General features: G+C 38.7%; 1 protein-coding gene across 1 annotated transcript; it reads right to left on the bottom strand.

Annotated features, from left to right (window-relative positions):
- Window positions 1–15,689: 15,689 nt before the first annotated feature.
- LOC140146202 (ATP-dependent RNA helicase DDX4-like) lies at window positions 15,690–66,719 on the bottom strand. The gene is made up of 17 exons (XM_072167985.1): window positions 66,542–66,719; window positions 63,805–64,003; window positions 62,509–62,604; window positions 44,249–44,341; window positions 41,977–42,066; window positions 37,661–37,954; window positions 36,642–36,725; window positions 33,998–34,084; window positions 33,549–33,626; window positions 28,429–28,551; window positions 27,346–27,524; window positions 26,498–26,782; window positions 25,666–25,978; window positions 24,742–24,841; window positions 23,573–23,843; window positions 22,168–22,272; window positions 15,690–21,156 (listed from the first exon to the last, which is right to left on the bottom strand). The coding sequence occupies exons 1-17, from the start codon at window positions 66,590–66,592 to the stop codon at window positions 21,034–21,036; spliced, it is 2,571 nt and encodes an 856-aa protein (XP_072024086.1). The 5' UTR covers window positions 66,593–66,719; the 3' UTR covers window positions 15,690–21,033.
- Between the last annotated feature and the right edge of the window lie 5,370 nt (window positions 66,720–72,089).

Raw genomic sequence — 72,089 nt, 5'->3', positions numbered from 1 at the left:
CTGGCCCCAGGTAATTATTTGAATCTGGCCTCGGGTAATTATTTGAATCTGTCACAGGTAATTATTTGAATCTGGCCTCGGGTAATTATTTGAATCTGGTCCAGGTAATTATCTGAATCTGGCCCAGGTAATTATTTGAATCTGGCGCAGGTAATTATTTGCATCTGGCGCAGGTAATTATTTGAATCTGGCCCAGATAATTATTTGAATCTGACGCAGCTAATTATTTGAATCTGGCCCAGGTAATTATTTGCATCTGGCCCAGGTAATTATTTGAATCTGGCGCAGGTAATTATTTGAATCTGGCCCAGGTAATTATTTGAATCTGGCGGAGGTAATTATTTGAATCTGGCCCAGGTAATTATTTGAATCTGGCGGAGGTAATTATTTGAATCTGGCCCAGGTAATTATTTGAATCTGGTCAAGGTAATTATTTGAATCTGGCGCAGGTAATATTTGAATCTGGCGCAGGTAATTATTTGAATCTGGCCCAGGTAATTATTTGAATCTGGCGGAGGTAATTATTTGAATCTGGCCCAGGTAATTATTTGAATCTGGCGCAGGTAATTATTTGAATCTGGCGCAGGTAATTATTTGAATCTGCCGCATGTAATTATTTGAATCTGGCCCAGGTAATTATTTGAATCTGGTCCAGGTAATTATTTGAATCTGGCGCAGGTAATTATTTGTATCTGACCCAGGTAATTACTTTTAAGGGGTACTACACCCTGTGGTAAATTTGTTCGACTATTTTTGCATTTTTCTCAAAAAATGATAACACACTGGTAACAAAGGTTATGTATATTATTGGGGCAAGGAATCCAATTACTACACTGAAATTTCAGCGACTCAAGACAAGCGGTTCAGTATATATGATAGGAAATGAGGTACATCCTAGCGGTACCTTATTTCTTATCATAAATAACGAACCGCTCATCTTAGGTCACTGAAATTCCAGTGTAGTAATTGGATTCCTTGCCCTATAATATACATCACTTGTTACCGGTGTGTTGTTAGTTTGAGAAAAATGCAAAAATAGACAAATTTATCGAGGGGTGTAGTACCCCCTAATCTGCCAATTTAATCTTGGGGGCCCCATTAATAATTTAAAATTTGGGCTTGCGTAATTATTCGAATCTAAGACTCCGGCAATAATTTATTTGAATCTGGCCGAGATATTAAGATCCAGTACCTCAAGTTTCGAGGACGCTATATTAAGGGTATTACACCCTCGATAAATTTGTGTCTATTTTTGCACTTTTCTCAAAAACTAATAACACAGTGGTAACAAAAGTTATGTATATTATAGGGGCAAGGAATCTAATTACTACACCGAAATTTCAGTGACTCAAGACAAGCGGTTCAGTATATATGATAGGAAATGAGGTACATCCTAGTGGTACCTTATTTCTTATAAATAACGAACCGCTCATCTTGGGTCACCGAAATTCCAGTGTAGTAATTGGATTCCTTGCCCCTATAATATACATCACTTGTTACCGGTGTGTTATTAGTAGGCATGTCCACTAAAAATTGAAGTACTTTTAAATTGATTCAGACCTAACTTATTGGATGGGAATTGATGAAAGAAACATTTTGGCGTTTAAATAATCTTAATCGGACGTTTCATTCCAGAGATATGGCCTTTCGAGTGTCACGATTTTATATAGGGCTGCTAGAACGTCGAACATGTTAAAAAGTTAAAGTCCAAAAAGGAATACTAACAGAAAGTGCAACTTTAAGGTACTTTTTCTTAATGTATTTATTAACTATCTTATCTGGAACATTATATTTGCTTATAACAACATGAAAATAAGATCATCCTGAAAATTTAATCTATTTTGTTGACATACAACAAAAAATATAAGACCTCAAAACCCATGGTTTGTTTGGTGAAACCTCAAGCATGATCATAGATGGCCGCCATGGAAAATATCTCCATAGAGGAGATGAACAATAAGTGCATTATTTCAAATGAAAAGCGGTAGTCTTAAACATTGTTCAATCTTTTAAGGTCAGCACATTTTATCTTCAAAAATTATTATATTTCATCATGGCATAAGTTTGGTAACATTAATCACTACCAATTTTGAGAAATTTGCTCCAACTCAAAGGTTATCTTTACTACATTGAGCAATACACTGTGTGTGCATGGAAGCCATGATGGTCCCCGGTTTTTATACTCCCTATGAAATGGACATGGTAGTGAGAAGTGCACGGGGAAGTGCATGATTTGAGATGGGCCGCGGTAGGCTTAAACATTCTTAAATTTCTTAACATCCTACACATTTTGTCTTCATAAATAGTTAAATTTTAGGAGTATGTAAGTTTGCTTGTCTGATTCACTCCAAATTCGGAGATAATTGCGTTTGAACACCTGATGCACGGAATGGTGTCACTTCGGTAACTGGACATTTCATCCCCTCGCATTTTCATCCCCTGGACATTTCATCCCCTGGGGCCCTGGACATTTCATCCCCTGGACATTTCATCCCCTCATGTTAAAACGCTATTGTAGCGTTCTTTGAGCGTGACAGTAAAAAGATTGCATATGAATATTGTTTAGGATCTTTAGAAGGAAATAATATCTTTATTTAAAATTAGTCTTATTTATCCAATGTATGCACCGTGTTCTGTATGAGCTATCACCAGCTGATCACGCGTATTGATCGATGTTGAATGGCAATAGTGCAATGAATTTACCTATTGAACAGTGTGTGTAGGCCCCCTACAAGGATGATTCTAATTCAGTATTACGCTTAATATTATTAATTAAAAGTATTATTATTTTGTTATTTTACCGGGGTAGGCATATCGTTATCATTATATTATTATTAATATTTTTATTATTATTATTTATATTATTATAGGCCTACTTTGTTTTTGTTGTTGTTGATATTAGCCTGGACTATTTTAGCTAAAGTGTATTTCTTCTCTTTCTTCCTGTTATTTATGTATTTATTGTGTATTGTTCATGTATCTGTAGGCTGTTTATTTATTTATAATTATTATAATTTATGTATTTATTTTTTATTTTGTTTATTTATTTATTATTATTTACTTAGTTGTTCATTTAACAAAATTAGTACCAGTACATTTTTATGGGAACCATGTATCTGTTATGTGGATAGTATGTTATATTATTAATAAGATAGCGATAATAATAGCATCAAATATGTCTGCATATAGGCCCTAGGGAAGGATCATGGCAATATTTTTGTATTGTCCACTTGATAAGGTGATTAGATTTAGTGCAATGCCAATGTCATGTTATACAATAGGAACAATAGCCGTCAGCCGAAGGGTTACAGGAAGTTGAACTCTTTCAATCAGTGGAATCTATTATACATATAATTATATTAAACCATTGTGTGTTTTACCCCGGGGTGTTTTATACAACAAACTGGTACTGTTTTTACTTATTATCTACGACTCTATAACTATATTGCCAGTTTTAGTCGCCCAATTGGACGACTTTTGACTTCCGTCCCGCGACAAACAAAGTGCTCCCGCAATTTCGCGACATTTTGGCTACTTTGAAAATCTCACCCGCGAAATCCATTAAATATTGGGCGATTTCTGAAAAGCCGACTTCAAAATTGTTAAATTGGATATTCTGTCATAGTCCTTCAAAACAAAACCTCCGAACAACTAATTCAAATAAAAAGAAAACATTCTGTGGTCAGTGTGCATCCAAGTATGACAATGGGAAACAAATTAAAGTCGATACAAGCCCAGGGAGATAACTGATAATAAGGGCTTAATCCCTATGATTATCCTTAGAATATTCCCATCAATTCTCACAAGTGGCTTAAGACGACAAAAGTGCCAAGCGGGGGGCCAAGTTTCTCTTTTCATGCAGGTTCACTTGGGTTTATTAAAAATAACATAACTACATGTCGTTCCATGGCTCTGGGGAGTAGGGGCAGTGGCTGAAAATAGGTTAGTCTACATTACCAGTCGTTATCTATTTTTTATTTATTTTTTTTTTTTTTGGAAAATCAACTAATTTTACAAAAAATGCATGATGTAGGCCTACGAAAAAAAAGAGGTTGTCTTTGGGTTAATTAAAAATATCACTAACTACATGACATTATACATTGGCACGGGGGGGGGGGGGGCGATGAAAATAGAAAATAGCTTAGACTACATTACCAGTCATTATCCACGGACCCGGGAGGGTGTTCTGGGTTGATTGATTGAACTTAAAACCCATGGTTATAAAAAATTGTATAAATAGGCCTATACTATTTTTGATTTAACGTTTTATCAGCAAGAAAGTATATTCGTCCTAAAGTATAAGGTCTCACATAAATTTATCATGAAATTTAAAAAAAATCGGTTAATGACAACTTGACTTCCCGAACTATTGCATCCATCATCATGCACAAATCGGATCAAATCCTTTAGGTGTTTTCGAAATGAAACATTGGTCAAAAATGAGGAAACCACAGTAATAACAAAGTTGAGCCCCATTAAAATACATGTAGTTGTGACGTGGTATATCAAAAGGAGACACCTTTGGGCAGGATCGTAAATGGAGATATAAAACTACCCTGTGGTGATTTTTTCATAATTTGGGTTTGTTGCAAATTGTTGATGTTTAAAATAATGTTTTTAAAATATTGTCTGATAGTTTCAGACCGGAATATAACTGACATGACATCTTGTATTTTTCAGACACTTTTCAAGGTCATTCCAGGAATTTTCCCCGCGTTTCGGCGGTTTCCCGACTTAAGCCAAAATGTGTCCTCTCCGAGTTCAATGTGAATCTGCATTAAAATGGGGTGGGGGGGGGGGGAGAGAAACTGTATGTTCGCCACAATCCCAAAGTAAGCGATCCGAAGTTTCCCTTTTAAACCCCAAAGTCGGTCAAAAGCAGAAGTTTCGCTTTTCCCGATTTTAATACGAAAAAAGAAATATTAATGATGATTGTGGACGCATATATTTCCAATTTTATAATGAAAATTCCTTTGAACCCTGACTGGATGACTGGGCTAGATAATGATACTCATTTAACATGCATAATTTTTAGTGGTCAAATTAGTAGAACAGCTTTTTGAAAATTGATGCATTTTGGTCGATTATCGGACCAGCATTTTATACTGATTCAAGTCTGATTGTGTCGGGTTTTGCGTTCAAAAACTCATCTCTTTTTCCTCCATGAATATTACCCAAGTAAGAAGTATGTAATGTGTATTAATGAACGATGACGTTTGAGATGATGCTGGACTGATGCCATATATAGGCCTATATGTACACTCGAATGTCGTGTTAGTCTAGAAGCAAACTTGGGAAAGGTTTGATATGAACCTTTTAGCTGTATCCTTAGGCTTTGTGTGGCCGTCGCCCGTCGGTCGGGGTGGATTCGAGGGTGGGATGGTGGGGAGGTTGTGTGGGGATGGGTGAGTGTATGTATGTGTTTCCCTTATGATAGGCCTACTATTTTAGTCCCAATTTGTAGTGACATCATCACTCTGTACGTTTAAGTACATACCGAATTTTACAAATTATTCTTATCATAGGCCCTACAATGTATTCTTCATGTACATTAGTCCCCCCCCCATGTGGGCCCCTCCCACATACCCGAAGAGTTGGGTGGCCAAAAATTTGATGAATCATTGTTTTTATATTGCGCATTATATATATCAATTTCAGTCGTATAGGCCATGTTATTAGGCCAAAATAAAACTTTGAAGAATGTCTCTCATGTACAAAAGTATAGGAAACTCACAACTTTAAAGCATGTTTTCTGGAAGAAGGAAGCACTTTTTATTAAAAGTGTAAAACAAGCCAGGAGCTTTGAAATGCACATTTTACCCCCTCCCATGTGGGCCCCTCCCACATACCCGAAGAGTTGGGTGGCCAAAAATTTGATGAATCATTGTTTTTATATTGCGCATTATATATATCAATTTCAGTCGTATAGGCCATGTTATTAGGCCAAAATAAAACTTTGAAGAATGTCTCTCATGTACAAAAGTATAGGAAACTCACAACTTTAAAGCATGTTTTCTGGAAGAAGGAAGCACTTTTTATTAAAAGTGTAAAACAAGCCAGGAGCTTTGAAATGCACATTTTTACCCCCTCCCATGTGGGTCCCCTTCCACATACCTGAAGGGGGGGGGCAAAATTTGATGAATCATTGTTTACATATTGCGCATATCAATTTCAGTTATGTAGGCCATGTTATTAGGCCAAAATAAAACTCATGAGTTTCACATTAGCCTATACTTAGCCTATATCTTCAGGTGAACAAATAGGACTTACATGTATACTCGACTGACAAATTATGTTGATTAATATTTTTGGGCAAGTTTGTATGGGGTGAAACTGAGTTTGTCTTACTTTTAGAAAATTAATCTAGAAAATTTAATTTAGAGAAATCAAATTTAAATATTTGCGGTCGTGCGATTTTTTATAACCCGGTCTTCCGGGGAGGGGGGTACTCTAATAGTAAAATGACATGCATGTGCGGAAAACCCCCAAAATCAGTTCTTTCTGCAGTAAGTGCAGTTTTTTGAGCCATATTCTAAAACTTGGTTGCCGATCTTATAACAGTATAGAGTGTCCCCGCAAAATGGTCTTGATGGGAGCAAAAAATGGCTTTTTGGGTGAAAACAAGAAAAAATTGGATCTTTGGAGGTGGTGAAGGGGATCTTTGGAGGAAAGCAAGAAAAGTAAATGGGTAAAAACAGGAGAAAAAGAAAAAATATAATGCAGATATTTATTATCAGTTGAACTGATGGAATTCCAGTATTTTGCGTATAGTACTCCTTAGTCTTTACCGTTTAGTATTAATTTAATTCTCCTACAAGTATAAGTTCTAACTATCCTTGTACTTCACTACTTTTAGAACCTTTTGATCGCACCTTATCAGTGAGTGATAAGACTCTGGTTATATTACAGATTCCCGAATATAGATTCCATTGATTAATAGCACACCAGTCAATGATTGAAAGAATTCAACTTCCTGTAACCATTCGGCTATTGTTCCTATTGTATAACATGACATTGTGCTAATCACCTCATCAAGTGGACAATACAAAAATATTGCCATGATCCTTCCATATGCAGACATATTTATCAATATACAATAAACAGATAAATAGTATTAAAAATGTACTAATTTTGTTAGATGAACAACTTTAAGTAAATAATAAATAAATAAATAAATAAATAAATAAATAAATAAATAAATAATAAATACATAAATAACAGGAAAAAGAGAATACACTTAACATAACAATAATAAATAGTCTGAGCTATCAACAAAAAAAAAACCACAGTAAATAATAATAATAATAATAATGATAATAATAATATGCCTAATACCCCCGGTAAATATTAACAATAATAGTATAATAATATAATGATAACAATACTCACAGTAATAACAAAAGATATGTTCAATTTAGGTAAATTCATTGAATGTATAAACTATTATTAACTTTTAGTCTAATAGTCCCTGCTGCCATTCAACATTGATCGTTTATTATACGTGTGATCAGCTGGTGATAGCTCATACAGAACACGGTGCATATACATTGGATAAATAAGATTATTAATTTCCTTATATTAGTTCCTTCTAAGTTCAAGATTTTAAACAATTATTATATTCATATGCATTCTGGATTCACTGTCACGCTCAAAGAACGCAACAATTGCGTTTTAACACGAGGGGATGAAATGTCCAGGGGATGAAGTGTCCAGGGGATGAAGTGTCCAGGGGATGAAATGTCCAGGGGATGAAGTGTCCAGTATTCGTCACTTCAACCTGTTGTAGTTCTCATCTCATTAAGGTTAAACAAAGTGTTGAAGGGCTTTACCTCCAGAAAAAATATATTATTACCTTATACGTAAGAAAATATGTCTACTTATCATGTGAAATAAAAAATCCGGAAAAATTGTGTGAAAATGTGTTTTTAGCCTATTTTTTAGCTGTTATCAAGCACTATTATTCGATTTGTTTACAAGCGCCAAGCAACTGTCGTCTGGGAGAGTGATTGACATCTTTATTATTAGAGAAGAATGGAATCTGTATAGTTCATGAATATTCATGTAGTATTTACACAACCTGTATCCCAGCCATTTTTGCCTAGTTATCGTAATCGTTCATATAAGACGCCCATATGATCCATGGTGTTAAACTGATATTCAACAACTTTATATCTCTCGATCTTTGCGATCCGAAATATTGAATTTCAACTTTAGGCACATCTCTAGCAAGGTAATAAATACCTGTCACAAATAGAGGTCTTGAAATGTTACTTGCAACGTTAACAATGTGAATAGAGAACAAATCGGGTTCAAACATGCTTCAAAAATATGAAGGTAATTGTCAACGCCTACTACCAGAATAGCCGGAAGAGGGCAGACTTCATAAGGGAGTGTTCATATATTTTAGTGGGGGTCAAAGAATTTGGAACTTATTTCGGGAAATTTCCTGGGTTTTTGGTTTTGTTTTTTATTTTATCTTCCTGTTCGGTGTTTCGGTTGGCACATTTTCGGGGCATTTTCATGCACTTTACAGGAGTTTTTCGTGGTTTCTCTGTAGCTGCCGTGTGTACTTTTCCCCACGTAGGGCCTACAGGGTATAAATCCCGGGGTATAAATAAATAAATGAATAATAACATATAAAAAAAAAGAATCTGGAACTTCAACGTCAAAAAACAAGACAAATTGTACCCTGCTAAAAATATCAACCCATATCCTCTCTGAGAATAAAAATAATAAGACTCCAACCTCAACAGCAAAAAATATTTTTTCGGGGGATAATTTATAAGGTGAAATGTGTCGTGGGGATGTGCGGCAGATTTGGGGTGCATTTTCAGCCATTTAGTTTAGACTCTGTTGTATTTTTAGCCATGATTTTATTGACCCTCAGTGTCATGAAAATTAGGTTCAAGAAGGGTATTTTCAATAATTTTCTCGAAAAAGTAAATATTTGCGAAAACTTTCAGTCCAAAAGTTGATACAATTTTGGGTCTGTTTTCTTCAAATTTGGTTTAAAATCGTACCGTAGTTTTTCGGAGTCACAGCCTCACATCCTTACCCAAACCAGCTTGAGAAGGTTCCCCGGGTGTGTGCAAATTTGTAATTTATAGGCCTACACTCGTTATTTAAGCCTAAAATCAAAGTGTTAATACCATTAACACTGCCATGGCCCGTTTTGTCGTGATGACTGGCTTCCAAAATGTAGGCCTATTTTAAATTATAAATCTGGTCCCGCTAGAGGTGTGTTTTTACCCGCGGAGGTCTCTCCCTCGGGTTCGTGGATGTGCCACAGTTTTGGGGTAGGCCTACCTTTTCAACGACTATGATGGGTGGGTTTACAGCGAAGACCAACTTTTGGGCGCATTTTGACAAAAGTGCCCTTAAAAAAGCGTCAAATTAGGCCAAATTTGGATGACTTTGATCCCCGCGGTACAAATGTTTTGAAGAGACCCGCCCGAGGTGTTTTTATTTTAAAAAATGGTCGGGCCTGCTAAAAAACCTCCCGGAATCAAGCATGGGTAGGCCTACCAAAATGCCTTGAGACCCCCCCCAACCCAGCGCCGGGACCTACATGACATGATATTCTCCGCGAGTCCACCAGAAAATATAAAAATACAACATTTTGATAGGCCTACTATATTTGTCTGTATAAAGAGCTAGGCGTACCGGGATTTGCCGACTCCAATGTTCATTTTGAACCATTAATATTTGAGCCACGGCGCTCGGGAATGTGAAAAGCGGGGGGGAGTAGGAGCAACAAATTATTCAGGACGATGCGTGAGATTTTACTCATTTTCCAGCTTTTTGCGTGAGATTTATTACGTAGGCGTGAGATTATACTACCTTGGCGTGAGACCGTGAGAAAGTGACCCAATGCGTGAGACTCACGGCCAATGCGTGAGAATTGACAGCCCTGCTTGTAGGCCTACCGCGTATGTCTACCGTGATGACAGTAGCGTAGCTGCTGGGGGGGGCAATTGCAAAATTGCCTATTTGGGCCCCCGCCCCTAGTGCAAGGAAAAAAAAGAGGGAAAGGGGGGAGAAAGAGGAAAAAGGAAGGGGGAAGGGGAAAGAGGAAAAAAGAGAGGGGGGAGGGCTCAATAGGCCTACCATATACGATTATGATAAGCCTGGCAAAAATAGTCTATTTGGGCCCCCGCCCCAGTGGGAAATTTGGTGGATATTTGGGCCCCTCCCCATAGGGCCTACAGTCTTGCCCCTCCTGGAAAAAATCCCAGCTACGCCGCTGCGTGATGATGTTGCAAAGTTGCGGAAGTTCATTCATAAATTTCCCATTTCCACTCGACAACAACAGACCAGCACGCAGCGCGCAGTAGCTAATCCCCGAGCTAATCAGAGACATGTGCGCCGGCATGTGCGTTTCTCTTTCAACAGAAAATAATGTGACCATGTGACTGACACGATGTACGCTTCAAATAATTATGCGCTCGGCGTCAAAAGTATGATAATGGAAAAAATTTATAATGAACACTCCCTTATTTAGCCACACCTTTCTCGTGTTGCCTGGTATATCAGCAAAATCCTACACTATCGCCTTCCCTTGGTAAAATCCCTGATAAAAACTCGTGATATTGAAATTGAATTTCAGCGCCAGAACTTCCGTCATTCTAGCATCATGGATGGATAGGCTATGCAGTGGCGCCGCTAGGGGGGGCAGTATTTCCCCCAATATTTTTTCTTTCTCATCCAGTTTTTAGGCAAAATCCCCACAATTATGTAATTTTCCACTTTTTGCGGCAATTTCAAGTGCAATAAGTGCCCCCGTCTCAAATTCACTTCCCCCCCGGGCCCCAAGAAAAAAAAAAAATTCTGGTTCCGCCACTACGGGTATGGCCATAGCTAGGGGCGTCCCCCCCCGTTGCCCTTGGTTATGCTGGACGTATGAGAAATTTAGAGCTTGTTCAATTCCGCCAATTTTAGAAATTTTAAAGGTAGGCCTATATACAGTGTAGGCATGTATATAGCCTATAGAAAAACGGATCACAGTCAAATAAAATATAAAAATCGTAGGCCCAATAATTTTACTAATGGCATTTATTGAGCTGCTCACTTCTTGAAAATCCTATGGTTTAATATTGATATTATATAATTGAGCTCCTTGTCAAGCTCCTCAGTAGGCCTACACATAGGAGAGTGACTAACTGAGCTCCCGCTATTTTCAGAAATGAAGGCCTGGCCTATTAAATGAATAATTAGGATTGAGGCAGCCTTTTGTTTCATTTTACAGAACTTTTTAATCCCCCAAAATTAGTGGGTTTTTTTAATGGGGAGTAGGCTTTTAAAACGAAATTCAAATTTGGCAATATTTTCCATTGCTTAATGAATTGATCTGCGTGAAAATGCCTAAACATGTGGCCAGAGCCTAGCGGGATGACTGGTATAAAAATCTTAACTTGTGAGAAAGGACGTAGGCCTATGGGGTTGTATGAGGCTGTGGATCACGAAACGCCCCTTTAATGTGTGCTACACTCTAAATTACAAGGATTTAAAAATAAATCCTTAAGACTGTAGTTAGGGACCAATCAATTTTAGATTTAAAATTAATCTTATAGATTTGAATTTTAAATCTTAAAGATTTAATTTTAAATCTTAAAGATTTAATTTTAAATCTAACACTTGATTGGTCCCTAATCACAGTCCCTTGGGATTTATTTTAAATCCTTGAAATTTAGAGTGTAGGTAAAGTCATTCTTCCTTTCGACCTGCCAAAATCAGTAATTTTATTCCCTCCCCCGGCCCCGGCTTGCCAAAAAATTGCTTTCTCGAAAGGCTGTGCAATCAGTACCGGTATTAGCCTACTAATTATAAGCCAAAATTTCCAAGCGACTCGCTAAAAATCGCTTGCCTCCCGTCTCGGCCAGCCGAAAATCGCTTGTCCGCACCCCCTGGACTGCCAAATTTTTGTGGCCCCTCCCCTTGGCCTGCCAAAATGCCCCATCCCTTTGCATATAGCCTATATATAGGCATATGCCAATTTTTGGGATCCCCAATTTCCACACCCATACCCATACCTTAAATGGATTTCTAAATATCTACCTGTTGCAAGCGCAGCATTGGCGCTGGATTTTAAGCTAGAAAATACCTAAATATTTTAAAATCCAAACTCGGCAACACCACTTGCCCTCGGCAACACCACTTGGCAAATACAGCCCGTCGTAACAATGTCGTACGTAAACATGTGTTTTAAAAAGAAATGAGAGTGTCACTTCTGTCCAAAAAAATTCGAATTTTGGCCTTGAGCAGCGACAATCAGAGGTAAGAAAAACACAGTATGACGCAGCTTGAAATATAGAATCACTATATCAATTTTGAAGTGTGTACTTCAAAGCACAAGCCGAAACGAGGTGAAATGGTTCGAAAAAAAATTGATTTCGCTGTATCTTTTATCGCGAAACTAGACAATTTGGCAGCAGCGAGTCGGAAAAATAGCAAATATCTCAATTTTCTGCTATCGAAATGAAAATTTAAATAGCACCTGCATGCAGAAGAGGGTTTATAGAAATAATGTAGGTCAGAATTTTGTCTATGAAATCTTGCACGGAATTATTATTACTGGTTACAAAACGACATACAAGTGGAGGCCATTTTACTTCAAATTCGGCCAACATTTTAAGCTTACATAAAAAATCGAGACAACCAATATCAAGAATGAATATGCACATTCTTTTATTGACTTGTTTGTAATGTGCGTCGAAGTTCCCAACAAAATCGCCACTTCCAATGAGAAATTATGGCCGTGTTCCCAAAAATCTTGATGCTCCGGATATTGAAAAAAAATTGAAATGTTTGAAAAGTACATTTCATTTTGAGCCAAGTGGAAAATTCAAGCATAATAATGACCCTTACACTTTCAGCTTTTAGACGTAGTTTGCGTTTTCTCTCTCCGATATTTATTTCCAGAAATAGATAAGTTTAAAGGGGGCTACGTGCATCCCATTTTGCTTCTGAAAATGGCAAAATTGTGTATAACCTTAAAGGCCCTTTCAGTGATTTCACAGGAACATTAAAAAAATGGAAATTTGTCAGAGTTGCTTAGAAATAAAGAATAAGTCTACAGAATTTCATTAAACCACTTTTCCCCTGAATACATCGACAAATTAGTCTAAAAACAGAAGTTTTAGAAAGGTTTTCTACTTCAACTCAGATCGACTCGAGAAAATCGAGATTTTCGTACAGTGCGCCACCAATCGACTGGAAAAACTTCCTAGTCCAGTGTTTCTAACACGGGGAAGTAGAGTCTAAATTGATTTAAAACAGACGCTTAATTTTTGTAGTAGAAAACAAAATCAGCAATTAAAGGTCACCGAGCAAACTAACGGTCAATTCAAATATGAAAAACAGTTAAAAGCTGTTAAAATTGTGTATTTTGTTTAAAATAGTAGCTACTGATGTAATAAGTAGTAGAAACAATACGCAACGCGTGTTGGTACGTGGAGAGTGAGCTTCTTTCGATCTCGAGTCGGACTTTTGTACTGTCAGTATCAAAAGTCCAGAATCATGCAAATGCTTTATTTTGTCTAAAATACACGGCTTTCGACCGAACCACTAGCAGGCTATGTTAGCACATCTATGCCAATTACAAAGGTACCAAAATCTGAATTTTGATGATTTTTACGATCGTCCGGATGAGCAAATCACTGAATGGGCCTTTAAATTTTTCATTAAAAAAAGTTGATCTCTTCATGCAGGAAGGTCCTCTCTATTTACTGACCAAACAGGAAAAAGTTTGGTTAATGTTTTCTGGTGGAATCAGGAATTTCTTGAAACACCCTAATATAGGCCTACATTTGGATCAAAACAAGTATGTACGCCATTTAACAGGCCTGGGATTTCTTGTATCGATCAGTTTCTCCATAGACAATACGTGTGTGAGTGCACGCACACAGTAAATGAAAAATCGTTCTAGTGGAAACTGTATTGAGAGTGGGCATCCCTATTATTAGTTTGAGAAAAATGCAAAAATAGACACAAATTTATCGAGGGGTGTAGTACCCCCTTAAGGGTAGATGCGGTATTGTTGGTCGAAGCAGCCAAAAAAATTGATTTTTATTGTCTGAATCAATATATTATTGAGAAATAACACTTGGATGTTTTGCAAAAGTTCATTCTACAAATCATATACTTTGAAAACTTGCTTATTTTATTGTTGTTAAGGCCAATTACAATTGATCCTTAGTTTCCTGTTTCCCTCGCGCGTCCAAAATCAAGAATGGACAAATATTTAATTATTTTATTTTTATTTAGGTATTTTCATCTTTTAATTGACTTAGTAATTATTTTTATTTGCTAATATCTGTTTTTGATCATCTCAACTTGATTATGAATATAAAACAAGAACATTGTAGGGTCCCCTACTAATATTAATGTTAAAAATCAATTATAAAGGTAAAATAATTAAATCCGTAGTCTTAGTCAAAATGACCAAATGGACTGTTGATAATAGTCACGACCACATTTTCAAAATAAAGAAAGTAATAGATAATTAATAATTAATAGATAATTAATAAGAAATAATTAAAAGTCGCCTAGTCCTTTATTTTCAAACTTGAAACAGGAAACTAAGAATTAATTGTGAAGGGCCTAATGAGATATGTACATTTAACAAAAGTGTTGTTGTTTCAGCCCTCTTTACAACATAACTCAAGAACCACAGGACCTATAAAAGCATTTATGTGATATTTGAATTCTTCTACACGTTCATGGAAATGAGCAATGCAATTTTTGCGAAGCTCACTACCATTCGCAAGATGTTGTGAACTACCAAATCGCAACACTTTAAAATAGTGTATTACCTTAATCTGCCAATTTAATCTTGGGGGCCCCATTAATTATTTAAAATTTGGGCTTGCGTAATTATTTGAATCTAAGACTACGGCAATAATTTATTTGAATCTGGCCGAGATATTAAGATCCATTAACTCAAGTTTGGAGGGACGCTATATTAAGGGATCTAAAATGAGCATTTATTATGTTTGACAGTATTTTTGTGGGACATGAGAGCACCTCAGACCTATCGAATTGCATTCTGAATACTGAAACATGTCTTTCTGATATCAAATAATTTTCATTTTTGAAAATCACAATATAATACAAATTTTATGACAAATTATAAAAATGTGATATTTTTCAAATTTTTCATATATAACAGTCCTCGAAGTAAATTATATAAATCTAATGACATATTCTTAAAGTGTGTGTAGCAGGGAGGAAAAGCTGACGGTCAATTGAAAATGTTGACCTTTCATATTGAAGATATGGTTTTTTTTCCCAAAAAGACCTAATTTTTTTTGGCGTTTTGGGGAAAAAAATCCATATCTTCAATACGAAAGGTCAAAATTTTCAATTGATCGTCGGCTTTTCATCCCACCTACATACACTTTAAGTAGAAATCATCAGATTTATAAAGTTTACTTCTCTGTCGAGTACTGTTAAATATCAAAAATATCAATTTTTAATGATTTGCCATAAAATGTGTATTAAATTTCGAATTTTAAAAAATCAAAATTATTTGATATCAGAAGGACATTATACGTATTCAGAGTGCAATTCGATATGTCTGATGTGCTCCAATGTCCCACAATAAATACTGTCCAAACGTTCATACCCCAGCCGTTAACCCGTTCTAAATATTTTTGCAAACGGAAGAGAAATGAAGGAAAAATCCCACCATATTAACTTTTAAGAACTTTATTAACAACACTTAAAATATAACAAAAATAATATAAGCATACATGATATAAGATATGAATACAAAGAGCTACAGACCTTAGGAGCCTTTAGAAACCCGAGTTGCAGTACTGGTAATAAACATCAACACAATGTCTTCTATATTACAAAAGTACATCACTTTCTTTCCCATCAAAATTTACATTTTCAGTTAAGTTGAAATCTTCATCAAACCAGTTTTCTGCTTATAGATACCCCAGTGGGCACAAGTTGACATTTCAACATTGAGCAATTCCATTTAAAATCCACACTACCCCTGTGGAAGATTTTCAAAATATCTTCCACAAGGGAGTATGAATTTCATATGGAACGAACACATTAGACAGCTCCATTTGAATTTCATTCACCATCTGAGAGAGATTCAACCCGAATTTTCCATTGAGGGAGAGCGTTTTTTAAATGGAGCTGCTAATGTGTTCATTCCATTTGAAATTCATACTCCCCCTGTGGAAGATATTTCCAAAATCTTCCACAGGGGTAGTGTGGATTTAAATGGAATAGCCCATCGAATCATCATTGAAGTCCAACTCGACCAGGTTGCAACCCGAAATTGAGACAGTTGATGTTTCAACGTTGAAATATCAGATTGAAGTTAAACTCAATTTCAATGTTGATTCCATATGATGTACCTGCCGAGTACTACACAAAGTCCAGCAACTCTCTCAGTCTTTAGAATTTGGGGAAATGCCGAAAAGCAATTTTACTTTGATTAGAAAGTGATGAACTCTTGGGTGAAGTCATAGTGAATTTCTTCAACCTTGGGTACATTTGGGATAGCCCAGCTATATAATATTATGAACCATGATTTTTTAAAGCACTCCCCATGTTTTAACCAACTGGCAGTTAGTACAAGCACCAAATAGCTTGTTGCAACCAGCGCAAATCTAGCCGCGTAAAAATGAACCCGATTCTAGCACCTGTACTGTCATTATAACATATTGCACTATATCCTGAAGTTTTGTATGGTGGTATTTACAAATTAAGAGCTGGTATATCGATCAATATTGCACATTAAAATAGAATGAATTGGTTTATATTACGCACGATTCAAGTCGAAGGTTAGCCAGATAAAATAACATTGCAGTTATTTTGCAGTAATAGGTCATACGGTCCAAATATCTTGGCTTGTGACCCTGTGTAAGACTTCATTGAGGGATTATAAAAAACTCGGTTATTGCCTTCATAATCGCTCAATGTTGACTTCACGCATGGTAAAATCGAACCTTCACGTCCCAAAACTTGTATCATGTCAACTTGAGGCCCATCTTTCAAATGTTAGTGGATCTCCATGTCTGTGCAATACCGATTGTCACCCTGCTCTATTCAAAGTGCATATTATATTAACAGTATTTTGGTACCAAATGCCGCAAGATTCTTTACTTTTCATCAAAAACATCCCCACTTCTTGGAACTGCACAATCTGAAACATTTTGAATAATGCAACAACTCGAAAAGGATCCTGGATTGTGCGGCTCCGTCCTTTTAAGCTGAACGGTTTTGTCATAAAATCTTCCAAGGCTAATTTAAATGGTGCGTGTAACACAAGCATGGTTGCCTCTCTCTATGAAGGGGCAACTCTGCTTTCACTTGCAACAATCTGGCATCGTTTCCTCATAACTCAATGCACAGATTGCAAGTTGACCACAAATAGAAATCACTGGCTATCCCTTTCATCATAAGGATAGTTCTTGATTTACTCCTCAATCGCTTGGCAGCTTCATCTAGATTTACGCAAAGTGCTTGATAGTGACCGTAGACAGCAAGGTTAGGGCGCCACCATTTCCCAATCAAGGGCAGCTCCCACCCCCACTGTATTCCGAGATTCCTACAATAAAGCATCCATGGGAGCACTTTCCTCCGTGCCATACAGCCCTCATGGGAGCACTTTTATCCGTGCCATACAGCACTCATGGGAGCACTTTCATGATCATGGATCATAATTCAACTGGACTACCCTGGCAATACACCCACTACGTTATCAGAAATTCATCATCTGGTTTCCACCAGATTATCAACCCATATGCACCTTAACATCGTAAACGCTACCATTCGTAGCACTAGCAACTGCAACACAAGAACTTTACTTTTCAATTCACTTACCATCACTTTAAGCTGCTTTAAACTCGCTGTAATCACTAATAGCACAAATCACTGAACACTTTATCCTTGAACTTTGACCTCTTTAACCAGGCACATATTAGTAGAAGGCACAGCATGAAAGGTGGTTTTTGTCGATATTTATGCCAGCTCAGCGGACACCATCTTGCTTAAATTTAACAAAATATTTTTTTTAATTAATAAAGAATTCTTTTTTTTTTTTAAATCTAATAATTTGCGGCAAGATGTTAACCAGCAGTGACAAAATATTGATCATAAACCACATACAGGGTGGTCCATCTTCTATGCAACACCCTGTATAAGCACCACGTTTTATAACTTGCCAATGACAAAATTTACTAGATGCTAATATATTTTGTCATAGGACTCCCTTATTTTACTGGGAATGAAAGGCACTGTAGTACATTTGGCACTGAAATGGCAAGAAAAGATATTATTACATCACTTTTTTTACGGTAGTTTTTGTCTGCTCCGATTACGATGAACTTGGAAGACCATGGAATGTTCACTTTATTACTAACATGTAATGATAGTACCTTTTCTTGCCAAAAAGAACCTTAAGTGACGACACACACTTCTTAGCTGCTTTGGTCCGTAGGAAGAAAAAAATATCAAAAATAGAACACATTTTGCTAAGTACCGAGGTATTTTTGGAGCTCTTGAATCATTTAAAGCTAACTGGAACAATTGGCTATTTTAGCAATAATTGTTGAAATTCTTCAAAATGGAAACAAAGATGCAAGTGAGCATGCTCAAAACCACTGTATTCCAGAAAACACATATTGCTATGCTTACAACAGCATCGTACAGACTTTTCACTGGATGTATTCATGCCATTTCTGGTTTCAATTTCAAAGGATTTCCACTTCATACCAAAATGGTCAATAACCACTCTTGCCAGAAACAATTGACTTTTGGTAAATCCCATAATTCCTTGGGTTAGACTCGGATGTCGTCATTTGACGTCATGCCGATGCGCACAAGCCGATCGCAACTGCGCATTGCAAGTTGTGTGACGACATCTGCGGTATTACTGTCTTGCATGTACCGCAAGGAATTATGAGATTTACCGAAAAGGTCAAGCCAGTTTTTGGCTCACTGTTTTCTCTTCAATATAGGCCATTCTTTTCAATATCCATACACCCCCCTCTGATATACATGACCTTAATCTTCCACACAGAGAGTACGAATTTCAAATAGGGTTACCTGAATGAGCAACCATTTAAAATCTACACCCCCTGTGATGGAGATTAAGGTCACATTTTCAACAGGGGGTGTATGGATTTCATCTGGAATAGTCCTAGACACTGGACTTCTGGAATTAGCTTCTATGAGCTGTTTAGTACTGAAATACTGAATAGATTTTACAAAACCAAAGTAAAAAAAAAAACATTTTATTTAAAAAAATCTTTCCAAAATGAATATTTTTACTGGAAAGGGTAGCTTAAAATATTTTTTGGCTCTGCCCTTAGGTGTTTAGTTTTGGAAGCATTTGGAGTAATGTTTTAGTAAGGAAATATCATAAGATACTTGTTTAGTTTATACTCTAGGTAAATATTATTTTAACTGATTTACAATGGTAAACCTTAGCCTTAGTTTACTAGTATTTTCATGGCAGAGGCTTTGGAAGTATTTTTTGGTTTTGTAGAGAATGAACAAAAAAAAGAGACCTGTTTAAAACTTTCAAATCTTGGTTAGGCAATGTCTGGTTGACCAATTATAACTTGGTTCACCTGGCTCATCCAGAACTATGTAATCCATTTTAGTAGTTAAAAAGGGTCCATTGGCATAAAACCAAGGTTTTCTTCTGTTGAGTTTTTCTCAACCAATATATATAATGCCCAATTTTATAATACTTTAATAGCTCAACTGATGGCAATCGAATCAACTGCATTTCCCAAAAAAATATCACTACCTCACTTCCAAACATTTGCATCGCGACAGCCAAGTACTAATGACTGCAAATACGAGCAAATTTACACCAGATAAAACCCGCTGTTCAATCTCTAATAATCATCTACAGGAAATTAACATATTCTTAGGCCATCTAGGAAGAACACCCGTTTAACCTTTGACCCTGCTATGATGTTGGAAGTAAAGTTTGTATGTTTTCTGTGTAAATACTCAATTTTGGACGGACTTTTCTTGATTTCAGTTGATCCACTCCTCGTGGATCAACTGAATGCAGCATTCTTTATACGGTCTTGTGTTTGAAGACAAGTGTTTTAGTACTCTATCCCATCTTCAAAAACAAATCCGGTTCTATACATGTGTACAGCTTGAAATCCAACTGGAATACGATGTCCATCATACCATCTTTGATCATACACAAGCTAGCCAGTACTTTCAAGCCGTACACTGCTTTAACTTTCAGTACGTACAGTTCAGCTCTGTTACATTAAGTAACCCAAGCTTGCCCTTTCACTTAACATACAAGGAGTCTTGGAACTCTTTAGTCCATAGTGCTACTTCGTACTGGTTTCGTTTTCTAACTTTTTGCGCCTTCCATGTGCCTAACTTACCACCTCGTGTTTGCCATGGTTGCCGAGGTTTTCACACAATATGTCTATTTTGTTCATTTTGCCCAGGTTCTGCCATATTCAATTCTCTGATCAGAAGTTCTGTCGGGCGAAATCCCTCTCGCACCCGTATTAGTGCAATGCAAAAGAATCAAGTTCAAATGATCCTCTGGATCTCGCCGGATTTTCGCCAGGTCGCTATTCACGATTCCACATCAGTTCTGTAGCACTCATTTCCAACACTTTAACAATGCTGCGGTTTATCGTAAAACGGTTAAATCTTTAAAGAAACGCAACAAGCAGCGACCTTATACGTCGTCCACCTGCCGTCAAGTCACTTCACTACAACTACTTTAACATAGGGTTAGTTAGAACAGTCAATTTTCAAAACAAGGAAAATCGTCACAAAAAAATTCTAACTTGAAAGTTTTCATCATACTTCCAACTTAAAGAGACAGCAACACAGCTGACTGGCTTGATTTATCACTGCTGGATGCACTGTTGTAATGCCATCTTTATTGGTTAGAAAATGTAGTTCACATTGTTTTTATAGCTTAATATCACCGACTTTTACATAACTGCCTTCTTTTTCTCATCCTGTTCACAAAATGCTGAAGTGATTTCCTTTTTGTTTTCCTTGATGCAAGCAAGTCTAGTCCCATTCATCATCTCCACCGCCTCCGCCGCCACCACCTCCACCCATGCCGCCAGAGTCATCACCAAATCCTCCACCTCCACCTCCGCCATTGTCCCATTCACTGTTGCCTCCTCCACGCTGTATAAAGATGACATTATACTAATGGTTATTATCAGGGAACAAACTAGTTTAACAGGATCAGAAATTCACAACCCAGTGGAATTTTGCAAGAATCCATGGATTCTCGCCATATAACTTTGTATGATAAACTGAAATATTAACAAGAATCCAGTTAGATTCTTGCTATTTTGTTGACGAGAATCTCTGCGAGAATGGATTCTCACGAAATTTCTGACCGTGAGTTAACAGGTGGTTCAACTTGCTACCCGTCGTTTCGGACAGGTGGTTCAGCTTGCTACCCTTCATTTTCGACAGGTAAGTTTGTGTCTGGGATGGACAAAATGAATGCTTTTGACAGATGATTATTTTATTCAGGCTGGAGTTATAAGTTACAAGCTATAAGTACATTGTGTTGAATAAACAAGGCAATAATTTATAGCAACACATATTTGAACCTCCCACCATAGGTCCAGTGGCAACACCACAGGGGCATGGTGGGAAAATATCCCCTTTCAGAACTTGTGTCCCCAAAGATCCCCAGTAAAAACCCTAAATGCACCAAATAGAAGTTTTAAAACGACCCTTTTTTCTAGAAAACAGGCGTTTTCGACCCCTAAAAGCGATTCAAGTTCATTATCTGAAAAGGACTCTTTTTTTCGCATTTTTCTGGTCACGCATGTGTACACCATAAACTTGAGGCCCTCATTATGGAGTCAAGACACAGAAATGGACAAGACAATGCTGATATTTATACATATTTATGCCATGTTAGACAGGTGTTGGGACATTTTGAATAGGCAATGCACTCAATTTTTGGAAGTGACAGTCGGGTCCCTTTTCTGAAGCCGAATATAGCAACCCTTTTTTCTTTTAATGTCCTACATTTTTGTGCTTTTTTGGTTAACCAAGGACCCCTTTTTTTCTAGAAAATAATGTATTTCAGCAAATTTGTATTATAAATTGGCCAAAAGATGAATTGGGCCTGTGTGTTGAAATAAAGTCAAATGCACTGACTGATAATAAACTCACTTTTCTTGTGTCCCTGCCACCAAACGATCCACCGGCACCACCATGATACGTTCCTACAGCAGAGTCTGCGGCTTGCTCCAGGAAGTCTGGTACATCTTGTTGAGCCTATAGGTATATAGAAAACAAGGTTAAAAACCTGTTACCACATAGCTCCCAATTAGCCGCACGAATAACATAACCAGGAGCTACTTTTAACCCAAACCCATCTCCTGGAGTAAAGTCTTAATATCTCATATTCACATGGCAGAATACTCATCGTATTCACCGTATTTCCTCGAAAAGTCGCCCACTTCCTCAAATAAACGCCCCTACCACTTTTCAACCAAGATGTTTAAAAAATGACAATATTTCCATGCTATCTTGTGTAGTAAGCTTACCAAGTTGCTCACATGGTCGATAATAGCAGCAATAATTGGCGAAAATCTGCATCGGAAACCCGGAAGTGAACCAAAAGTCAGTGTTTCTAGTTCATAGTTCGTCATTTTAGCGTGACTGATTTTAACGGGAATTGTTGTGCTAAAAATGACCTCTAATAAACACCCCCCCCCCCCCGTTTGAAAAATGCAACTCCCCCGGGGGCGTTTATTCGAGGAAATACGGAAGGTGTAGGGAGGTGGGAACTCGAATAACCTCAATGCTATGTATGCTAGCTATCAGGCTTAACATGAACAAGTTTTGAGATATTTTCCATAAATATCAGGAGCTATCTCAAGAACCACTGAACCATTACTAGGCTTGTTTGTACTCATTTTTATCAATTTTTCATGCTAAATTCATTTATATATATTATCATGAAAATGTAAAATTCTTAAACTTTATTAGTCAAGAGGATCAGTGGCTAGGATTATATCTGTTCAGTTTGCATTGTCAGACCTGTCCAATGGTGATCAATTTCCCAGATATTCTTCTGTTCCAATGAGGTTTTACAAAGTAGTTGGGAATTGGGATTCAAGGTGTTGCAAATTGTTATTTTGTACTGTAATTTCATTGGTTCTTGCCTGTGTTAAATAGTACAGTACAGTACGAGTCGGGTGCATATTGTTTCGCGTATCATTTGCCTCGCGTGCAACATGGCAGTTAACTTGCGTTTCAGCACAGCATGTTATATTTTGCATCCGTGTATGTTAGACTCGATGGGCCTGCCAACTTGAAGAGCGAGTGACTGGTTAAATTGATCAAATGACCATAAAGAGTGGACGTAAAATTACATGCAAAAATGATTTTAAGGGTGATCCATTTAGGAATGACATGTATTGTTTTGAGATCCAGCCATGTTTCTAATTTTCTATGGCCTGATATCACGAGTGATGGCATTATTTTTGTGTGGAACTACTTTGTGTCTTATCAGGCGATAGAGAAATGGTTGGGTCTCAAACAATTCTTTTATTCTCCAACTATTACTTACATCGGCCAAGATTTTGATGAGAGGCCTAGCCACTGAAGAGTTCTTTGTGGAGTCGTGAAACGAGGTCGCTTTACCCAAGTTGCCCACACGACCGGTACGGCCAATACGATGTACATACTCATCAATGTCATCTGGAAGGTCATGGTTGACGACATGTTTAACAAGTGGAATGTCCAGGCCACGAGCCGCAACTGACGTTGCCACAAGGATAGGTGCACGGCCGGCGCGGAAGTCACCTAGAGCTTCTTCACGCTCCTGTTGGCCACGGTCACTGCAAGGATTAATATAAAGATGATCATGTTAGTTACTAGCGATATATACATAGAAAACCAGTGAACCCTGACTCCCTATACTGCCACGTTAAATAGCACCGCCAGCTATGGAGGAAAAATTAGGGGTATTTGGGTCCTTGCCAATGGTGCACGGAAATGAATAAAATCAATTCTGCATCTCATCTGAAACGCTAGGTATCGCGTGCAGGTCACATCAAGTGCTTCTCAAATGCATCTAGTATGTAATGATGCCCTCACATGACAATGTCAACGACTTCAAACGCATTCCGAGTGAAGACGAATACCCAATTTTTGCTCCTTGTGTGTATCAAGAAGGGGGTCGAGTCCAGGTCCTCTGGTTTTAATTCTGTGCATTGTCCAATTCTTGCAATCTCCTGTTTGAAGGAAATCAGTTTGCCAGAGCTTCAAAAAGTAATTTATTTTCTTGGGCTTGCATCATTTATTTCCGATCCTTGCATATATTGTGCCCAGGGTTATAGCTAGGCAAATTTTAGTGCCGGGTAAAATTTATATGAAATGGTAAAAAAATTGAAACGTTGATAAGAATTGCTAATTTTATACTGATTGTTCATTGATTTTGAAACATTTGAGACTGGAGTGCCGGGTATTTGGGCTCAAAATTAACTCGAGTGCCGGGTGGAAATTAAATTGTGCCGGGCAGGGCCGCCTGCCACCGCCCAGCGTAGCTACAACCCTGATTGTGCCTTGCATTGTCTTACGCCCTGACAGGGCAAAGCATATAGGCTGCCTCCTCTTCATTAAAAACACGCTAAGTTGGGGTTATAAATAGCTGAAATTGGGCTGAAAATTGAAAAAAAAATTGGCAAATTTGAGCAAAAACAAAATCCGCTTAAAAAGTTTCAGGTGTGGACTTACCCATGAATACTTGTCGTTGGGAATCCCGACTGACTGAGGAATGACGCCAAGAAATCGGCACTTCGCTTGGTGTCCACAAACACTAAGGTACGGTCAGTTTCTGTAATTGGAAAACAAAAGCATTACAACTCGTCAATGTCACCATCCACACACCATGTACAACAGTTTAACGACTGTTTGAAGCTCACTAATGATCTGGTTATGAGGCTTTGGTACTTGTCATCATTTGTTTGAAGTACTGTATTCGCTGCCGTAGTGCACATTAGTAACCATTGGTTACTGATACACCTGTTCCCAATTATGATATGCCATAGGCTTTGTGTTATGATCATGTCGATCAGTGGTTCGCAACAAAAAAAGTGTGAGCCAGTTGACCTAGCAACGGTCATATTCTAACGTGCACTACGACAGCGAATAGTGGGATATTTTCGCTGGGTTAATCTGTATAGAAATTGTCATGGAAATAAGCTCACCCTCGAGTAGCCTTCTTGGGTTATCCTTCCTGCAATCTTATTAGTTCTTACCCATGTGAAATGACATGATATCACACTTTAGCGCATATGTGTCGATGCGATACTCATACACGCTATTTGAACCAATCGGATGTGCATAGCAACAACTGGACTGATCAATTCTAAGCCCTAGGTAAGTTCCTTGTAAAATGTAGGATTTAATTTGATTAGAATTTGGTATACTTATGATTAATATATTTATTTGAATTGAAGTGTTTAAGAATGAGAATATAAGGTATTGAACCACTGTCGTGTATCTATCGTCTCACACGACATCATTATTTTTGGCTTAAAAACAACTCTGCTTCACCTCATTGTTTTACTTTAAAATAATGTTGCCCCTATTATATGAGACGATGCACTCCAGCGGCTAAAAACAATACCTTTATTCACTAAGTAAAGCAGCAATTACCTGGTTGACCCCTAAGAATCTCTAATAGCTTCTCCCTCTTGTCAAACTGCCCACATTCAATGACACTCTGCGTCACATCACTGTTGGCGCCACCAACACGACCAATCGTCAGGAAGACATAGTCGTTCAGATACTCGGCTGCTTTCTCTTGCACTTCTGTTGGGAATGTAGCGCTGAACATGAGCGTTTGTCGTTCGCCTTTCTTTGGCATGCCAGGGCTGTCGATGAGACGTTGCATCTCGGGTCCAAAACCCATGTCTAACATGCGGTCAGCTTCGTCCAGGACGAGGAAACGGATCTTGCTTAAGCCAATCTGGAGGGAGAAAGAAAAGAATATTTCAAATGAATCAAACACAGGTGACTGGCCTTACTCCCTATTCCAGAAAAAAAAATTTTGGATTAAATAAATATTGCCCAGTTTTGCCATTGGTAAATCTTAATCCTTTTGACAATGCAGGCCTCGTGTGATACGAATTTTAATAGTTCTGCAATTTGAGAGAAAATGGGCCAAAAACATGCAATTGACCATGATTTCTTAATTATAACTGCAGTCACAAAATTCAAAGACTTGGCACAAGTATAAGCATTCACAATTTGGGAGTATAGGTTATGAGGTTGCTAATAAATTCCATTTTTTTACGTCAATTTTGATCATTTGTTATTAAGGATATTAGAATAAATGTGTTTTCTAAAAATAATAATGCAAAACTTGAAATTATATTACAAGTCCTTGGAATTGATTGTTTTGGGCACTTATTTTTAAAAATTGGCCTCATGTGATTGATGAAGCTCCACCAAATTCTAAAAGTGAAGGCCTGCTTTGCATCCTTACCTTTCCTCTGTTGATGAAGTCCATCAATCTTCCGGGCGTGGCCACCAAGATGTTACACCCTTGGCCGATCTGTCGCAGTTGGTGTCCAACGCTGGTGCCGCCATACGCAACGCAGGGTCGGAGCATAGTGGAATGTGCAAATTTACGAGCCTCCAAGTGAATCTGGATGGCAAGTTCCCTGGTTGGGGAGACTACTATGGCCTGCGGTTCTTGGGTTTCACTGAAGGAGCTACTTGCTAGACCTTCCTTGATGAGACCAGTGATGATTGGTAGAAGGAATGCAGCCTGAAATGATAGAAAAGTACAAAACTTGAACTTGGGAAACCAAATTTTCTCAGGGTAAAATCAAGTCTAATCGTCCACACAGGGTGTCTGAATTTCAAAACTGGGTTACCTGAATGGGCAACTCCATATGAAATCTACACCCTCTGTGCAAGAGATTACGTGTTCCCTACATGATACAGGGTGTATGGATTTCAACTGGAATAGCCCAATCATGCTCTGGGCATGAACATCCACCCTGCACATAACATACATAGTATAGGCTTTCTTTCTTGCCACCCGGGGAACCAAAGGAGAACAGTGCCAGTGCCAGTGCCAGAGATGCCAACATTAACATCCAGAAAATAGGGAGGATTCAAAGAAAAATAGGGAGGTTTCCAAAATTACATACAACTTCAATGGCACATAACTTAATGGAAATAGGGAGGTCGCCAAATTTGGGTGTCAAAATTGACAAAAATGTTTCCAAAAATAGAGAGCCTCCCTCTCAAATAGGGAGGGTTGGCATCTCTGCAGTGCATTTATTGATCACCCCAGAAGAAATTGCAGAAATAAAAGTCTCTTACTGTTTTTCCCGATCCTGTTTGTGCACACGCCATAAGATCCCTGCCGTTGCTGATAACTGGAAGGCCGTACTTCTGAACAGGGGTTGGTCGTTCATATTTTGCTTTCCTTACATTTTCTCTCACGGTCTCGTACAAATCGGCTGCATCAAAACTAGTTATGAATTTGGGTGGGTCTCGACCTAAAGGAGCAACAAAGTAGAGGCAAACGATTACCGTATTCATTCCAATAAGCACCCATGCCCCAATAAGCACCCACCCAGGGTATATTCAATTTGCTAAAGGGTACCATTAATATAGATGACAGATAGATGTTGATATAGTGAAATAACTGGAGGACTACACATCCGGTGTAAACTTGCAATACATTTTCTACATCAGAAAAGCTACTAGAACGTCTCAGGACCCTTTTATAACTTACGTAAATTCATCTCTAATAATCGCCCCTCACAAAAAATTAGGTAAACCAGGTAAAAAAATAAGCGCCCACCCAAAATGACTTTGTAAAGCGTTGGAATGAATACGGTAGTTTTCTTTACTGTAATTTCAGACATTTTTGCATTTCTAAATTGCGCTCAACATGGACAAAACAAAAGACAATAAGCTTCAAATGGCAGACAAATATTGACTGCTTGGAGCACAAAACTGGTAACTGCTATGAGCACGAGACAAATTATGCACCTTTTGATACATTTCCAAATCTTGATAAGTGTATTCAAGCTCGGGAAAAAGCAAAGAAAAAGAAAAATATAAAAAGGAAACCAGTTTTAATATTTTAATCTCATTTGCAAGAATGATGATCTTCCTTCCACCTACATTAGTATATCCACTCATGCAAGGGAAGAGGATGGGGAGGAGACCGAAGATTCTTAACAGGGGTGTGATTCAAAGCTTGTGAAATATCCTGAAAATCCTGAAAAATGGCGTAGAATTGAGCTAAAAGGCCCCCAAACAGGCTGAAAATCAATAACCTTGCGTAAATTTTAGCCAAAAAAACAACAGGAAATCGGGACAAATCCTGAAGAATTGCACCCCTGAACATTCTTAAAATCTTAAGTTCCAAAAAGTTAACACACTAAAACTTACCGGTAACTTCCACAGGAATGTCATCATACTTATTGAAATTGATGCCCTGCTCCATACTCTTGAACATGGCTTCTTCATCCTCTGGAGGGGCTGGTGGCACATATGTTGATGCTGGTGGCTTGTCTGCAAACCCAAACATTTTTGCACACTGTTAATATTTGAATCAAGTTTACAGATATGGAGAATGGTAAAAAACCACAGCAGGAAACTGTAGGACGGTGAGAGTACACACAAAAATTATTAAGCTTGTGGCCAGATCCCCAAAACATACATTAATAATGAAACTTTTCAGATATTTTGTCAAGTCTTCAGCGCACCGATTTGTCTTCCTACTGAAGCATTTCACAAAATTAGTATTTGTAACTTCGTGCGCTCAAATTACATACACTTCCCATTGTGTGCATAATACCAAATATGGTAGTAGCCACCCATCTATTTGAGCTTATACCCAGCGACTGGGTAACTGTTCCTATTGACGTCAGACTGGGCATGTCTTTCAACATTGAGTACACTTTTCATTGTGTGCATAATATAACAATAGACGTCACCCAAATATTTGAGCTTATACCCAGTCACATACTTTTCCCATTGACATCATACTAGGTTTTGCGTGTGGGCGTATCCGCAGGTTGAGTGGGCTAACTAAATAACAGGCATTCAAACGATGTAATGAAATGAATAATTTCAATTGAAATGTGATTGCTCAGTGCCAGAAGTGGGCAAGTGCAATAGCTGCCATGTGAACATTTGGCAATTTACACCCATTATATTGTACTCATAGGCATTTATGGCTTGTTGTGAAAGTATTTACCCAAATATTTGGGCTCAAAACCCTTTACCTATCTGGGTACTTTTTGCATTGACGTCAGAGCATAGGTGGGTTTTTAAAAAATGTGTGTGGGCGTTTTCCAAGGCTGAGTGGGTTTGCTAATGACGAGACCACCTAGACCAGAATTTTTTTTAATTTCTTGGTACTGCCAATTACTTCCTTTTCCTGGTTTTAATAACTTTTATAATACAATAAACAGACTTTAGGGAGAGGTAACTATGGTAACATTTTAGGAAATGGGCAAAACATCTGGCAATTCTCGCTATTCGCAATAAGGGCCAGCGGTTGATGTAATTGATGTATCATGGGAAAAGTCGACATCAAGTCCGCAATCTGAATATTACCATGCTATTACATAGGAACATGTGACCATATTTTTTAGTTTGTCAATATAACGGTATTACACGCAAATCGATAGAGAAAAAATTAATTGTGCACATTTCAAATCACATTATTAAGTATTATTGAGCATCGATTCGCGTGTAACACCTTTATTTTGACAAACTAAAAAATATTGTCACGTGTTCCTATGTAATAGCATGGTAATATTCAGATTATGCGGACTTGATGTCGACCTTTTCCCATGATACATCACGATTACATCCCATGATACATCACGATCATCGCAAACCGCTGGCGGCGCCCTTATTGCGAATAGCGAGAATTCAAATTATCTTCTTTTACACCAGCAAAACTCACTAGTATCTCAAACATGACAATCTCTAGGACACAGTTCTTTAACCCCCATACACCTCTACGCTCAAAGATTGACCTTTACACACACTAGGATCTCAAACATGACAATCTCTAGGGCACAATCTCTAGGGCACAGTTCCTTAATCCCACTATCATGCACTATGCGTCTACACTCAAGAGTGACCTTTGGATGTGTGGGGTATAAATACTCATGTTAATGGAGGTCATTGAGCTAAGCCACTGGGAATGAGGTTATTATAGCTACTGAAATATGAGGTGCCAGGGTTTCCAAAACTTGCGATTCGGGCTAGCCGACTTTTGAAGATTTTGCCTGCAACTTTGAAAATTTCCTGTCCCATAGAAACCAATGGTTAAGAAACAAATTGAGTGACTTTTCAACATTGGCTCCTGCAACTTCCAGAGTGGTTAAGAGAAAAATTGGGTGATTTTTTGATTATTCAACCTGCGATTTAGACTGAATTTTCAATTTTGGCAACCCTGTGCCTTTTGCGTCAATGGGAGATGTGAGAATGAATTTGGTATTCAATTCCAACTTTCATGGGATAAAAATTCCCTTTAAAAGGGAAAGCCAGCTTCAATGCAGAAGAGGTCTTGTAATTAGTTTGGGTGGAAGGCATTTTAGGATCACATTTTTTATGATCCATCATGTTTCATGACAGTCCACCAAACCATCAATGATGAGAACATGCACACAGAAACAGCAAACCAAACATTAACTCCTATAACTTCCTGTCAACTCTTTAATTAATTACTCCAAATTGTTCCGTCTTTTTGTCTTTTCTGCCTTTTAGGCTACCCTAAGCTCATCATTAATATAAAGAAATACACTGCAGTTTTTAGTTAATTGGCTAAAAACTGCCATCCTATACTTGCCTTATACATGCACATTAATTTTATATTAATTCGCAATTTATACTTAAATATAGTACATTATAAAATGTATAAAGACTGATATTGTTCAATAGGCCTACACGTAGGCCTATATAAATTATACCCATATCAAAAATAGGCCCTGAAATTGCATCAAATTTTTCCCACAAAACTGATGTTTAAGATATCAATTATTTCATAATGACATTTTGAATCATTTTTATCCATAAAACGATACAGGATATAGGATATTTTTAAGAGTTGACAGGTTTGCTGTTTCTGTGTGCATGTTCTCATCATTGATGGTTTGGTGGACTGTCATGAAACACGATGGGTCATAAAAAAGAGTGATCCTAAAAATGCCTTCCACCCAAACTAAATTACAAGACTTCTTCTGCATTGAAGCTGGCTTTCCCTTTTAAAGGGAATTTTTTATTTTACTTTGACTTTAACATCCATAAAAAATGATTTTCATTCTGTTATCAATACACTCACATCTCATGCTGTGTTGGTCTCCATGAGGTCTGCAAATGTAAATCTAAAAACGCCTGATAACAAGGATACTATAATTTTCTTTCGTTGATATGCTGTGGTAACTATTTAGGCCTGGCATATAACTTTTAATGTCATATTTCCTTCAAACCATAACTCTTGAAATTCTCACTCGTTTTCATTCGTTGAAACGGCAAAACATACTTTCTTTTTCTTACAAATCAAATAGTAGGCCTTACATTATATTTTAACCATAAAAAGGTCCGCAAAGTAATTCAAACCAATGCTAGTAGGCCCCCTACCCTGTAATCTCTTTAGCAAACAGAGACGATCTCCGAATTAGATAGCCAGCTGTTAGCTGGCGAAAATGATAGCAATTTAATACCAGTAGTTTACACATTTGTTCAAAACACAAGTTCACTTGTGTCCAAGGTTAAACAAACCCAGAAAAACAAAAAGTACCCTTTTGGTTACCGTGGCAACATTGGGTGAAATTCCAGGCACCTAGTACGTCAGTGCGTGGGCGTCTGAATAGGTTCTAGGTGGCTGGTACCCAAAAGGATATAATTCTTTTGTTACCAGTTTTGATTGTTGTCACAAAGGCCTCACAGTTGGTGGCACAGTTCAATAACCTCTTCACTAATCATGCCTTAAAATTTGACCTCAAGTTCTAGAGTATGAGTTATTGTATCCAACATGTGTACAGGGTTGCCAAACCCTCGATTTGGTAGCCCAATTGGGCGACTTTTGAAGATTTTTCCCACGACTTTTGACAATTTCCTGTCCCATAGAAACCAATGGTTAAGAAAAAAATTGGGCGACTTTTCAACATTAGCTCCCGCAACTTCCGATAGTTTCCTGCCCCATAGAAACCAATGGTAAAGTGAAAAATTGGCTGATTTTTCGATTATTTGACCTGCGATTCGGGCTGAAATCTTTTGGCAACCCTGCATGTGTAAACATGTATAAACAAATTGAACTGTGTCCTGAAATATAGTTTAGATCTTGGTGTGGGTTCCTGTGTACTTTACAGTTTAATATTTTCAGTAAAATTATATTATATTTACAAAGCATTTTTTTTAAGCTTCTGAAGTAGGCGATGAAATTTTTTTTTTAAATGTTCTACAGGTGGATGGTCCTTTCCCGCAAATGACCATAATAACCACCAAAGTCTTTAAACATTTCGAAATACTTTAAACAAAAATCCCAACATTTTCTGACAATTTGATCCCCAATTTCTTAAAACCTGGGTCAGTTGAGCCCGTAAAGCAGGGGTTTTTTTTCGTCGGGTCATGCAGGTACTTTTAAAACTCAAATCACTGCTAAGCAGACCAAGAATATTTGTGCTTAATATTTTCATTTCAACTTTCAGTATCAAATGCCATAAAATTTATTAATTTTTGTGTGTAATGTTCAGGCTCTGCCGATTTTTCGCTATATACTTTGCTTGTTAGCGTTTTCAAATTAGCAATTTTGAGTATTCTTGCATAGACATACATAAAAGAATGTTATTCATGCAATTTTACTTTCGTGGTAAATACGTTGAGGGCCAAAAGTAAAATAATCAGTTTCAAAACTTGGCAATTTCCTGCCATAGGATAGAGAACTTGAAACTCAAATCATAATACTTCACTAATCAATTGTTATAAAATATATATGCTGATATCAATCATCCCCACCAAAGTTTCAAATATGAACCCGAAGTACCAGCGCAACAGTTTGGTTTTAATTCTAGGAAAATGTGCTACGCAGGATAAATTTAACCGATTCAATAAGAAATGCATTCAAAACCAATGTATTTTAAACCTTTAATATATTATGAAATGAACTTTGCTACTTCTGGATCCATTCGAGTATTGGATAAAACATTGCAATTTTTTATTTTTTGTTTTTTCCCCAATTTTTTTTTAAATCAACCAAAATTATCCTGATGTTGGTTATAGGTCAATGGTCTCTCCATAGCAGTGAAAAAAAATTGCAAATCGGTATAAATAAACGGGTTGCGTTTTGAAAATAACAGGCATGCTACAAATCATACTTCTGAAAATGTTAAGGCGGGCTGTCGGGTGTGCTATCAAATTGCACTCAGTAAGAAGTTTTGGAATTGAGGTGTGCTACATGTATAAATCTCACTCGGCAGGCGATTTAATCCCTGAAGAAACCACTCTATATTTATTGAACTTATTGGTTATTTTGTCGAGCTGTATCCTACCTGGATCTGCATTGGCTTCAGCATTGGGGCATTCTCTTGCCATGTGACCGTCCTCTCCACACTTGAAACAACCGGATCCTGTAATTGCAACAAAATATTCCAGAGATGAAATGAAACAAGGAAAATGCTTTAAAAAAAGAGATTACCGCAAAATCATGCTAAATAAAGCTCAAATTGGACTGAAAATAACAAAAAGCAATATATTTCAGGAATAAAAAGATCAAATCGGCTAAAAAGTGGAAAGATTCAGCTCTGGAGTCAAGATCGAGTCACTGAATTCTCCAGATGCCAACCATGTAGTATGTTTTATTACACCAAACTTTGGCTATGGAGATGAAGGCATCATGTAGATAAGAAATAGGTGAAATAGGTATGTCGTTTGCAATCGACCAATGAAGTGGCATGAATTGCTCATGAATGTTTCACGAGGTATAATAATCTAAACTAACCTCTGCCGCCACCACCACCACCACCTTCTGCACTAGGGCAATCCCTGGCCATATGGCCATCTTCACCACATTTGAAGCACCCTGAACCTGAATGACATGAATGAGATGCAAAGAAATCAGTAGAACTGGCATTGAGATTCTGTAAAGCAGAACATTTTCATGCCTGCAAATCTTGATTTTCCTATTAAGCAGTTCCCACAAAATTACATCCCACAAAAATATTGTGCTTTATAGTATGCTACGGAATGGGCAATTCCAGTTGAATTCCTTGCACCCCCTATGGAATACATGACCTTATTTTAATAATCTCTAACACCGGGGGGTGTAGTTTAAATGGAGTTACCTATTAAGTAACTACATTTAAAATTCACACTCCCTGTGTGGAAGATAAATTGGATCACATGTTTCATACAGGGGTTGAATGGATTTCAACTCAAAAAGCCCAATGGGTTGGGAAGAAAGCATGAGAATGAAAGAAATGAAGCAAAGACTGCTGAAATATTAGGCAATGGCAAATGGAGTACCTGTAACACAAAAATGTTAAGTACATTAATGTATTAACCCTAACACCCAACCCTGCTTTTTGCTATCGGAAGTTAATGAAGAAACGATAAAGGAGAGAAGATGAAGTCACTTGGCAGTTGGCACTCCCCGATTCGAACCTTAGACCCCCCGCATGCCAAGCACACGATCACTGACTGGTAGCCACACAGGTAAAAAGGTTGGGGTAGGAAAAAATTGTAAATGCCACAGTGGATAAATTGTCTTATGAAGTGCTATGAAGAAAGGCAGCCAAATGTCTTACCTCTTCCACCGCCTCCTTCGCCCTTCTGTGGGCATTCCCGGGCAAAATGCCCATCTTCCCCGCAAATACGACAACCTGTCAAAGAGGAAAAACGTGGAACACTATTACATCACACTTCGGGGGATAAAGGTAGTGTATGATTCCAACACTATTATTACCACACCTATCCTTGGGAGGATTAACTACCGTATATCCTCGAATAGTCACTTTGTTGCATTTTCCAAAAGGGGCCGTTTATTAGATCATTTTTAGAACAATAATTCCCATTAAAATTATAAGCTTAAAACTCGCCCTGAAATGACAAACTATGAACTTGGGAACGATGACTTCTGGTTCACTTCCGGGTCTATGATCAGACTTTCGCCAAATGTGTGCACTGGTAAGCTTACTACACACAAGATAGCATGGATATATCAGCATTTTTTTAATATCTTGGTCGAAAAACTGTTGGGGGCGTTTATTTGAAGGGGATCGACTACTGCAGGATATTTTAATGGTTGTTAACAAAATCATCTGATGAGGGAGGCGAACTTCTATTCCCCCTTCCACATTATAGAAACAAAAGTGCTATGCGTAACACTGTTTGGTGAACTGTTCACTCTTTCCTTCATATCATCATGATACCATCAATCTTTTCTTAGCTCTTAATCGTAGACCTCATGACGTGACATAAGTCCAGTTTAGTGACTAAGGCACAAACCATGCACAAATTGGTTTTGTACACAATTTGTACACTGCCAGCCAATGAGTGCAAACAATTAAGCTTTCTTTAAAAAGCTCTCACCTGGACCACCACCACCACCTCCTCCACTTTTCTCTCCACCTCCAAATCCTCCTCCACCTCCAAATCCACCACCTCTAAAACCTCTGCCTCCTTCACCACTGCTACCACCGTCGCCGCTGCCACCACTGCCATTAAACTTAGACATGTTGTTGAAGTTTAATTGTGACACTTTGGGTCTGTGAACTGTGAAATCTTTCCTTCATATCATCCCCCCAGAATGCCATCAATCAATCGTGTTGGCTCTTAATCGGAGCACTCATGATATGACATTATGATTTTAAAGGCACAAACCATGCACAAATCCTCTGGTTTTGCACAATTTGCACACTGCCAGCCAATGAATGCGAACAATTAAGCCTTTCTTTATAAAGCTCTCACCTGAACCGCCACCACCACCTCCACTTTTCTCTCCACCTCCAAATCCTCCTCCGCCTCCGAATCCACCGCCACCACCTCCAAAACCACCACCGCCTCCACCACTGCCGAAACCACCGCCGCTACCAAAGCCGCCGCCGCCACTGCCCTTATCTGAAAAGAACATTTGAGAGCAATGATTAGTAATTTCCATGCAATTGCATATTTGGTATTTAAAGCAATTGACCCAATTGACAGTCAACAACCCACCTACTTAACCCCATCAAAATGCAGGGTTCTGTATTTATTCTAACAACACAGGGTGGGAAAATTTAGGCCTGGAATATTGTTTCAATAAAGTGGTATGAGAACAAACACATGACAGTTTGGAGGTTGCCACCTGCAAGTTGTATACTGTTCTATGGTGCATTGTGATATATACTTTTGCTCCTAGAATCCATATCGCTAGAGCCAATCAACTTTAAACATGCAATAAGTTGAATGTGAGGTAGAAAACACCAAATGTTACAAAATGGACCACCCACCTTGCACTTTTTTCAGCGATTCAGTGATACTCTAATGCTCACCTTCATTATCGTTACTGCTACCAAATCCTCCTCCGAATCCACCGCTTTTGCCTCCTCCACCACCACCGAAGCCGCCTCCACCGCCACCGAAGCCTCCACCGCCGCCACCACTACCGAAACCGCCACCTCCACCGCCACTTCCGCCTTCTTCTGTACAGTCAGCGGCTCTGTGACCTTCTTTGCCACATTTGAAGCAACCTATGTACGAAAACGAAAAGAAAGAATGCAACAAACTTGAATCATCTCCTTCCTGGCTTAATTTCCTACCAAATTTAACAACTTGAAAGTTACAAAATGTTTAACCCAATACACCAGCCTAAAAAGTTAATGGATTAAAAATAATTTTTTCAAGTGAAAGCTTTTTCAAAAGATTTTTTATGTATGTGACACGATCTGGTCCATGGGGCCAAAGGAGGCATTTTTGACAATTCAGTTGCTGTAATTATTTGCCAGTGGTTGATGACAAAATTTCCTGAAATGGTTGAAAATTTCCTGAAAATTTACTTTTGTGTATACTTTTGCACATAAACATCTGAGTAAAATTTCCTGAAATCAGGAAATTTCCTGAAGTCTGGCATCTCTGATAAATACAATAGGTTATCATTTACTGAAAACACCAATGGTCTAGCATACTTGGTTTTTCAGTTGTGAAATTTTTGGATGTCTATTTTTGTATGCATTTTATTGTTTTTTTACTCCATAGTTTTTCCTTTATCTCAGTTTCACATTTGGCCCCCCATGGACCAGATCGCATCACATATATAGTTTTTATTAAAATACGGTATACACAACATAATGGATTGCGGTGATTGAGGCTCGATTATTGATGCATTCATTTAGATTTTTTTAATCAATATTTGTGCAAAAATTTTTTCTGCGGCGAATATCAGCGACTATTTTTACAGACCTTGATTCCTATGGTTACCTCTAGTCTACCTAAATCTTTATGTTCGCATGAAGGGCACACCACCATTACAGTGTACTGAAACACCGATTGAAAATGTGTTCAACAGGAAAGTTATTTTGTCAACTTTGGGCGACAAAATCTATGTATACCGGCTATACAAAAAATGTACTCTCATATTATATCTCGGCAATTTATAATGCAAATGAATTCTCTGAAGGCGACTCACCTCGACCACGTCCTCCGCCACCACCTCCGCCGCCTTGTGGGCATTCTCTTGACATATGTCCCTCTTCACCACATTTAAAGCACCCTCTGCCACCACCACCTCCGCCGCCTTGTGGGCATTCTCTTGACATATGTCCCTCTTCACCACATTTAAAGCACCCTCTGCCACCGCCTCCACCTTTTGGGCATTCTCTTGACATATGGCCCTCTTCTCCGCATTTGAAGCACCCCCTGCCGCCGCCTCCTTTAGGGCATTCCCTAGACATGTGTCCTTCCTCTCCGCATTTGAAGCATCCTATAAACATAAATGACAAAGATTTGCTAGTAAAACATTTCTTATAATATAAATATCAACTTTTCTTCCCAGTTGGATTTGGATTATGCTGCATTTTCATCGGACAAAACGAGATGATTTTCTTTTAGTAGGAAATTCAACTGAATGACGTACAACTTTAAACAGTTGAACTTGATCCAACCACAATCGTAGGCCTACATTCAAACTACAATGCGAACGCACAACCTTGGATACAATTACTAACCAATCACAAGCGAGCTGGCATGGGTAGGTGGATTCACTTTTGTGTTACGCACGCACCCCCACACACTGGCCTACATCACATAGTGAACATAAAAAATCGTCATGTCAGGATGTGTCCATTCAAATGAAATTTCTACTGTAATTATGTACCATATTTTTCTGGAATCTGGAGTAGGTGCTGTCATAAAATAAATTTATACAGTACGTAATGGTCGAGAAGGACTTAGCGATATGAATAATGACAACCGATAATTTACTCTTCCCAGAATCCTTTGCAAATTGATGTATCCGAGTTAAGACCGATTTTGTTTGATTGCATCACAAATAATGACGCTCTGTGTGACATCGCTTTGTATGTGGAGCATGATTTTGAAAAGCTTTCTCTACTTTATCAAAATCAATCACTTTTTTCCCCATGGAAATGTTGCTAAAATACATGCAATCACATTGGCATAATCCATCCAAACCGGACCAGTTAATGTCAAACTACAGTCGAAATATCACTATCACAGGTCTGTTAATATTTAAAATGGAAAAGAGATGCAACATTTTGTATCAAATGTGTGTAATTCCCCTAAAAAATAGTACTAAATATTGACAATAGTCTGTTACAGGTCATTTTGAAGTACTAGGTGTTAACATGCCACTTTCCTTCTTGGTATAGAGCACTACGGTACCGACAGTACTAGAGAACATAGGCGTCAAGGGTGGGGGGAGGGGCCTGGGGACATGCCCCCATTTTTATCTGGCAAACTGAGCCATTGTCCTCTTCAACCACTTTTTGACAATTCTGGAAAAATGCCCCCCCATTTCTCTAGATTGATGCCACTGCTAGAGAACAACATTGAATTACTGCAGTGGCTAATGGAAATTACCTCTACTAAAACACTCGATTATTGTTAAATGCAACGCCCGACAAAATATGGTATTTCAAATGATCGTGTTTCCCATTATAGTGCAGTTAATTAGTGTAGGCATGCTTGTTTCAGAATCGCTCAATTCAGATTCTGATCAATCAACTTTATGGTGTTCTCTTCGACAGACACGATTAGTCATGCAAAGAAATCCATTAATTTATATTTTACCATGCATGATATCAATCACAAATTTGTTTTTACAAATATCAAACCACTAGATACAACACTCAACTGCTGTACAACACGCATTAATTATCAAATGCAATTAAACTTATTAAAAATTATTATATTAAATTTTAAAAAAATAAAAATTTGACAGGCATGACACGTCATGCAAAGCAGATTGCAACAAGTCATTTTACCATCACTAGGATCCACAACATGTTTATCAGGGCAGTTCTTTCTAACCACAATACATTTGTACATTCATTGAATGACCTTAGAAAATCTGGGTACAAAAACTCACACTCGCTCACAAATTTTGTACTATGAGCGTTTAATTGAGGTTACTGAACTATGCCATTGGGATGAGGCCATTGTGGTCCACAGTGCATGCACGATACAATGTATGTCAATCACAAATTGTCAACTTTGGACTGCTGTACAACATTGTATTTGAGCAATTTGACAGGCATGTCAAAGTCTTGTACATCATGAACCAATATATTTTAGGCCGAAAAAATTGAATGTTTTGGTTCTCGTCCCCTCAGGGATTTGTCAATTTTTTTTTTTACATTGTTCGAAATTTTTTAGACTTTAGAAGAATGCTTTAGGAAAGCTTTACTTATACAGTAAAATATGTTTATTAGAGAACGAAGATCATTTCCAAGTCTTTGTGGTACTCCAAGGGGTTTATTCCTCAGCATCCCACATTTGAGCACTGTTAGAAAAGATCAAAAACTGCTAACAATGCCAATTTTACATAAAGAAAAAAGAAAAGAAAAAGAAAACCTCCCTCATCAATTCATGAAACTCCTTCACAAGAACCAAAACATTAATTTTATTTGGCTTTACCATGCATGATTATGTTGACTATCAATCATACATTGTTTATATTCAAACCACTATACACTCAACTTTGGACTGCCAGTAACATAAATTATTGTTTTAATTTGCAATTTCTGACCGTTGAGGAATAAAATAAGGAACACCGTCGCTAAAATTCTGAATCTAGTCAAGATGGCGGATTGGCGGGTTCCAGCGCGATCGACAAATCTACACCAGTAAACAAAATGCAAACACTGCCAAATTTTGACCCTTGAAAGCAAATAACAAGTTAGCAAAATATTACACGTAGGTACTCAGGGTTCCCGTTACCGAGTTTTGGGACACAGTAAAATAATGAGGACTCCATATTTTTCAAATTTCAAAAATTATGGGGGTCCACCTTGACCCCATCATTTGATACTAAAATGTGATTTACCGTGTCAGAATTTGTGTCCTAAAGACCCCAAAAATTTGTTTGGGACCCCATAGTTTCAAATTTGACAGATTATGGGGTCCAACTGAACCCAAAATAATTGGACCTAGCGGGAACCCTGGTAGGTACATGTAAAAGATTTACAAATTGGCACTGCATTTTGTTGAAAATACATTGGAAATGGCCAATATTTTGAGTGAAAATTATCTTGCTTTTTCATACCAATTAGTAAATTTTCTACTACCATATTATAAATCCAAAATTTATTTATATTTATTATATAACATGGTCGCATGTTAAATTTCACCCTTGTCATCAATGGTTGAAGAATGCAATAAGTTAGTTAAGTGCTTTGATATCATAAAAGCACTAGCTTCTGGCTACCAACCAGCCGACTTGCTTGATCACACCACATCTATAATACATTTTCTCTTAAAACACAAATGCTGCAGGAATGTATATAGATTTTATCAAAATTTACTCCAACCATATTAAATGCATGAATTAAACATGTGTAATTTTCAAGTCTTATTTAAAGCTACATGTAACAAACAATGCATGCTCAAACTGAGTGCAATTTAGTTGAATGGTTGGTGGTTTGGGTCTGCTTCTAACATAATCACACATTTGCAACATAATTTAACCAAATTTCAGGCATGCAGGGAAGCTTCTGAGGGGAGCCGGGTGTACCCAGTGCAAATGACCATACAGGGACGTGGTATAGGCCTACAAACGACCCCTTTTTCTAGTCCTTTGTTGTTCCAAAATTTTCTTGACTTTCAGAAAATAAGCCCAATTTTGCCTCAATCTAGCCAAATTTTTGAAATTTCGCCAAAATTTGGGGGGATGTTTCTAAAAGACAATTTGGGTTTAATTCAGCCGAAAATTTCCGACTTCTGGTATGTAACCGTATCGATTTTTCTTGAATTGGCATATTGATTGGCACACTTTCAAATTCTCAGCGGTACACGTACCCCTACCACGACCAAACTTGAGTACCCCCCCCCCCACCACCCCATAGGGGAGAAAAGAGATCAATTTTGGTATGTGTGTGCACCGCGAAGTGCCAAACCTTAGGAAATGAGAACTGATTTTCCGGAAAATAGGGGCTTCCAAACCGAAATTAGGTCTATTGAACTAAAATTGAGCCCAATCATAGGCTAGCTGTGGAGCTAAGAAATGTTTCTGTATTTGAGCTGAAGAGAATAATGTTGGTGTTTTACTCAAGGCGAGGCCAAAGAACCCGAGCATGATCCCCAAACTGAACTGCCTGAAACGCACCCGGAAAATGTATTGGCCCGAGAATGCTGGAATAAATGTTAGCTGTGAAAGGTTATGAAGTCTACATGCCAACATCATTACACCAAGATGCAGATATGCATTATAACAGTCAGCTAGCAGGTGGATGCAATGTTCCCTCCACACCTCAGCTGCCATCTTACCTCTACCCCCACTTCCTTGAAGTCCCCCCGGACGCCCACCTCCGGGGCAATCCTTCCCCCGGTGTCCGGTTTTGCCGCATTTGAAACAACCTGATGGAGCAAACATTGCAGTGATCAATAGGGCAGCGCAAGCCATGTATGATTTATGATGTTGGTGGTTGAGAAATTCACAAGCAAGCCGCTAGGATCCACAACATGCTCATCTATCAGGGACACAGTTCCTTAACCCCAATACATTTGTACATTCATTGATTGACCTTTGAAAATTTGGGTACAAAAACTCATACTCGGCAATTCTGAGGTCAAATTTAGCACTTCGTTTCATTGAGGTTATTGGACTATGCCATTGGAATGAGGCCATTGTGGTCCATAGTGAGTGAAACAGGAAGTGAGGAAACCATTATTTCAACAAAGTGTATCCATTTCAACATCATCCTGGATTCACTGTGAATCATACTACTAAAACATGCAACTAACTTCAAGGCAGTTCCATTAGATGGAAGGTGTTGCTATCGCAGTTGAACTATACGCACTGTTGGACACCAACATTTAAATCTGAAGGCCCACTTACACCCAACATACAAGCATGGTTCACACTTTTTAAACAAGGGCACTGTATCAAAAAAATTTTAAAGGTACAGTACTACAGCATTTTCAGCTGGAAAAAAATATGACACTTGAATATCAAAGCAATGAGACAAACACCACATTCTACATGATCAAAATAATAAAGGGTTGGGCTTACTCCAGCAGAAATCTACTACAACTAAAATACAAATTTATGTCACTGTACCTTATCATAATGGAAAAATCTCACAATAATACTGTGAACGAAAATCATGCAAAGCTCTGGAAAGCCCGATTCATACTCGATTCTTCACAATCAAAAATTACTGCTACAATTTAACAAAGGAATATCGTAGAGTTGGGCGACTAAGTCGCCAATAGTCGTTAGTCGCGACTATTACTGATAGTCGCGACTACGACTATTGAAAATCAAAAGTCGACTAATGCAAGTATATTTTTGTGTTAAAAAATTACTTTAAAAGTGCCAGTTATTCGCACCAAAACCAACCAAATACTAACATATAAACTGCGAAAAATGTGAAAAATGTTAGTCATTGTCTTACCAATAGTAACACTAACTAATAAAGTCCATAAATCATCATTAAATTGGTGTTATTGACTTGTTGTCGAACTACTTTCCCACAAGATAAAAGCCGTTAAAAAACTCAAATTACTTAGAATTGTCGAACATCTCATTATGATTATAATTTATGCAGCGATAACAGGTGTAGCAGTGTCATAGCGTGCATGTACAGACCCAGGTTGGGTGTTTGTACCAACTACTGAAGGTATGAGATTATTTTAACTTTGGAAAGAAACAGCGAGAACTTCCGAGAAGTGTTTTCCAAAAGGGAAAATTTAGGAAAATATTATTAGATTAGAAGTACTTTTCACGTAATTTCAAAAAGCTATATGCTTATTGTGGTAACAGAATATTTAGAAAGCAACAGGAAAATAAACAAATTAGCTGACAAACAGTCGTAATGTTGCAATGCCACCCCTGTAGCGACAAATGCAGTAGTCTAGATGAGGTCAGGTGGCGTGGGTCGGAGAGGTGAAAGTTAATCGTACATGCACGATGCAACACGTTCATGAGCATACCATGGAAAATATGCACTGCCGGCATGTTTACATATTTTCATGCACAGCAAAACATGGAAACGAATCGAAGATCGCTATTGGAATATTGAAGGTTTGAGAAATTATATGAAGTTTCTTGTGCTGTTGCTGGAAAGTGGCAAGTGAATTTAATTGAACAGAAAAGTTAGGCCTATATTACAGCATTTTACAGTCAAATATTTGCATCGCATAACGCGTGCGATACAGTGTAGCAATTTGTATCGCAACAGTGCTGGTTTGTGTAGCAAACTGTGATGCGATGCCGGCAATCACGGGTCCTGTAATCATGCATTATAAATACTAAATTGCCACCAATCTTTCACCCGATTTTTCAGTCCAATTTTAACCACAGATAGTCGCGACTATAGTCGTAGTCGCGACTATTTGCTGCCGACTAGTCGACTAGGAAAAAAGTGATAGTCGCCCAACTCTAGAATATCGCACACCAGAACTGAAACCAAAACTGAAAACCCATACAACAGATATGTGAACTGCAAATGAAAAGCATGCAAAGCTTGCTGGAATATATACACCGACTGAAGATGACTGAGACGTACTGGATGGCATGAGGTTCCACTATTCTTACCTCTCCCCCTGCTTTGTTGAAGTCCTCCGCGACTTGAACCTCCTTCAGGGCAATCTCGCGCCCTGTGTCCACCTTTGCCACACTTAAAACAACCTAATGAAACAAACATGTCGCATCAGTTTGTTTGCTCCAGGGACTGCCTTTTGAGGAGAGCTAGAGCAATAGCTCTCTACTGCTCTCCTTAAATCCAATATAGGAGAATGATTTTTAGATATACTTAGTTGACCATTCTCTCCTTACATTCTATTGTGGCTCTGAGCTATATGCTCCCCTCAGGGCTCGAAAAAATGGTAATTTCCCGGGAAGCAAGCTAAATTTCCCACAATTTATAGCATGTTTTTATATACAAAAAAGACACAATTTCCCTCCAAATACCAGAAGCTCCCTCCAAACACCAACATTTCCTGGGAATGAGCTTCCCCAATTCCCCACTTTTTCGAGCCATGGCTCCCCTGCATATTCCAAAAGATAGTCCCTGTTGCTTATATTTTTAAAATATTCACCATTAAAACATTACCGATGAGCCAGTGAGCTGAATTTTTTTTTTAACCATACAATTTTTTTTTAGAATTTAGAATCAGAATTTTTATAAAGCTAATACTTGGGCTACTTCTTGGAAAATAATTTGTAATACACCCCCATATATCTTGGACTGCTGAAGAATACTTGAAGGAAAGAAATGCACTCAGTTCAGGTCTTGGCTTTTGAGGCGAGTGAGAGCTCACTCGCCTAAAATGAAGCTGAGGAGAGCTTTTTATCACTCGCCTACATTTGGTGTAATAATAATAACTAGGCGGTTACCCATTTTTGGCGGTTCTCGGCTGGGTGCGATTACCTGGCTGATGGTGACTGTACCCACCAAGTTTCATGCCCATATGACAGTTTTTACTAATTTGACCTCAGATGACCCTGATGACCCCAAAATGACCTTCCAAAAATTTGGCTCTAAATGTTGACTGTCCCCACCAAGTTTCATGCCCATACGGCAGTTTTTACTAATTTGACCTCAGATGACCCGTGGGTGACCTCGGATGACCCCAAAATGACCTTCCAAAAAATTGGCTCTCAATGTTGTCTGTACCCATCAAGTTTCATGCCCATACAACAGTTTTTACTAATTTGACCTCAAATGACCTGTGGGTGACCTTGGATGACCCCAAAATGACCTTTCATAATTTTGGCTCTAAATGTTGTCTGTACCCACCAAGTTTCATGCCCGTATGACAGTTTTTAGTAATTTGACCTCAGATGACCCCTGGGTGACCTTGGTGACCCCTAAATGACCTTCCAATATTTTGGCTCTAAATGTTGTCTGTACCTACCAAGTTTCATGCCCATACGACAGTTTTAGTAATTTGACCTCAGTTGACCCCTAGGAGGGGCCCGGGGTCAGATGACTTAACGAACCTAAACTTATTCTTGCCAGGACAGAACTACACCCACCCACGAGTTTGGGCCCCGTGCACGACGTACTACAGCCTCACACAACAGTTTTTAGTAATTTGACCTCAGATGACCCCTGGGAGGGGGACCCGGGGTCAGATGACTTAACAAACATAAACTTCTTCTTGCCAGGACAGAACTAGCACTCACCCACCGAGTTTGGGCCCCGTACGACCTACGACGGCCTCACATTAGCAGTCACAGACAGACAGACAGAGAGACAGAGAATAGCGTATTATTATATAGACTAGGCGGTTACCCATTTTTGGCGGTTCTCGGCTGGGCGACGATTACCTGGCTGATGGTGACTGTACCCACCAAGTTTCATGCCCATATGACAGTTTTTACTAATTTGACCTCAGATGACCCTGATGACCCCAAAATTACCTTCCAAAAAATTTGGCTCTAAATGTTGACTGTACCCACCAAGTTTCGTGCCCATACGACAGTTTTTACTAATTTGACCTCAGATGACCCGTGGGTGACCTCGGATGACCCCAAAATGACCTTCCAAAAAATTGGCTCTCAATGTTGTCTGTACCCATCAAGTTTCATGCCCATACAACAGTTTGTACTAATTTGACCTCAGATGACCCCTGGGTGTCCTTGGTGACCCCTAAATGACCTTCCAAAATTTTGGCTCTAACTGTTGACTGTACCTACCAAGTTTCATGCCCATACGACAGTTTTTAGTAATTTGACCTCAGTTGACCCCTGGGAGGGGGCCCCGGGGTCAGATGACTTAACGAACCTAAACTTATTCTTGCCAGGACAGAACTACACCCACCCACCGAGTTTGGACCCCGTACGACCTACTACAGCCTCACACAACAGTTTTTAGTAATTTGACCTCAAATGACCCCTGGGAGGGACCCCGGGTCAGATGACTTAACAAACATAAACTTCTTCTTGCCAGGACAGAACTACACCCACCCACCGAGTTTGGGCCCCGTGCACGACCCACGACGGCCTCACATTAGCAGTCACAGACAGACAGACAAACAGACAGAGAGACAGAGAGACAGAGAGACAGAGAATAGCGTATTATTATATAGATACAAGTGATTAGAATCACTTGCCTGTAGACAGCTCACCAAGTTTTGAGGAGAGTGATTTGTCACTCGCCAGCAATTCTCAAAATACATGGCCTGAAGTTCAATTCAGACTCCATATCACAGTGCGATGCCATGCTTTTAAAACATTGCAGCATTGTACATTTTAATTTCATTGTGTGATGTTTCAAAAGCATCGCAGCATTGCATTGCGCTGCCTTGTGGAGTCTGAATTGGACTTGAAAATAAGTTTGATACTGCAGAAAATTTAATAATTTAATAATTAGTGAATCAATTCTCGCAATAAAAATTGTGAGATTCAAAATTAAGTGAATTTAATTTGACTATATATAAGGCAAAGTAAAAAATAAAACATGTTTCTCGTCCAGGTTTTGGAAAAATAGGAAGAGGGGCTTTAATTTTATTTTTTATTGAAAAAATGCCCTAAATTGACTATTAGATGCTTTTTATCCTTTTTATAGCGTAAAGATTATAATTTTTTAGAAGCTGAAAAACATGAAGTTGCAACTTCTCTAATATCTTTACAAAAAGTTATGACAGAAAGATTGCAAAATAAAAAGAAAAATGCAAAATCTTCAAAAAAGGAAGTGGGAGTGGACAAGAAACATGATTTTTATTTACTTGGCCTAATTGCAAGATGATTTTGGGAGAATTAATTTTGATTCGCGCAAAGTTGGACAAAATTGTACCCTTGTATTTCAAAAGAGGGATCCAACTTAACAATTTGATTAAATTCAGACGACGGTGGACTACATTATTCAATGTGGCAACAGCCAAAAGCGTAAACAAAACAGACAATATGACGGCAACACTGCCTGCACGATGGACGCAATTATTTTTTCCCGGAGCCAAGATCCGTTTTTAGCTCTATTGGCTGGGTGGCCCCATTACAGAAAAAAAAAGCACAAAATATATTTCCCAGGGCAATATATACATTTTCACATGAAAATAAATAATTTTAAATTCAAAGAAAAAAGAAGAAGAAAAATTTTTAATCATCGCCGGGGATGGGAATCGATCTCGGGACCTTATGCGTGGGAGGCGAGCTCCGTAACCACTAGACCAAGTATACTCATTGATACACGTAGGGGAAATTTTCAGTATATATCGTAACATATCGTGCGTTATTCATACAAAAAAACTCAAAAAAACAGTACTTACAATGAGGTTCACTGGCGAACCTCAACGGATTTAGACTGATAAAATAGTGCTTAATAACATACGTACAGTTTTGGAATAATTTGAGACATTTTTGTGTTTACGTGTAAAACCAATGACAACGTCAAAATTGAGCCAATCTTGGCCGGCCCCCCCTGATTAAATTCACAAAATAAAGTGGGCTGCAAAATACAGCAGACTAAATATACATTGTACTGTTTTTTGTCCTTGATAATTAGGCCTTTGAAATCTAATTCTGTATGAACAGAAAGATTCTCATCAGAGTTCAGTGTTTTAATATCAGAGTTCAGTGTTATCAGAGTTCAGCGCCAATAAAAGGATTAGGGATTAAGAGCCAATCTCCCTTATTATGTACCCATCTGTGATACAAAAAAAAATAGAATTTTCTCTAAAAAATAATTTTGGTACATATTAGCACCAACAACTCACATGTAAAATATGAGCGTGCACAGCGCCCTCGTTCAGCTTAAAAAAATTCTTGAAATTTCAGCCTCTCTGAGCCTTACTTGCAAATGGTAAACTTTGGAGGTGCATAACATCGTGCGCCATCATCATCCCAACCTGCATTTTGCATTTTTTTAAAGTACCAAATGGTTACATTACAAAAACCAAGAAAAAAAATTGGGATCTTGATGGCGCACAAAATCAGCAAATCCAATGATTTGATGATTTTCAAAGCATCATATCGGGCTGCGCCATCAAGATCCCAAGTCCGAACAAGTTTGAAATTAAAGACCTCCATGGCAAGTTTCATTTTTCAGCAAAAATTTTTTGGGATTTCGTTGGCGCACAGAGTTAACAGAGGTCAAAGGTCAAAATTTCCTATTTTCGCACATTTTTGCACGCCTGTATTATTAACGGCATACCAACGTCACCTGACTCTCCGAATAGCATTTCATCAAAGAAGAAGTAATTCTCTGCAAGAACTGAAAAAATTAGCTTGGGATCTCCTGATCTTCATATTTTTCTGATTTTTTGAAAAAGGACTTGGCCTCATTTTGGAGGTCAATTTGACCTCTTTTTCCCACTCGCTGCACAATGTGGGCTTTTTACTGCATCACAAAAAGATGCGCCAACAAGATCCCAATTTTATTAGTCATCGTCTAGCTTCTTTGGCGACCAGTAGATAAAACACAAGCAACAGCTAATTGGGATCATGTGGGCGCACTAATATAAAAGAGGTCAAAGGTCAAGCTTTGTGCCAAAGTGATGCATATTTGCCTATGTGCAGCACGAAAGTGGAACTTTGACCCGCAATAAAAATGTGCGCCAACAAGATCCCATTTTACTTTTTGGATGATTGGATAAAGGGGCTTATGTATAACTGATAACAAGTAAAAAAGAAGTGGGATCATGTGGGCGCACTAATTCAATAGAGGTCAAAGTTCATACTTTGTGCCGAATTTTTTTTTCAATGGGGATCACCAGACATGTCTCATAGAAACTTGTGTGAGTGCATTTCAGATGATGCTGATTCCATCATGGTAGTTGGTGAGAGTAAAAAATTTGTCAAAATACTTAGTCATATTTTGCAAAATTTGAGTGAAAGGTTGCTGAATTCGGCAACTTTAGGCTAAAAATCGTTTAATTTTGTATGAAGTATGAACTTTGACCTCTAATGAATTAGTGTGCCCACATGATCCCACTTTTTTTTTACTTGTTATCAGTTATACATAAGCCCCTTTATCCAATCATCCAAAAAGTAAGATGGGATCTTGTTGGCGCACATTTTTGTTGCGGGTCAAAGTTCTACTTTTGTGCTGCACATAGGCAATGTAATGCCAATTCGGCACAAAATATGAACTTTGACCTCTATTGAATTAGTGCGCCCACATGATCCCACTTTTTTTTACTTGTTATAAGTTATACATAAGCCCCTTTATCCAATCATCCAAAAAGTAAGATGGGATCTTGTTGGCGCACATTTTTATCGCGAGTCAAAGTTCCACTTTCGTGCTGCACATAGGCAAATATGCATCACTTTGGCACAAAGCGTGACCTTTGACCTCTTTTTATATTAGTGCGCCCACATGATCCCAATTAGCTGTTGCTTGTTTTTTGTCTACTGGTCGCCAAAGAAGCTAGACGATGAAAAATAAAATTGGGATCTTGTTGGCATCTTTTGTGATGCAGTAAAAAGCCCACATTGTGCAGCGAGTGGGAAAAAGAGGTCAAATTGACCTCCAAAATGAGGCTAAGTCCATTTTCAAAAAATCAGAAATATATGAAGATCAAGAGATCCCAAGCTAATTTTTTCAGTTCTTGCAGAGAATTACCTCTTCTTTGATGAAATCCTATTCGGAGAGTCGGGTGACGTTGGCGCGCAATAATACAGGCGTGCAAAAATGTGCGAAAATAGGAAATTTTGACCTTTGACCTCTGTTAAGGGCAGTGTAATGGGAGCGAACATGGACCTTTTCGAGCATCATTATTTCTGAATTGTATGTCCAAAGTATATAAAACTATACATTTTTGTTTTGTTTTTGAGTCAAGGAATCCCATGGTGACGTCAGATTTTTTGTAAAAATCTCGAGTTTTTGAAAAAATCACAAAAATCACTTTTTACCCCAATTTTTTGTGACAACTTAAAAAAAATCCGTTCGAGTAAAAAAATTTGAGTTAGCTTTTTATGAAGAAGAGACATTAACTTAGGGAAAGTTTTTATATTTTTTTGAAAATCAACTCTTTTTACGAAATATAAAAAAAAACATGTGAAAAGGGCAATTTTGTCACTTTATTCAGCTAAAAAATGCACATAATGGTGTACATTTTGTTTAAAACAAATATTTTGAAAAAATGAGAAAACCTTCCCTAGACTTTGATGTACTCTAAACGATAGTGCATAAAGTTTACCTTTTGCTTGCATATTTTTCGAGTTATCTTGTAACAAAAATCGTGCAATATTGTCAAAAGTGAACTATGAGAAATCGACGTTTTAGTAAAAAATGTCAAAATTATGCACAAAATGTCCTTATATTTTAAAACGGCAAGACTTTCACGCTTGTAAAAGCTGTATATGGTGCATGGTCTAAATATGCATCTTTTTGCACCAATGAATTTATAATGTCTGCTTTTAGTGCGCCAAAATTCAAAATAATTAAAAAATCTAAGTGGCATTTTGACTGCAAATTTTTGTTTTGTTTACACCACATTTGCCGGCGTTAACAACATACCGAATGCGCCTTGACTGCGTTGGATATACGCTGCAGAGTTATACGCCACGTCACGCTGACGCGAATCGCGCTGCGTAATCACAATATTTTCGCATTCGCGCATTTCTGACTCATTATTTCCCGCCAATTTACTAAGCTGTCTTGAGCCATGTGACTTTTTAGAGTTGAAAAGAGTGAAATAAATCAAGCAAAAATACGTGTAAATATTAACAAGTTGTATTTAATCAGTTTCAAGTGAAAGAATACATCTTAGTGTTGATAAATATCAAGAAATCTCAAATTCGGGCGTGGACGAATGTATCTTCCATTACTCTGGCCTTAACTCTGTGCGCCAACGAAATCCCAAAAAATTTTTGCTGAAAAATGAAACTTGCCATGGAGGTCTTTAATTTCAAACTTGTTCGGACTTGGGATCTTGATGGCGCAGCCCGTTATGATGCTTTGAAGTTTGCACGAGGGCGCTTTTCATCAAATCATTGGATTTGCTGATTTTGTGCGCCATCAAGATCCCAATTTTTTTCTTGGTTTTTGTAATGTAACCATTTGGTACTTTAAAAAATGCAAAATGCAGGTTGGGATGATGATGGCGCATGCGATGTTATGCACCTCCAAAGTTTACCATAAACAAGTAAGGCTCAGAGAGGCTGAAATTTCAAGAATTTTTTCAAGCTGAACGAGGGCGCTGTGCACGCTCATATTTTACATGTGAGTTGTTGGTGCTAATATGTACCAAAATTATTTTTTAGAGAAAATTCTATTTTTTTTTGTATCACAACCCCCCTGATTTGGGTACATAATAAGGGAGACTGGCTCTTAATCTAATGTGATAATCACAACCAGGCACATGTAGCTTCCACGAGTGCAGAGACAGAGAGAGAGAGCCCATCCAGGCTCAGTGCACCTTAAGGGCACACAACTATGAATCAACTGGCGTAACTACCTCTTTCTCTCTTTTTGTTTTTTTTAAAGAAAAAAGGGATCACTTTCCTCACAAGGAAGTGAGGATAACACTACTAAACAACTGACTTGCAGAAACCAATCTAACAGCTTATGTGAATGAAGACACTGTTGGTTTAGAACACTCAAAATAGGCAATGTGCCAACAGTCAATAACATCAACAGTTCAAGAGTCTTTTTGTCTGCAATGACAAACTGACATTCAACATGAATGTAAAATGGTTCAAAGTTCAAAGAAGTAAACGTCAGTTCCAGAGTTTTCTTTTAGAATTCCAAATGACATAATGAAATCAGTTCAAAGTTCAATGAAGTGACCATATAGGAGGACACCGATGATGGATTAATGTCATAGTACACAGTGACCTGACCATTTAGTTTAACACATAGTCTTTCAGGTGCTCAGGAAGTTTGTGAGGGCGCGGAACGCCTTTTGTGTGAGCAATGGTGGCATGATCTCAGGGCCAACCATACTAGCTTGGGGGATACTTTCACTAACCTCACTGCTGTTACCGGTACATGGATTAGACTGTGCAACCAAACCGGAGGTATTGCTGGAGCTATGACCGCTATCGCGCAAGGGATCGCGAGAATCTGACTCAGAACTGGGGTGCGAGTGATTAGCATTCCTGGGCAGGGGGTCACAAGTAGCAGGTGTGGACAACTCGCCAGGTATGAAATGAGGCTCTGGAGGAGTACATTCAGGGACCACTTCAACAAACTCGGAATCCTCGGTGGGTGGAGACGACTTGGGAAAGGGACGAGAATCCAGGTCAGGATAATACTGGACCTTAAAGCACTCAGATTTCTTGATATGATAAGAAGTATTCGAAGCTGAGAACCCACAAATTTGCGGATGTTGCACCATGGGCCTTCGATAGTAGTGACTAAGTAGCGATCTCTAGCATGAGATTTCTTGCGATCTGAGTAGAGGTAGACAAGATCACCAACCTCCAACTCTGCTGCTGGGGAGGCAGAGGCTAATGGGGCCTTTGAATGAGCACTGTGTGGGTGGTTGGCTTTTCAAGGCATGCTGGGCCTGAATCATTTGACAATCAGTGAAAGGAACCTGCTCATTGGTAAACTGGTCTCGCTGAAACCACATCTCACGGGCTGAAAGACCTCGGGATCTGATGCGAGTATTAAGGGCTGCAGTAGCAATGGCAAGTGATAATGCTGTAGCCGGACCACCTGTAGAATCTTGTCTGAGCAACTCATCTTCAAGCTCACGAATGGCTTTCTCAGCAACAGGATTCTTGTTATTATTTTTAATACGACCGATCTCAACCGATAGATGGTAACGTGTGAGAAGTTTGTCATTGGCGAGTCGAACAAACCCTGGTGCTGGGTCAGTACGAATGACTGCAGGGGGCCATCAAGTGGACGAAGTTCAATGCACAATTGAATCAGGGCATCACGCAACGTGCCATGTTGTTCATTCTCGACAATGCAAGTAGCTGTGTAGGACGTTGAGGTTTCGCGCAGCACAAGGACTAGCTGGCGGCTACGCTTCAGGATATCAGCTGCAAAAGAAATGCCAACTGCATCGGGAGGGTCACTTGAGGACTGCTCGATCAATGTCTTAGGGCATTGGACAGAGAAGCACACTGGTGACAAGTTGATGTCACTTGATCAATAGCCTTGTCCATATCAAGAGCATAAAAGTAACGCTGGGTCACCAAACTGAGCTGATGTTTGGAGGGATGGTCAAGTTGGATGTGCAGGGCAGTGAGAAGACCATTTAAGACCTGTCTGGGAACAACAATACAATCGCGAGTTGGGGACAATGGTTGATCACGACGAACAACAAGTAGGCCATCTCTAGCGATAGATGCAACCTGCAAATAGCGCTTCACATCTTTGACAGAAGTAGCTTTCTTTGAAGGGCGAGTGCCCTGAACTAGATGAGCATGTGTTCGTGCAGATCCGGGCATTCCTGCTGAATAGCATGCCAGGCTGCTTTGCTGGCAAAGGGAGCTTAGCTTTCCGGACAGAATGTCATGTGCGGAAACACGAAGGACAGTTGCTTCCTCTTCACGCTTGATAAAGGAGCATATTTGACAAGTGGGCTCAGTGCAGTCAGGGGCATTACGACTAGCAAAGTCTGAGGGGTGTTAGCTGATCCTGCAAGATGACGAACAGATGCTTGGAAACGACTGACAGTGGAGAGGAATGTGGACACGCGAGGACTGGCTGAAAACTCACCCGCAGAGCTTTTCATATGCCTGAACACAAGGTTTGCTGTCAGTGAGGATACATGTCTTGTGTTTGGACTGAATAACATAGGGACTGAAGTGCTTGGTGGAGGCAGAAATAGACAGCGCCTCAATTTCGCAGGGTAACCATGTTGGCTGTCGATCACGCAATTTAGCACTGAAGAACCCGGCGAGGAAGAGTTTGTCATTGCGGGAAATATACAATGTCGACCCAATGCTATGTTTCTTCACGGATCCATCAGTAATGATCCAAAGCTGATCATTGGGATGGGGAAGTGTGACTGCCCTAGCGGAAGACAGTGCTGCTTGAGCCTTGTGAAAAGCAGTATGCAGACTATCAGACCATGTAAGCTCTTCAGTTGATTGGTGCCCTGCAATAGCATCATCTAATGGGGCTACCAGACTGGCACAATTCTGAATGACACGGGCCAGAACCTTGTATGCACCGATGAAGGACCGCATGCCACCAACTTTGCTTGGAGGCGAGCAGCTGGAAAGTGTGGCGATGCTATGGGGGCTAGCACAAAGGGTTCCATTTGACCAAATCCAACCCAGAATTACTGTCTTTTGGGGGCAAATGACTGTTTTGGAAGCAGAAAGACGTAACCCAGACTTAGACAAAGCTTGCAAAACTTGACGCCAATTCTCAACAAGTTCATCCACAGTATTACCACCACAGTACAAGTCATCAGCGAGTTTTGCTACGACACCTTTCTCTAAGAGGTCACCAAGGACCACGACACATCAGTTCCTCAAGGGCTGTTTCAGAACCTGGCATACCCATGGCACACCGTGTATACACACGCACCCCACGAAAGGGAGTTGCAACCCCACAGTATTTCATGGACTCATGGGATAAAGGGATTTGGTAGAAAGCACTAGTCAAGTCAGTGGCAATCAAATACTTCCATTTGGCAATTGAACGCAATGTTGAGTCCACATTGGGCATTAGAGAGGGTTGTGGCTTGCTATATCTACCGACATCAGCAAATGCAGTAACCAGACGAAAGCCTCCATTAGGCTTCTTGACAAGAAAGGACGGGTTAAGGTATTCGACACACACACCGACATCTTCAGGTCTAGCAAAGACGCCTGCTTTTTCAAGCTGATCAAACTTTGATTGCAACTCTTGGAGTTTATCCTGTGCATACAATGGGAGACGACCTTTGCGTTGGGGGTTGGACCGGTCCCATATTAACCACAGATTTGAAAGGGCCGACAGCACCATTGTAACCTGGGAAACTAGGGTCAAAAACCTCATCGTACTCATCGAGAAGACTGCGGAAGTTGGATTGCTCACAAGTGCCAAGTATACCATCTGGGTCAAGGGCAACAGCAGCTGAGTAGTTAACCGGTGAACTGGGCTTTGGGACATTGACTGATGCTGCTGCAGCAGTGTGTGATGGCTTAGAAGTTAGTGATGGTGAAAAAACAGTGTGTATCTGGCCAAGATGTTCATGCTTTCTGATGACAAGTGGCACACCAGTATTGTTGGGAATGCGAACCCTGCCTGCAATACTTGTGATTACATCAGGCTTGGGCCAGGCTTGTTTGGGCGGTAGGAACCTACCGAGCGGGTATCAACACGGGCTCAATGGCAAAAGTAGCATCTGATTCAACGATGTCTGCAGGAGATTTACCTCAACGTATGAGCCTGGCCATATGGTAGTGTTTTGAGAAGGTCCACGAAGTATATGGGCACGACGAACAGTGTGCTGGGATTTGGGGCTCTTGTTGGCGCCATAAGTGATAATTGTACCATCTGTCAAGATGATTTGGTTCTTAGCAGGGCGATTTGCGCCATCATTGCATTTCATGAAGGGAATACCTGCAAGGATTTCTTCGTCAAGGTCTCTAACAACTAGACCTTTAAAGACAAAGGAGTGTCTGTCACGAGTAAAGGTTAGGGTTGTTTCCCCAACTACCTTAAGAGGGGATGACCCATCAGCTTGACGGGCAGACTGCGAACTCTGATGAATGGGGCATCCTAATCGTTGGACAGTGTTTTCGCGAATGAGATTACCAGTGGATCCACTGTCAATGGTGATGCGGACCGCATGGTGCTTGTGGAATGCATCTACATAAGGAGACTGATCAACATGAATTCGCAGCGCTGTCTGAACATTGGGCTGCGCACTAAGGTCAGATTGGTCAACAAAGGCGCATGCTGTTAAGCTGACGAGCGCGGGCCAGGTATTTTCTGTCCTTTTCAGGGAGGTACGAGCACTCGCTTAAGAAATGCGCATGGTCATGCCGACCAGCTTGCTCACACAGAGGGCAGGATTTACCACATCATTTCTTCGCTGTCAATTTAGGCAGCGGTCTACGCTGACTACTACTGCGCATGCTGCGAGCAGCATCGTTTGAGCTCAGCTCATCCAGGAGCGAATCCAGAGCTTGAGAAATTTCGGCTTTGATAGAAGCCAAGGTGCGGATCTTAGCTCTGTACCGCATCGCTGCTTTTACTAATCGGGCAGATCAGGGTTTATAAGACGCAACCACGTTAACACTACAAAGTTTTCGAGTGTATGCGTAATCTCCTCATCTTCATCGATGACTTGGTCATGGCGACTGATGCCGCCTCCTTCACGCATGAGGTTGTCTTCGGTGAATGCTACTAGACGCTGGTACAAGTCCTCTGGCCGTTCATCAGGGCCAAGGGTAATATTGTTGAACTCTAGGAAGTGGCCACCTGTTGTTTGGAAGCCAAAATGGAGACGGATGGCTTGCCATATCTTTTTCAGGCTGGTGCAGTTTTTGAGTATTGTATTTCGTGAGATAATTGGACAATAGTTGGCTATTTGTCCAAGCATAAGCTCCAATGCAGCATTTTTCTGGACTGCTGTTTTCCTTTGGGCTTCCTGTATGTCCTCACCGTCGTTAGTGAGACCTCGAAGAGGGGAAGTTTTTGACTTTTTGCCCCATACCGCTCCTTCAACCAAGTAGGGAGAAAAGCTTGGGTCTAATGACAGTGTATACTGGAGGTTATGTTTCCAGCTTTCAAATGAGTTTATTGTTTCGTTCTTTGTTAGAGGCCATTGCTTCGGTAGCATGGCGATGTGTTGTGGCCATTGCTGATTGTTTTTACACTCGTGTATGTGAACCAGAATAAAAGCTAATATGCAGCCTTGCAGGCTTAAGCTTACTGTTTTAAGCTTACTGGTCGCTCACAGTCTTGTGAAAGATCACACATTTAGGGTTCAAGATGACCACCAATTTCGTCAGGAAGGTCAGCTGAGAGACTTCAGAGATGACTGGTTTCAATCCAAGCTGTCACCACGCCAATAAAAGGATTAGGGATTAATCTAATGTGATAATCACAACCAGGCACATGTAGCTTCCACGAGTGCAGAGACAGAGAGAGAGAGCCCATCCAGGCTCAGTGCACCTTAAGGGCACACAACTATGAATCAACTGGCGCAGTGTTATCAGAGAAGGGCCAACTGTTATGAAGTAATTTGAGCATTATTAGGACATCTACATGTATGTAAACCAGGATAATTAAGTAGGGGAGTCAAATTCACAAGGGAAGTACTGTGCTATCACCAACAAATTCAATGTCATCCATCACTATCTCACACATGTTGGATTTTCATTGGGCAGCAGGCATCTTATCCTTCCCAGAATCCTTTGCAACATGATGCATCACCTCATTTGGCATTAAGGTTGGTCTGAACCATGGCATGTTTTAAAAATGCCGAATTCCAGTTTTTTTGAATTCTATATTCATTAGTCTGTGTACTTTAAGTTTGAACTGAAAAATTTTGGCTTTTTAATTTTTTTTACCAAATTTCTATCAATTTTTAATTATGATGTTTCACCCTTTTCCATTTGAAATCGTCCCACATGGTCAATGGCGGAAATCTTGCTAATCTCGTTGCTAATGAGCGCGATATTTTTGCCTCGCGCCTGGCGCTTAAAAACGCATAACCTGCCGTGTGCGTTTCCCCACGCTTCACCCTGGCAGTGTATCTCGCCGGTGCTCTCAACAAAACATGATCGAAAACACGGCCGGGCGGGAATTCCATACGGCTTAAAGAACAGTTTTTCCTCTTTTTTATGGAAAATATTCCTTGGATTTTCGTAAAACGTGCGCGAAAGGTGTATCTTAATTATGACTACGAGCTGCGTAAATTGCAGGACTCAAGATGATCACATTTAAAAACATGGGTTGTTTGATTGCTGTCTACTGCCACTTTTGATAGAAAACGGCGATTTAAAACGTGTTCATTTTCGTGCATGTTTTCAATTTTTTGTGCAAGCTAACAGATTCATTATAGAAAATAAAGGTAAGATTTTGGTCTTATCGTGTGCAGCTCCTTTTGCTCTAGGGACCGTTTTTTCATTTTTTTTAATTTCCGTCAAAAACAAAAATATACACCAGTATTGACCAAATTAGGCTGAAACTGTCAAATTTCCACCATTTTTATCGAATATTTCTAAAAGATGGTCAAAATTCAAAAAAATAAAAAAACGGATCCTAGATTTTTATACCTAGTTTTTGAAAATCAAAAAGAAATTTTTTTTTACTGAAAAAATAATTAGTTACGGTGTACGTAAATTTTTGGGTCAAAATCACACTTTTTGATGATTTTCTCCAAAAGTAAGCATTTTTACATAAATCTGATGTCACCGGTGAATTTTTCAGGTCATTTCCATTCTAAATATGTATACTTTTATAAACTTTAGATCAACAATTTAGAAGTTACAAGACAAAAACGTTTTTCATAATTCCATGGTTCAGACCAACCTTAAAAGACTGGTAAAACATGGGTCAATAGTCAAGAAATAAATAAGTACGTTCATTGCTACATTTTGTTACTATCCAGTAGGCCTATACACCTGATATTCTAAATGGTAATTTATCGATAAAGGGAATTAAAATGGGAGAAATGCATTGTGGGAAGTGGAAGGTATTTTCTGTTCATTAGGTAGATGCATTTGGTTCAAGCTCATCAGTAATCAGCAAAGTCAGCAAAAAATACTCCCATATTGACCACACAGATCACTTGGAAGTGGGCGTGGCAGGTTTTGTGAAAATAACCACTTCAGATATTGACAAGTAATCTTGACACATGGCATTATAAAAAGTAGCAATTTGTTGAACAAGGCTAAAACTTTATTTTTATGATCAGATTATCACAATTTCTGTTTGCTATTGTATTGGGACTATCACTTATGTCTGGCACATAATTGAGAAGTCATTGAAAGCAAATTTCACACATGATTTTATAGTTTTGATTACAATTTTGTTATAATTATAATTATAATAAAAATTATAATTTTGTTTCTTGTTTATATATTGTATATTTGTTGTTTTTGAACGCACCGCTGGTTAGGCTTGTGCCACTGATACAAAAGTGTATGTTCCAATAAATAAATAAAATAAAAATTATCTCAACTTTTCTTTTGATCATCACCAAAATAGAGGGACCTATAATTACCACTTCAAATATTTGATCAGTAATCTTGCACTTGTTTGGTACTTTGTCTACTTATAAAGTGTGCCATGGTGCCACTTTATTTACCCCAATCAGATTATCACAATTCTCACTATGTTCATCTCATCACATGTCTGGCACATCACCAGAATGCATGCAACCACACAAGTGGTTTATTCTTCAAAATCTAAGAACTGATGGTAAACTACAGCATTCTTCTCATCAACATCAGAATGCAATCCTCTTATTCTCAAGAGCAATGAATTAACCATTTTCACACTAGGTTGCACAAAAATGTTTACTTTTGCAGGATTTCTTTGTGAAATAAAATGGATCAACTAAACCATGTTTATTTAGAAAAATCTTCATGGGAGGTGAAATAAATTGCTTTTCCACAACATCAAAAGGCTCATAGCCAGGGTCCAATATCCAAATCCACCAAAATCCTCACATAGAATCCATCCAATTGTATGCAAAGTTAACCTTTTCAAACAATATCTTTCCAAAAACATTCACTTTTGTGATGTGAACTTCTTCATCACACCAGCTCTTAAAATATTAGGCGACGTAAAAATTTCGGGAACAAATTTTTGATATTTTCCAAAATTGCAAAAAAAAAACTAACATACAAAACCAATAGCCAGACCAACCAACCCTACTTGAAAGATGCGCGCTCGCTTGTAGAACAGGGTTGGTTTTTATTTTTGTCGCCTTACTGCAGGCTGCAAATGTAGTATTCCTGCACTTTAAAAAAATCTGTGAACCCATCTTCTCTGCTCAAACAAAGTTGATCTATTTTGCTTTTTTTTTCCAAGTTCTCAAATCAAATGCAAGTTTATCTCTTCACTTCAAATCTGGTGTACAGATTAACCCCCCCCCCCCTCATAAAATATTGATTTCAAAAACTTCTTTGTGGTTGCTAACAATAAGCTATTTGCCTATTGTCATCTGGTCATCACCTTTTCAATCTACCATACAAAAGCAAAAATTTTCTTACAATTACAAATATTCACATTAAAATTCATGAGCTTATAAAAGGTACTTCTGTTTAGATAGATAGATAGATATTTATTAGAACATACGCTTTTACATCAGCGGCACACGTTTAAGACGGTGCGTTCTACATTTAGTCTACAAAGTTACAAAAGGTGATTCAAAAACAAGCAAAACAAAACATAAATACATTGATACAAATCCAAAATTGAAAACGGGTCCAAACATTTCCCTGGCCCGAAGTAGGCCCTATACATGTAGACATTAAATAACATTAAATATATACATAATTAACCCGATTATCTATATACAACACTTTTCTGAGCTATAACTCGTTATATGTCTATAGCAAAGTAAGCTCAAACAGGGACTTCAATACAAATACATTTATGAACATAATAAACTACGGTGACAGTGGACTATTGATTTTTATGGTTATTTCTATGAGCCCATGCCTTCTTGAGAAATGTTTTACAATACCTATCAAAAATACAATCTATGGCTTGATATGATTCTGGGGGGAAAAGTGGCATAAAATACATAACATTACTTCCTAAGATGAAACGCATTTGAGCATCCAATTCACTACTGGTGAAAATGTTCCAGACTGAGGTATAACCTACATTACACAGTGAGTATTTAAGGCTATTCATTTCATGATTTCTGATATCTTCATATGCCTTACATTGCAACATAAAATGTTTAACATCTTCTTGACCATCATTACAAAGGCTACAAATGCCAGAAATAGTTTGATCCCAAATACTTACTTTTCTATCAAGAGCCAATGTATTGGAGCGCTTTGAATTTCAAACTTGCTCCATAAAATCATTTTCTCTAGAAGATAATCTTCTAGAGAAGGCGCATTTTAAAACGAACATAATCGTTTAAGGAAGATTTTTTACAAGCATTTTCGTACCACAATATATTATCTTGGCATTACATGAATCATTTGGTCTAGTAAAGGTACAAAAGAAAGCAATTTACACCAGATTAAAATGGGCCAGTAAATCTTCAACACCTTTTATATTACACCTCATAATCCTGTACCTGGGATTTTTTTTAGAAGATGTAATTGGTGGCTTTTTGTCACTACAAAAAGATAAACAGTAAATGGAGCCACTTTGAATAAACAGTCCTGATGGTATCTTGTTTGCTCAGAACAGGGATGTGATTGTGAGAGTAGATCTTCCATCCCTGCTCACTGCTCAGGACAACTTGTAAAACTGACACAATTTCCTTGAACTGCTGGGAGGGCTATTGAAATTTCTTTGATCATTTTATTTACAAACAAATAATTCTTGTTTTCCATACTGGGTTCCAGCTTCCAGACAGGAAGCTGATCAGGAATATTTTTTGTTCTGCCTTGCACCCAAAAAGTGGATAAAAGTTAACACTTTCATTTTAGCTTAAAAATAAAAACCAAAATAATAAAGCAAAATCACTTGCAAAGTTAAAGGCTTTAAAAAAATTTCCTGTAGGTGGCCAGTATGCAATTTTTTTTTTCATTTTATTTTTAGAGTCACTATTTTTAAATATGTACAGTGACATGCCTGATATCACAAATTGGTGCAGTCGGTTGCAGGTGAATTTATAAATTGATCTAGTGGATTTGGGGACTGCAAACAACATGTCTGATAAAAAATTCCTTTGATTTCTTCTAGCAGCAAAAACTAAATGTGGTAAAATTGCTCCCACAAACCAAATGCTGCGGCCAATAGGAAACAAAACTTTTTAGCATTATAAACTTCATCTCACAACATTTATAATTCAACAACATGGCCTTACCTGAACCAGATTTTCTGTCACCGCCACCAAAACCACCTCCTCCGCCGCCGAAGCCACCTCCTCCACCTCCGAAACCACCGCCTCCACCTCCGAATCCTGTGGGTTCAACACAAGTTTAAGTAGAAGCCAATTCTCAAAATCAATTTCAGTATGGAAATTTTGACCTTCCAGAAGGATGTTGTTGTAATAGGGTCAGAATTTGGGCGAGAATCCGCGAATCGATTCTCGCAAAGATTCCCGTAAACAGATTTGCGTGAATCAAAGTTGATTCTCGCAATCTTTTGTAGTTTACACAGAATTTGATTTGCAAGAATCAAATGATTCCCGCAATTTTATTCTGCAAGAATCAAGATTGATTCACGCAATGTGAAACAAAATTCTGACCCCATTGTAATTTAGAAATGTTCGCCCCACATTTATATTGCTTTTTGCATTCCAAGCTACTACTGCGAAAATAACCATGCACAAATATTTTCTAGATTTATGCGTGTACTGTCAGGTCAATACATTTATTCAGAATCGCAAATTTAAATACAAGGAAAACAGTTCAAAATTGAGTAATTGACACAGCAGGGATTATTAATCTTTTTCAGGGTCAGAATTTCGTTTCACAGTGCGAGAATCAATCTTTATTCTTGCAGAATAAATTTGCAGGAATCATTTGATTCTCGCAAATCTGTTTATGCTCAAGAATCTTTGCGAGGTCTAATCGATTCTGATTCGAAATCCTGAACCTGCTTTTTTTTAACTGTAACAGTACAATAATACACAACTTTTTCCCAGTCTTGCAATTTTCATGAAAGTTATAAAAAAATGTTGATGTAAAAACTTGTACCCCGATTGGTGCTTGAGATTTAAGCGTTTTAAGGGGTCTTGGGGTCCAGGACTCCTTGATTTGGCAGGTCCCCATGATTTGGACCCCTTAATTACGGTCTGTGTAGAATTAGATAACGGTACCTGGACATCTTTATTGGCCAATTTGGACCCCTGGACTCGGGTCACCGACGACCGTTAACCCTGGCCCTAGAAATTCTGTACAAAAATCCATCCCCACAGATTCGGACACCGATGTGCATGACTGGAAAGATTCTCATAACACTAGGATCCACAATATGCTCATCTATCCGGGCACAGTTCTTTAACCCCAATACATTTGCACATACATTTAATGGCCTTTGAAAATTTGAGTACAAAAACTCATACTCTGCAACTTGAGGTCAAATTTTGCATTATGATTGTTTAAATGAGGTTATTGGACAATGATGCCATTGGCATGCTCAGGCCATTTGTACATACCTCCTCCTCCGCTGCTTCCGAATCCACCACCACCGCTACTTCCAAAGCCACCTCCACTGTCACCATTTGTGCTTCCAAAACCACCCCCTCCATTGCTCATTCCTGCTTTGCCCCTGCCTCTTCCTCTTCCAAAACCACCACCTCCAGCTGATTCACCGCCACCAAACCCATTGGTTGAACCAAAGCCGCCTCCTCCATTCTGTGGTCGAAAATTTATGTTTGACACAAAAATGTATTCAGTTAAGATCACAGATCCCGGCCCAGTCAACCCATGACCTACATGTACAACCCCTTGTGCTAGTAATGGTGTACCCTCCCCCTCCCAAACATGCCCCAGATACTCTGCATCATAGGAGTCAACAGGAAATATTTTCAAGTTTATCAATTTGTGTATGAAGTTGCCAGCACACCAAGTTGGCAAAACACCTGTTTTTACCATTCACCGGTCACCTGTTTCACTGTTTTACTGCCTTTGAAATGCCAGAAAATGTGGAAATTCATGGGAAAATAGATAGGCCTACTGGTATAAGTGGTTAATGTTTGTATTCAGTTATTTTCGCGATTTGTGTGGAGAGACATTTTCGCAAATTATGTTATTTTCGCAATTGCTCAGTCCTGCATTATACTTTCAATAACGTTATATACGCGAGGTGTTAATTTCACGGTTGAGACTCCGCTCGCGAAAATAAAAACCTGGCGAAAATATCCACTTGTCAGCATTCCATACCTGTGGCAAAGTGCGCTACTATAAAAGTAAATGGCCCAATTATTTGAGGTCATTGAACCTCCAGAGGTAGGCTACAGAGCAAGGTCATGGTAGTACATCAGTACACCAAACTTCCTATAGCTTAGAATATCAATGAAATGATAGGCCTTGACCTGTCCTTTGAATCTAGTTTAATTTAAATAGTTTAATTTGACTGGTTACACTGGGCTCACACAGGTTTTAGGAGAAACCAGTAAACCACATGGTTTATTTAAAAATGCTTCTAAAAAGTCCAGGTTTATAGTCAAATCTAATTTTTATGGAAAAATTAAAAATTAAAAATGTATCCTGGAGTATAAACTATAATGCTAATGAAAAGATTAGTTTCCCAGTCACATTTTTTTCAGTGAAATATGGGGTCGTGATTTCATTTATATTTTGGAAACTTTCATTTACATGGCTATTTTCCCATTGTTAATGAACTGGTATTAATAGTTCACATGTCGTATTGCGGGAAGAATTTCCATTGGCAGTCAAGACTTGACCCCCACCAGAAGTTGTTCGGAAAATATGTATTCTCCACAGCAGCAAGTTTGGTTCCGCTCCTCCTCAAAATGTTTGCAGGGAGAGTAACCAAACTGGCTGCGTTGAAGACTACAAAATAAGGTCAATAATGCAGATTAGGGGCTGTGCAATAATTATGAACCCCCGAGGGGGGTAAAATTTCCAAACGGCTCGCCAAAAATCGCTTGCCCCCCCCTCGGCCCGCCAAAAATTCTTTGCCCCCCCTTGAACATGCCAAATTTTTTGGATCCCAAATTGCAAACCTTAATGGTCCAGATGTATGTTGCGAGCGCAGCGAGCAGGAAAATTTGCATATTTATAGCGTTTCCGTACTGTTTTCCCAAGCTGTTTTAGAGCGTTTTATTAAAAAGGCGCCCCCATGAATGCGTGCCAAAAATCGCTTGCCACCCTTTTCGACTTGTCAAAAATTGCTTGCCCCCCCCTTTTGGCTTGCCAAAAATTTCTTTCCCAATTTTACCCTCCCCCAGGGCTCATAATTATTGCACAGCCCCTTACTGATTGGTCTGTTGCCAATTTAATATTAATATATTGCACGATCGAGAGGTGAAATGTTATTTTTTAAGTTACAAAATATGATCATTGCATTGCAAACACCATAATCACTCATTTTTGGGCTGAATCAACTTAGTTGATGAAATTTGTTGAACATTGCGTCCAGCAATACGAATTTGCGTCCAGCGGGAGCCTCGACTAGAAGGCTACTGAAATTTTAGAAATTGAAAAGAAAATGTAAGAATTTTACTTATTTTAGTGCTAAACATGTTTCTTTTTTTACTCGGCCTTATCACAAAACGTTTTACAGAAAAACACATAGTAGGCCTATTGCACCGCCATGCCGAGGTGATAATTTCACGTACATGGCGACTTTTGGCAAAATTGGAACTCTTGTACTGTGTACCGGTATAGAAAATTATCCAGTTGAACGATATGGAAAATATGACATTTTTTTAATCAATCATCCCAATCCGCAATCTTGTAATCTCAGCAATTATGGAATCGATGACTGCCGTCTGCCGGTATAGCATTCAAATAATATTGCTAAAAATTGCCTTTCCAACACAATTTTAGACGTTCAAAAATAAATCATGGCATGGAGCTAAGTGGATGTACTAGAAAAGCTCTCAGACATGTCAGAAGTCAAAATGTGTTTTTTTTTTCTTTTCTTCAAGCATATCGGATACCATGTCATGATCATGCATGTGGTTGCCTGCACCACAAAATTGTGGCACAATGTGAATAAATGAAAGTCAGTGAAGTTGAAAACATTTTGTATTAATTACAAATATTCACACGCACATGTGATGGAATGAATGAATACCATGGCGGGCACACACATAATTTTGCATGGTCATTTGAAAAATGACAGGACTTCAGTTTTAAGCTTATTTACAATACATGTCTGAAAATGTCACATGAATTAATATCACGGCACACAAAATAACTCACCACGACTGTTGTGCTACCACCAGTATCGCCTTCATCCCAGTCGTCCGCCATTGTGTCTGTTTTTAACTAATTTTTTGTCGTGTGTCAGAGATATAAATGACTGCGTTTTGACTTTTGAGGAGCAGCTCGCTTGAGTCGTGTTGATATGTCGCAGGTCGAAGCGGGAATGACGGAAGAAAATTGCCATGTGCGATGACCCACCACGTGGCCGAATTGCACATGCGCACGCATCTAATTTGCATAGTGGAGGGACCTTTAAACTTTTGCGGCAATTTCTTCATTCACGGAGATAAAATGAGGGAGACATTTTAAATCAACTTGACTCCAGGCTCAAACCAAACAATAATTTTGGTGACAAACGAAAGAAAGCTAGGCTTTGCGAAAAAGAAGATAAAAAGAAGCCAGAAGTGATAAAACGAAACAAGGAAAAGAACAGAGAAGATCAGACAAGAAAAAGCCCGAGAAAAAGGAAAATTAGGAATTCTACTGCAGTTGTGGTCTGAGAAAGCTTCGGGGCTTCAAGAGACAGAAACAGACAGGCAAAACGGAACTTGGGGGAGGCAAAAGTGAAAGTAAAGGCAAGAAAAGGGGCTGGAAAGCAATTGAAAGCTAAAGAAAAGGAATAGAGAGCATACAAATGTCATCGGGAGAGAGACAGAAAGACACTGGCAAACTTACATAATGAGCTTATCATAGTCTCAACAGTGGCGTAGCTAGACTCCCGGGGTGCTCAAGTTTGGTTTTTGTACGTCCCCGTATGGTCATTTGTACTGAGGGGGCTAGACTTCTCCGTAGCCCACTTGCCCATTTTGCATACTCTGGCTATTACATTTAAACATAAAACTCTGATTTGTATTAATTTGTGTGCAATTGATAGATTTTCACATCTGATCTTTTCAGTCACCGTACCGTACTCCCTCTGTTTATTAGCTTCCCAAGTGTTCAGTATTATAGTAGAATTGTTCAGTATTAAAGTGAGCTATTTTCAAGATATGTTGCATTCAATAACATAAGTATAGGGCCTACTTACTTTTAGTTATATAAACTCTTTATGACCATTTTACTATTAGTATTAATTACGAGGGCGGTCAATAAGTTTGTAGAAAGAGTACTAGCCAATTTCTTTCAATCTCTCCCTTGAGCATGGTCAATACATACCTTAATGTACCCGTCGCAATTTTTCTTGAAACCTTCTATGTCAACAAAATGGAAGTCTTCCGATAGTTCTGTGAGCCACTCTTCAGTGAAGGTTCACCAGCATTGATCACCAGCAAACCTGGTATTATGAAGGTAGGACTTAAAATTCTAAAATAGATTTCACTAACTGAAGGCCATACCTGAACCACAATATGGTTTTTAATAATAACTGACCCCTCTGTCGTGAATGGCAGCTCAAGTGACAAACTAACAATAGCGTACAGGACACAATCCGAGAACAGCCACATTCCTACCATCAACCTTCTTCACACGATGGCTTGCCTCAATTTTGCTATAAAAATTGTATGATATATGCCTATAATAATTATTGTACTTTCATTTGGCAAATGATCTGTCATCAAGACTATCCCTGGATCTCAGAAACAGCGATGAAGACCTTGCACTACGGTGACCGAGTGATGATCTTCTTAGGGGTGTGAGATCCAGGTGCTTCCCCTAAATTCACCTATATTTCCAGTGATTAATATATGCCTTATCACCTTTAGCCACATATAGATTAAACTTGCCTTGGTCCTCATTCTAAATGTATAGAAGGCCGTGTGGACCTGAATATGTCAACTGGTATCAATTTTGTATATGAAGATTCTGGGACCCCATCTAGAATACACCCCGGGGGGGGCACATCAAAAAAATTTGGTGGGTATGCTCCCCCGGAATTTTGAGGTGGTGGGTTTGGGAGCTGACGGCGTACCGGTAAAAGGGGGTCTTTCGGAGCTGCGAACCGAACTGTGAACAAGTAAAATGGGGTCTTTTGGAGCTTCGAAAAGTCAAAATCAAGGATCTTTCTTGGCTGTTTGGTTGAAAATCGCCTGAAAAAACAAGAAATATGAGGAATGAGCAATTTTTGGGTCTTTTAGAGCTGAAATTATCAAAATCAAGGGTCTTTTGGAGCTTTGTTTTGGTCAAATATAGGGAGTCTTTCGGAGCTGCGAAACCCAAAAGGGGGTCTTTCCGGGGAGCATACCCGTATGGTCATTTGTGTTGAGTGCCCCTCCCCCCGGGGAATACACCCTGGGATACCCAAATGTTAATGGATTAATATTGAAAACACATTAATCAGAATTGTCATATTTTGTGGCTATCTCATCTTTCTTATTTGTCTCTTTATTCATTATCAATGCCACTGTACCAGCGCGTATATCATTAGTGGTGACGTCAGCAAGTCTTTTGGACCTTGGATGATCTTCAAGGACGCTTATTCCATTCTTGAACTCTAAGAACCATTTCGTTGCTGTTGAATACCAATGACTTCATTACCATTTACAACAACTGTACATTGTTAAAGTTTATTTGAGTTTTCACCACCGTCGGGAGAAATTTCCATGATGACCCTGTATTCACTTTTGGTAGTACCTGTGAATTCATGGAGGTAGGCTTCCTCTGAAGAGTGTCCTGCCCATATACAGTGATGCAAAAATATAATATCTTTGTAGTCATGTTTTGAAGGAACAAGCTTTCAAATGAGACCACATTCAGTACCGTGCGACAAAGTAACATACCGAGTTCTACGAACTTGGAAACTACTGAAAATATCACTTACTGATCAAATTCCGTTTATTCGCTGTCGTAGTGCACGTTATAATATGACCGTTGCTAGGCCAACTGGATCACGCTTTCTTTGTTACGAACCACTGATCGAAATGATCACAACACAAAGCCTATGGCATATCAAAATTCGGAACAGGTGTATGGGCCAAGGCTTGGAGCAGTAACCAATGGTTACTAACGTGCACTACGACAGCGAATAAAGGGCAGTGTCTGTCATTTTTATTTTGGATCCTTGGTTCTCAAGTGCCACAATAAGGGGGATCCGGAGGTGATGGGGTGTCGGGCAGGTCATGGGGTGTCATGGTTGGTCAAGAGGTGTCATTGAGAGTAAGTGGGTGTCATGGTGGGTCAAGAGTGTCATGGTGGATTAAGGGGTGTCATGGTTGATCAGGGGTGTCAAAGGTCAATCTAGTCAAGGGTGTCATGGTAGGTCAAAGGGTTTATGGTCAATGGTATGACCCAGTGTCAAATGAATGGGGAAAAATAAGAAATACAAATTACAAAAAAAAAAAAGCCTGGGGTCGAAAAATCGTAAAATTTGAGTCCCTATATTTTCAGGGTTACCCATTTTTCCCATGCTTAAGCAATAAAATATACGTCACTTATACATCAATTTGAAAATTAAAGTTATTATAACTTATTGATCAAATTCCCTTTAAAAGAAAAATGTTTGTCATTTTTACATGATTTTGGATCCTTGGTTCTCAAGTGCCCAGAATCCACGAAAAAGTGTTCTGGGACGAGGGTCGCAGGCCTACACCTAATAGTTTCATAGTAATAAGAAAAATCATAAAACTTGGTCCCTATTTTCCGGGTTATCCATTACTACCATGCAAGCAATAAAATATTCGAAATATATACGTCAATTTGAAAGAAAAGTTATCAAATTCCCTTAAAGAGCTAATTGTTTGTCATTTTGATTTTGGATTCTTGGTTCTCAAGTGCCACGAATCCACGATAAGGAGTTTTGGTTTCAGGAGGGTCAAAGGTGTCATGGTTGGACATTGGTAAAGGGTGCCAAGTTGAGGCATGGGGGTGCATAAAAGGGAAAGACGGATGGGTCAAGGGGACTGAAGGGGTGTCATGGGATGTCAGGATGGACAATTGGGTATCATGGCGAATGGGTGTCAAGGGGCGTCGGGGTAATCAAGTGGTGTCATAGTGGGTCAAGGGGTATCATGGCGGGTCAAGGGTGTCATGAATCATCAAGGAGTGTCATGGTGGGTTATGAAATGTCATAGTGAGTCAAAGGTTAATATGGTTGGTCAAGGGGTGTCATGGTGGATCAAAGGATTTATGGTGGGTCAATAGTGTCTAGTGCTACCCCCGGGATAGTGTCAAATGAAATAATGAATACAATCAAACAAACCTGGGGGTCGTACACCTAATAGTTTTATAGTTATAGGAAAAATCATAAAATTTGGATCCCTATTTTCAGGGTTACCTACTTCTCCAATGAAACATACACCACTTATACTTTGAACACAGATCGATTGGCGCGAGGTTTATACTGGGGCGTATGCACCAAATATGTATCTTATATGTATTTATACTATAGCCTCTGCTAAGACCAGCCTGAACTCTTGGAATGATTTCCTTCTTCAAAGCCATATTGTAACATTTGCGGAGGATGCCCTCAAGTTTTGTCAAAATTCTGATTTTAACATGATTGTTAATGTTAAAGGGGGGTAACCCTATCGGTTTAGGATATGGATTCTCTTCAAACTTACATTATTTACATACAATGTCAAATATTGTCCCCTTTATCCATCTATGTGAGAAAACGGGAACAATTTGAGCATAAATGTGAATAATTAGCATAATTAGCAAGCCAATACACTGGTACGCGTGAATTGCATTCTGGTCAGGCATCCCGAAACAACGGCCGAGCGCATGTCCCGGTGGAAACAGGAAGTGTTCGCCTTGGCACTGAAAACCGGCTCGCCCTGTACACTTTTATACCCTCTATTCATACTGATTAATCTTAAAAAACATTACATATCACTGCGCTCATTATCATTCTTGACAAGATAGCCCATGCTGTATTTACTTCGCTTAATTATTTCTTTATTTTTAGCTATATGATGCACATTTTCACATATTTCTGATTTTTCTTTGTTTTATTTTTTGACTAATTTTTTAATGGGGGGGAGGTGCTCTCATAATTTTTTTCATATTCCTCGTATCATGCTTGACAATATAGGTCATGTTTCCTTATTTATTTCGCCTCTTATGTATTTCTTTATTTTTGTTTTTGTTTTATATCATTATAGCGCCATCTATAGTTTGACATTAGGGGCCTATTTGATGTATTTTTGCGGACGAATTGGTACTGGGGTGAAGTCTTCCGAATCTATTCCGATTTCATTCTATGACTACCCAAAACTCCCGTGTCGTGTAAAATGCGAACAACTGGTAGCCTGTAAAAACCGCTGTGTTTCATGATTTCTCCGGAAATACATCGACTTGGAGCGTCAAATTTCAGGATAGTAATGAGAAAAATAGTATCTATTATGTGATACCAAAACCTCATCAACAATGAAAAAATCGGGGGATGATGCTGTCGATCGGGTTACGGACCTTTAAAGGGGCATTTCGTGATCCACAGCCTCATCCCCCACTTTTCTCAAAAAAGTTGAGATTTTTATATCACTGGAAACCTCTGGCTACATAATGTTTATGTACAAAATATTTCTTGCAGATTAATTCATTTAGCAAAGATATCGTGAAATTTGAATTTCGTTCTGGTGCACCAGAACGAAATTACAACGCATTGTCTATG

Source organism: Amphiura filiformis, chromosome 2, assembly GCF_039555335.1.
Source record: "Amphiura filiformis chromosome 2, Afil_fr2py, whole genome shotgun sequence".
NCBI lineage: Eukaryota > Metazoa > Echinodermata > Ophiuroidea > Amphilepidida > Amphiuridae > Amphiura > Amphiura filiformis.
The sequence above is the reverse complement of the archived record's forward strand: the minus strand, read 5'-3'. Positions and strand labels throughout refer to the sequence as shown.

What these genes read in the sequence shown, in the direction of transcription:
- LOC140146202 (XM_072167985.1), bottom strand. Translation starts at nt 66,592, where the DNA reads ATGGCGGACGACTGGGATGAAGGCGATACTGGTGGTAGCACAACAGTC. An exon ending in CGGAAGCAGCGGAGGAGGAG is followed by an intron (nt 62,605 to 63,804) that starts GTATGTACAAAT and finishes TTGAACCCACAG; the next exon opens with GATTCGGAGGTGGAGGCGGT. An exon ending in TGGCGGAGGACGTGGTCGAG is followed by an intron (nt 36,726 to 37,660) that starts GTGAGTCGCCTT and finishes TTTCGTACATAG; the next exon opens with GTTGCTTCAAATGTGGCAAA.